General features: G+C 35.7%; 4 protein-coding genes across 10 annotated transcripts in view; 1 reads left to right on the top strand and 3 right to left on the bottom strand.

Annotated features, from left to right (window-relative positions):
* LOC109185641 (heterogeneous nuclear ribonucleoprotein 1-like) overlaps window positions 1–2,099 on the top strand; it is a 3,802-nt gene extending 1,703 nt beyond the window's left edge. The window contains exons 3-5 of one of the 4 annotated variants that reach the window (XR_002055007.1): window positions 1–835; window positions 1,000–1,231; window positions 1,483–2,099. The exon at window positions 1–835 is cut by the window's left edge and continues 306 nt beyond it. Coding sequence is in view for 3 of the 4 variants with exons in the window: in XM_019335601.1 (XP_019191146.1) it covers window positions 1–881; window positions 924–969 (927 nt within the window). In the remaining variant the exon portion in view is untranslated. The other 3 variants (XM_019335604.1, XM_019335603.1, XM_019335601.1) reach the window with 3 other exon arrangements.
* Window positions 2,100–14,401: 12,302 nt separating this feature from the next.
* Window positions 14,402–17,169, bottom strand: LOC109185534 (ras-related protein RABA5a-like). 3 transcript variants are annotated; one of them, XM_019335472.1, is made up of 4 exons: window positions 16,818–17,169; window positions 16,430–16,518; window positions 15,681–16,315; window positions 14,402–14,846 (listed from the first exon to the last, which is right to left on the bottom strand). In XM_019335472.1, the coding sequence occupies exons 3-4, from the start codon at window positions 16,009–16,011 to the stop codon at window positions 14,500–14,502; spliced, it is 678 nt and encodes a 225-aa protein (XP_019191017.1). In that variant the 5' UTR covers window positions 16,012–16,315; window positions 16,430–16,518; window positions 16,818–17,169; the 3' UTR covers window positions 14,402–14,499. The 3 variants fall into 3 exon arrangements, with proteins under 3 accessions (XP_019191017.1, XP_019191015.1, XP_019191016.1); XM_019335470.1 differs by lacking the exon at window positions 16,430–16,518; XM_019335471.1 differs by lacking the exon at window positions 16,430–16,518 and having other exon boundaries at window positions 16,822–17,169.
* Window positions 17,170–39,392: 22,223 nt separating this feature from the next.
* LOC109185539 (1-aminocyclopropane-1-carboxylate oxidase homolog 1-like) lies at window positions 39,393–46,540 on the bottom strand. Of its 2 annotated transcripts, XM_019335476.1 has the most exons (5): window positions 46,487–46,540; window positions 43,872–44,388; window positions 42,178–42,502; window positions 39,534–39,810; window positions 39,393–39,498 (listed from the first exon to the last, which is right to left on the bottom strand). In XM_019335476.1, exons 1-4 carry the CDS (start codon window positions 46,530–46,532, stop codon window positions 39,538–39,540), a joined length of 1,161 nt encoding a protein of 386 aa, XP_019191021.1. In that variant the 5' UTR covers window positions 46,533–46,540; the 3' UTR covers window positions 39,393–39,498; window positions 39,534–39,537. The 2 variants fall into 2 exon arrangements, with proteins under 2 accessions (XP_019191021.1, XP_019191020.1); XM_019335475.1 differs by having other exon boundaries at window positions 39,393–39,810.
* Window positions 46,541–51,741: 5,201 nt separating this feature from the next.
* LOC109185568 (uncharacterized mitochondrial protein AtMg00810-like) lies at window positions 51,742–52,668 on the bottom strand. Its single transcript, XM_019335509.1, has one exon. The coding sequence runs from the start codon at window positions 52,666–52,668 to the stop codon at window positions 51,742–51,744; it is 927 nt and encodes a 308-aa protein (XP_019191054.1).
* Between the last annotated feature and the right edge of the window lie 19,421 nt (window positions 52,669–72,089).

Raw genomic sequence — 72,089 nt, 5'->3', positions numbered from 1 at the left:
GTGAAGCGAGCTGTTCCTAAGGAGTTATCACCGGGGCCAAACCGGAGCCCATTAGGTGGATATAACTCCGGTTTGAACCGAGTAAACAGTTTCCCGAATGGATACACTCTAAGTTCACTAGGAGGTTATGGAGTAAGAATGGATAGATTTAGCCCGACTGTTGTTGGTCGTAGTGGATATTCATTGTTTAATCAGTCAAGACCGACTCTAAACTCCCCATTGAATTTAAACTTTTCGGAAACTGGAAATTTGAGTTCTAATATTGGATACGGGGGTGCCCTGAATTCCTTTAACGGTGGGCTACCAAATAGGTACAATGCCCCAATTGGTAATGCTCCAGGGGGGGTTGGAAGTGGTTCCATGTTAAAGTCAACATCTTGGAACCTATGGGACAGTGAGAATCTTAGTTATAGCACAAATCCCGCCAACTTTGTTGGCTCGGGAAGTGGGAACAGTGGATTGGCTGCTCCCTTTGGAGGTCTTGGAACGATTTGGGGTTCCTCCATTTCAAGTCAAACCGGAAGGAATGGTTGTTTTGACAGTGAAAACTTCACTTACAACAATGGAGGTAATAGCTTTGGTAGTGGGGGAGGATATGCACAAAATAGTGGCTCATATGCTGCAACGGAAAATGTTTATATCCGGGATTCGGGAAACTTGTATGGGACTGGAAACCGCTCGTTCTTTGAGGATCCAACACCGCGTTCTTCATCTCCAAAGCTTGAAGTTTCTGGTTCTTTTGGTTATGGGCTTGAAAGTATATCCTCAGATGTTATGCCTAATAACTCGCGTGGTTGTGTTGGTGGTTATACTGTTACAAATAGATCGAATAGAGGTAAACATATTGATTTTACACTTCCTTTCTGGTTTTTGGAAAGAATTTTGTCGTTTTTACGTCCCTAATGTTGTTGATTTTGAGGGTCTTATCTTTCAAGTTCAAAATTGCCTATTTTCCACAAAGTTACCTAGCATTTGTCCCTCTGTTGCTAACTCCATCAGATGCTAACAAAGCGGGGACCAAAAACAGGAAAAGTGAAGACTCGGGACTAAGAATAATGGACACTTTTGTCCCTATTCTTCTTCACTTTGCTCATTTTTTATCCCCATCCTTTTCCATTTTTGGTCCCCACTCCATCATCAGCATCTAGTGGAGGAGCTAGTGATGAAGGGATAAACGCTACGAAACTTTGTGAACAACGGGGACATTCACTACACACTTTTGAACTTGAGGGTAAGATAGTACCCGCATTCTTGAATTCTTGTTTCTATTTTACATTGATGTTTGTGCTACGTTACTCATAAACTGAAGGACGACAAATATCAAAATTTTGAGTAGTTTTAGCCCGATTCAGTTGTCTTGCAAAATATATGTAATAGCAACGTAATAAACCCGGCCACATTCTTGTTTACTGCCATTTAGGATGATATTGTAATCTTGATGAAAAGACAGTTCTTACTTAACTGCTTTTCATTATGTTGCAGGAATTGCTGCCTAGGAAAGAAGATACGTGTATGGAGGGGAAACCCCTCTTTTGGACATCAAATGCGTTAAGGGTCGTGTTTGTGCAGATAAATACTTCAGGCTAGAGGTTTGAACATCTGCAATGGATCGGATTTTCCATAAAGGTTTGAACTTTAGAGGTTTTTCTTTGACATAGGCTGAGATTTAAAATCGATTAGCGAATATACTTGAAAATGGGAACTTCTTTGCTCGATGAAACTATACTTGCCGCTTTGTTAGAGGTATACGGGAGAGGTACAGTTATGGCGCCATACAGGCGTGGTAGAATTCCCGACTTAAATTATTGTACGTACCATCTGTATGTATGTGATGTAGTTAGATAGAGAAGTGTAATTTTCCTTTTTTTTTTTTGGGATTCTTCTGCTTTTGTTCTTCTGCTGTAATTTTGCTGGCTGCAAGTTTGTTGTTGTATCCTTGTTCGTTCCCCTTTGGGGGCATTGTCAGAAACATTGTTGTAGTACAATAATGTTTTGCTCATCAACAATGAAACATTCATTGTTTGGGAGTGATTATAATGAGCAATGTCCCAATCTGACTCATGAAGTCTTTTAATTTGAATTCTGAATATTGCATAATATATATATTTCGAATTACAAGTTTAATAACGCAATTTAATAATATCGTACAATCTATAATCCAAATATTATGATATAGAATAATACTCACTTTTGTATGTATTATTAGTCTCTAACATACCTTTTTAAATTAGTCAAGGAAAGGATTAAGCATGTAATTAAAATGATAAGAAGCTACATGGAAGTGATTACGAAGGAACCATCCATATACCATGGACTAGGTTTATAGTGCATTGTGGATTTTTGTGTATGTGTGTGTATTTTATGTTGTGAGTTTTTGTGTTTTGTGTTATAAAATTATGTATCTTAAAACTATGAATTTTGTACCTGAAACAAATTAATAATTGTGTCTTATGTTATGAAATTTTGGGTCCTGTATTATGCGATTTGTGTGCCTATGAATACAAATTGTGTATCGAAATTAGATTTTAAAAATAAGTAAATATATAACAGGTCACACTTGTGTGAGAATGTCTCACGGATCTTTATCCGTGAGGCCGGTTGGGTCAGATTAATATGTAAATGTTATACTTATGCTAGTAAATATAATATTATATCATGAATCATGAATAAAATGCCCCTTATAAAGGAAAACATAATACTTTTGTAGACATATGTATACAGAAATCAGGAACCTGTCAGCCTGTTACAGTTCATCATTTTATTGGATTTCACCCTTGGACCTTGGGAGTTACGAATTACAATTGGGGCTTTCACCATTTTCAACACAGGCAACAACTCGAACAAAGCAACATGGTACCAGAAATAATTCCAGAAATCGGGAACTTAGAGCCTTAAGGGCTTCCACCATTTTCAAATTTCAAAGGCAACAACTCCAACAAGACAGTCAAATTAAATACACAAGTAACACAAAAATTTGGGTTTCTGATTTTACTTGGTTTCTCAAAAGATTACCTAGAGAACTAGGGTCTTCTACGAACTACGAAGAGCGAACAGTCGAACTCGAACACCAGAAGTTGGCTATCGAACACTAGAAGTTGGCCTGGTCCAGAACAAGACAACAAGTCAACAAGGTACAAGGATTCAAGAAATAGACAGTGAAATTAAATACACAAATAACACAAAAATTAGGGTTTCTGATTTTACCCAGAGATGAGAGAACTAGGGTCTTCTACGAACTACGAAGAGCGAACAGTCGAACTCGAACACCAGAAGTTGGCCATGGCTTCCACCACTCGAACAATCGAACACCAGAAGTTGACCTGGTCCAGAGCGCAACACAGCCACAGGGCACAGACTATCAGAATCGAGACCACAATCGAGAGACGAGAGGTCTCTGCGAAGTGAGAATGGAGAAACCACAAACCCTAACTCGAAGTCTCGAAGAAGAGACTAAAGACTGAGAGAAATCAGAAATGAGAGAAGTAGAAAACCCTAAGTCGCGACTGCGCAAATGCCAAATGAGATCTGATATGAGAATCTCAACACTAATGCGCATATATATATATATATATATACACACACACACACACACACACACACACACACGATGTCGTATTAGACCTTACATAGCATAACCCTAGTTCTAACTGGATGGTCGGGCGAGTCGGTCTGGCTTTTTTGCAACCCCACCCGATCCCACCTAAACCGCCAAAAAGCACAACACGGGCGGTTTTTCCTCATTTCGGATCGACCCGGTTCAGTTTACACTGTCACGGTCGACTGTTCAGTCGGGTTAAACAGTTTGGTCGGATTTTGCACACCCCTACCTCTAAGGGTGATTAAATGCCCCACCAAAGATTTTGGGACGTGAGACATGCCTAGGGTAAGAGCATCCGAGTTATGCAATTATGGATATGGTTCTCTGTGAACAAGCACTTTAAGAATTCTGAATATGGAGTTATGTAATTATGAATGTCTAGTTGTGAAATTATGAATATATGGATATGAAATTATGAATGTGTAGTTATTATTTCTGAATGTACTATTGTCAAATTATGAATATATAGTTATGTAATTCTGGACATATAGTTATGTAATTCTGGATATATAGTTATGAAATTATGAATATATCCTACTATTTGAATACGAAAGGAAACTGCCTAACGCCATTAACGACGATCCAAACGGGATTTTTTTTAAATGAAACGGCGTCATTTTGCAACCGTGTGCACCATGTATACCGTGTATACATGGTGCACACGGTTGCACAGGATAATGATTGCTAGTGTGGATGCTTTAATGGGCTTTGATTGCGCCACCACTTGCTCACACAAAACGACATGCTCTAGGTAGTAGTTGTCAATTTCCTTCATCATTTAAAAAAAAAAAAAAAAAAAAAAAGCATAGAAATAAGTCAAATAACACAAACCACATAGCTTAATGCGTGCACGCTCGCAGTCTGTGCCTGTCTGTATGTGCATCAGCTCTTGGTCTTAGACTTTACTCTCTTGCTTTTGGTGATTGGTAAATTATACTATGGACCATGGTCCATATTGCAAATATTCATTTTTAATATAAACGGTTCATTTTGTGTGTCAAAATAATGAAGTTTCAGTACACAAAAAATAAACACGTACGTTATAATCTAAAATGAGCCTTATGTTCGTGGCCTACCTTATAAGGTAGACCACAGTTCATGGTATAATAATTATTGGTGATTAGTCCTTAAATTCTATTATGCATACACTCAAATTCACTCCTTGATGTGACAAACAAAGATTGGCTATTTTCATCAATTGTACTAGATTCTTCACTAGCACAGTAGCACATTACACCATTACTTATAAACCTGAATGAAAATTAATTTGGAAGAGCAATACAAAAAGAGAGCCATCATATCATATGAAAGAAGGGTTAAAAGAACTGATGGTTTTGACTACTTAGTATATATGACTACAGTTTGGTTATGGTTTTGCACCGTTTGTTCACGGTTTAAAAAAAATGATAAATTAGAATTAGCGATTTTAGTTTGAACTGTCGAATTTTTTTTAATAGAAATTTTTTATTTTTAAAATAATCCAAAATCAACAATTAAATTTTGAAAGAATTTTTTATTATGATATTTTTTAAATATGATTATATCAAATATTTAAATTTTAAAGTTAAACTAAAAAAAATAAAAATAATTTTGGAGTTGCACTTAATTTTATAAAGATTAAGTTAGCTACATATCTTATTGAAATTTCAATAAGAATCAAAACCAGCATAATTCTTTTACAATTTTGTTATATTTTTTAAGAGTCATTGGTTTCTCCTTCGCCTTTCGGTAGACGGTCCTGAGAATCTCCCACTAAATCTAGGCTTTTCTATTTATTTAATTTTATTTTTTTGGTTCGGATATAATGTTGATGTTGGGCATATTGCAATCAGCGTTGTGCTATAGGGCTGATATTAAGGCATTGGGCTTTGTTTATAGTAGCCATCTATTGGGCTAAACTACAAATAATATATATATATATATATATATATATATATATATATATATATATATATATAGAGGATGCACTCAGGTGCGAATAAGTGCCCAGGAAGGAATATGCGAACGAATCAGCACGCGATACGTGTTCAGATCTATTAGCTTAAAAAAAACGCGGTGACATTTTCGTAAATAATTGAACATCGAAGTGCAAGTAAAATCACTTACAAGTGCACTTACTTTCACCTATAAATGCATGTAATTTTGCCTTGTTAGCATTCACTTCCCGCAAACATTCATGCACCTGGGTGTGCTTATAACTATAGGTGTAACTATTTATAACTATTGCAACTACTTATAACTATAGGTGCACCTACTTTCACCTATAAGTGCATGTAATTTTGTCTTGTTAACATTCATTGTTCTGAGTTCAGCGGGTAGTAATACCCCTGAAAGCCACTCGCAAACATTCATGCACCTAAGTGCAACTACTTATAACTATCTGTGCAACTACTTAGAACTATAGGTCCAACTACTTATAACTATATGTGCAACTACTTATAACTATAGGTGCATTTAGTATTGATGCTCAGTGTAAATTTTTACATGCCCCTCTAATACATTTTACATGCACTTGTAATACATTTTACTTGCACTTCGATATTCAATTATTTACGAAAATACCACCGCGCTTTTTAAAAAAATCAGTGTTTCTCATCCATTAGATCTGGACACGTGGACGAACAGAATCCATTCTTATTTCGCTCCTGGGTGAAGCATTCGCACCTGAGTGCGCTTATATATATATATATATATATATATATATATATATATATATATATATATATATATATATATATATATATATATATATATTGTCAGTTATTCGGTCACCGTAAATTTTAAACATCAATAACTGACAAAGAAATTAAATAGTCGAATAAACGTTTTTTTAGATACTCGATAACCGATACTGATCGAAAATCAAAATTTTCGGTCGGTTGCACTATTGCCTATCGGTTATCGATTTTTTGCCAATTTTGCTCACCCCTAACTATATCTGTTAACAAAATCAATTGATTATACACTTTGCACTTTTAAATTTTTACACCTCAAAACAAGGCAAATTATGCTGTGCATCCGTATGCACCATGCATGGTGCATACGGATGCAAAAACGACGTCGTTTTAATAAAATGTGCGTCTCCCCTTAAAAAAAAAAAAAATCAGGTTCGATTCCCAGCAACAACATATGAACTAAAATTCCATAATCGATGAACTATAATTCCATAATCGATGAACTATAATTCCATAATCTAATCTATGAACTAAAAATTTCAGAATGAATGAACTAAAATTCCATAATCTATAAACTAAAATTCCAGAATCGATGAACTACAATTCCATAATCGATGAACTATAATTCCATAATCAATGAACTATAATTCCATAATCTATGAACTAAAATTCCAGAATGAATGAACAATATAATGTTGTTGCAGGGAATCAAACCTGAATTTTTTTTTTAAAGGGGAGACGCGCATTTTTTAATAAAACGACGTCGTTTTGGCATCCGTATGCACCATGCATGGTGCATACGGATGCACAGCATAACTATCCTCAAAACAACGCTACATAAAAATAAAATATTTCGCAGCCCACAATCAGCTCTCAAGATGATTATACTCTAGTTTTTGAAATCTAGTTTTAAACTTAAAAATTACTTAGAATATTTTGTTGAAAGCCTATTCGATGAGGATACGATATATCTGAATGAATAATAATGAGTCTGTACAGGAGTATATATAGTAGTGAATAGTAAACCTATTACAAGACGAATACTAATAATAATAGGTAACAAACACTAATTACTAATAATAATAGGTAACGAACACTAATGATGATAGAGTCCTAATACTCCCCCTCAAGCACAAGGTGGACTAGCAACAACATTGAGCTTGCCACATAGAGTAGAGAAACGCGGACCAGGGAGAGCTTTAGTGAACACATCAGCGAGCTGATCCTTTGTGGAAATGAAGCTAACCTGCAACTCCTTCTTCGCCACTTTGTCACGAACAAAGTGGTAATCAATTTCTACATGCTTCGTACGAGCATGGAACACCGGGTTGGAACAGAGATAAGTCGCATCCAAATTATCACACCAGAGAGTGGGAGGAGCAGCCAATGACACTCCAAGCTCGTGCAACAGAGAAACCAACCAGGTGACCTCCGCAGACACATCAGCCAGAGCCTTGTATTCAGCCTCTGTAGACGAACGAGCAACCGTGCGTTGCTTCTGACAAGACCAGGAAATCAGATTGCCACCAAGAAAAACCGCAAAACCACTAGTAGACTTCCTGTCAGCTGGATCACCAGCCCAGTCCGAATCCGAAAAGGCATGAACCGCAACAGAGGAGGAAGGACGAATAAAAAGACCAAAGTGCAGAGTTCCTTTTACATACCGCAGAACACGCTTGAGCATAGCCCAATGCTCAGTGGTTGGAGAGTGCATATGCTGACAGACCCGATTCACGGCAAAAGAGAGATCCGGACGAGTAACAGTAAGATACTGTAGAGCCCCAGCAAGACTGCGATACTGCGTGGGATCCGCATAGGGAACCACAGAATCAGAAGAAGGTCGGGACACAGGAACCGGAGTAGCCAACGGTTTACAGTCCACCATACCTGCACGGCTCAATATATCTCGCATGTATCGCTGCTGAGAAAGAAACAAACCACCATCCTTGGAGACCGTCTCAATGCCAAGAAAAAAAGACGGAGCACCCATGTCACGAATCTTAAACTCCGAGGCTAAGTCAGTAAGAAGCCGAGTAACACACGAAGCATCAGACCCCATAACAAGGATATCATCAACATAGACAAGCAAATATAAACAAATAGAGGCACGAGTATAGATGAATAAAGAAACATCAGTCTTGGAGGGTGAAAAACCAACCGACACCAAGAAAGCATGCAACCTATTGAACCACGCTCGAGGAGCCTGCTTAAGACAATAGAGTGACCTCTGTAACAAACACACATCATCCGGCCGTGACTGGTCTTCATAACCGGGCGGCTGTCTCATGTAAACTGTCTCTGCAAGATTACCATTGAGGAAGGCGTTATGAACATCCAACTGCCGAATGACCCAACCGCGAGAAACGGCTAAAGAGAGAAGAAGCCGCACGGTGGTGGGTTTGACAACAGGACTGAAAGTCTCAAAAAAGTCTTGCCCAGCGACTTGATTGAAACCCTTTGCGACCAATCGAGCCTTGTGCTGCTCAATCGTGCCATTGGCCTTGCGCTTCGTTCTGAACACCCATTTGCACCCCACAACGTTCATGCCAGGTGTACGACTAACCAGACGCCAAGTGTGATTCTGGAGCAAGGCATTAAACTCAAGATCCATGGCCTCACGCCACTCCGGATACCGAACTGCCTGAGAATAACAAGTCGGTTCAGGAACAGTCATAAGAGCCACATACTGCGTCGGTCCTTGAGAACGGGTTGCCATGACATGAGACCGAGGCTGAACAGGCTTCACCGTACGGCGGCCTCGCTTGGGCGCAGTAGGAGCACCCGAGACCGCCCCTTCCGGAGCCGTAGCAGTCACGGTGCGAGAATCTGAACCAGCTGCGGCAGCCCCGGAATCCGCGTCCAACTCTGGATGAGGATCAGGTCCAGTGGGACAAACATCGGAGCCAACACCAACCCGAACGGCACCAACACCCCACGGCTCAACCGGGCGAGAGCTAGAGATCTGAGAAGGCATAGAAGAAGCAAACGGATATACGGTCTCATCAAACCGTACATGACGACAAATGAATACCTTGTTAGTAGCAGGATCTAAACAACGATAGCCACGAAACGAAGACGGATAACCAAGAAACACACACGGGGATGACCGATACCGCAACTTGTTACGATTGTACGGGCGCAACAGAGGATAACAGAGACAGCCAAACACACGTAAGAAGGAATAAGAAGGATTAGAATGATGCAAACGATAATGAGGACTGACATTGTCTAGAACTCGAGTAGGCATTTTATTGATGAGATAGACCGCAGTCTCAAAGGCATAATCCCAATATCGCTGTGGAACCGAAGCCTGAGTCAAGAGAGCCAGACCCGTTTCCACAACGTGACGATGCCGACGCTCAACTCTACCATTCTACTCATGGGTATAGGCACAATATTGCCTATGATTGATACCCAAAGAGACAAAAGTACGGTGCAACCGTTTATACTCTCCCCCTAAATCAGATTGTATAGAGACAATCTTACGATCATATGAACGCTCAACTAGTGACCGAAACTGCTCGAAGATAGCATACACATCAGTTTTTAATCGCATAGGATAAAACCATACATAGCGTGTGTAGTCATCAACAAACAAAACAAAATAACGAAAACCACTGACAGAAAGAAAAGGCGCTGGGCCCCAAATATCAGTATAAATAAGCTCTAAAACATGCGACGTAGTAGTATTGACACGAGGCAAGGGAAACCGAGATGATTTCCCAAGCATACAAGCACGACATGACACCGAACTATTACTAAAACTAGAATCAATGGAACACGAATTCAAAATCTGTCGCAAGACACGAGGATGAGGGTGACCCAACCGACCATGCCAAACGTCAGAGGAGACATGCGAAGCCACTAACGCAGCGGGACTCGAACGAGAAACAGGCCAAGAATAGAGACCCCCCGAAGCCTGCCCTCTATACAGAACTTTCCTGGTTGAACGATCTTTCACAAAGAAACAATCAGGGTGAAATTCAAAGAATACATTATTATCACGGGCAAACCGTTGCACGGATAATAAAGACGCAGAAAGCCCAGGAACAAAAAGAACATCAGACAACCGAAACAGTGTTTTAGAAGAGGCTACCGAAGACGAACCAGTACCAACAATAGGTAAACACTTACCGTCACCAACACGAAGATGATCCGGACCGTTATAAGAGACCGTCGAGGACATCAAAGACGGATCTGGGGTGGCATGGTTCGACGCACCAGTGTCGGGAAACCATTGCTGAGTGCTAACCGAAGCCGCATCATCCACAGGATACGCAACATGCGCTCTCGGTCCCGGAGCTCCATCGTACCGGCGAAAGCACGAAGCGGCCGAATGGCCCTCGCCGGAGCAGATCTGGCACTGGACAGCCCCGGCACCGCCACGACCACGGCCACGCCCTTTGCCGCGACCACGGCCGCGGTTGCCGCCTCCACGCTGCTGCCTGCCCGAACGGCCTCCACCTCGCTGAGTCGCCATGGCGACCGGAGCAGCAGCAACATCACCAGCATCATCGGCACATATAAAAGCCTGCGAAACAAGAAAATCGGATAGCTCGGGCAGAGACACCGGAGCACCCCTTGTGAGCGACGCCACCAAAGGACGATATTCGGACCGCAAGCCTCGGAATATATACATATTCTGATCCTCTAGCGTCACCGGACGGTCGGCAAGCGCTAAATCCTCGATAAGCACCTGCGCACGGCCAAGATAGTCCGGGATCGAAGCATCCCCCTGCCGTAATCCTTGCAACTCGCCCACCAACCGGAGGGCACGAGCCCGTGTAGTCGAACCAAGAACCTGTTCGATTGCCAACCACAAATGCCGAGAAGTGGACTTACCGATTGCGAGGTGCATCATCTCGTCGGACAAGGATGAGATTAATAAGGAGAGCACGACCTTATCTTGACGGAGCCATGCACTCCGAGCAGCGGAAGACGAAGCCGACGAAGGCACGGCAGGAACAGCTCCCTCGGCAGGCGGCACGGCAAGCGCGGTGATCGGCGGACATACCGAAGTACCATCGACAAAACCCAACAACCCTTGGCCATCCAAGAATGGAAGAAGCTGAGTACGCCAAAACAAAAAATTGCGGGATGTCAACTTGATGGAGACGAAGTGATGCGCCGAAGAGAAAGACACCCCCGACTGCAGCGGTGCAACAAGCGCGGCCTCGGAAACGGTCCGTTCAGAACTACCAACAGAGCCGTCATCAGATCCGAGGTGCGCCATTAGAGAGAGGAGAGAGAAACCTGCTGATACCAGATGAGGATACGATATATCTGAATGAATAATAATGAGTCTGTACAGGAGTATATATAGTAGTGAATAGTAAACCTATTACAAGACGAATACTAATAATAATAGGTAACGAACACTAATTACTAATAATAATAGGTAACGAACACTAATGATGATAGAGTCCTAATATATTCAACCCCAATCGTTATGCTCTGGACTCGTGTCCAGCCTCTTTTTTTTTTTTTTTTTTTATTTTATTTATTTTTTTATTTCAGATTCATTATAGGAGTATATGTTCATAATTTTATTACTATATGTTCATAATTGTAAGTTCATAATGTTCATAATTCAATAACTGTACATTCATAATTCTGTAACTGTATATTCATAATTCAATAACTGTAACTTTATAATTTTCGATGCTCTATGTTCACAATTTTAGAGCTCTATGTTCATAATTTTATCAGTATATGTGCATATTGTAAGTTCATAATGTCAGAGCTTTGTGTTCATAATTCTATAACTGTATATTCATAATTGCATAACTGTACATTCATAATTGCATAACTGTACATTCATAATTCCGTAACTGTACATTCATAATTCAATAATTGTAAAATCATAATTTTCGAAGCTCCATGTTCGCAATTTTAGAGCTCTATGTTCATAATTTTATCACTATATGTTCATAATTGTAAATTAATAATGTCAGAATTCTGTATTTATAATTTTATAACTTACATTCATAATGCTATAACTGTACGTTCATAATGGCACAAACGAATAACGCCGTTAACGGCGAGACAAAATCAATTTTTTTTTTAAAACTGGAATGACGCGTTTTTCTTAAAAATGAAATTATATGGTACCGTCATAAGCACCTAAAGCCTTTTTAGGTTCATTCTGGGATTTGATTTGCACCGCATTGCATGCGAGAGAGAGACTTATGCTATACAATTCATACCCCCTTAAAAAGGGATTTGTATATATACTAGTGCAAAACTGACTTCCCATTTCCAATGTGGGATAAATATTTCTTCCTAAGTCTTCCCATCTCCATTTTTACAATTCAAATGTGTCAACTTTGTGACTCAATCTCTCATTCAGTCATTATCTATTTTGAGCATACAATATATCGATTTCTTCGTCGTCTCATTTGGGAGAATCTGAATCTACTTTGACCTAACCCAAAATTGAAATTGACCTACATATATTTATACCACAAAACAACCACTTACATATATCATCTTACACTAAAATTTCTAGTAGAAGCTTGTCTTTGTCTAGGATGAAATAGCTCCCTGTAGGGGTGGGCAATTCGGTTTGATTTTCGCAAACCAAACTAGTTCGGTTTGGTAATATACCTAACAACCGAACGGTAATGGATTCTTGTATACTGAACGGTCCGATAATAAACCAAACCGAACCGAACCGAATACTATTTGATTTTAATAATAATAATAATAATAATAATAATAATAATAATAATAATAATAAGTTACTAAATTCCTAATCGCAAACGAACACTGGTTGTTTGCTTTGGCACTCTTGCCTCGCCTACAAATCTACAATCGAACAAGACTCACCTACTGCCCTCACCTAAGTTTATATTCTTGCATATGTATATCAGTCTTTCCCTTGAGTTAAATTTAGGCGTTTAGCATAATTAATGTATTCAATAAAATTGGAACTCAATTTTTGTTCTGTCTATGAAATGTAACTTTATTGTTGATCCAGGAAATTAATGTATGTAGGGGTGTGCAAACTTCGGATAATTTTCGGTTAACCGACCGTTAACCGTTTTCGAACCGAACTTTTTCGGTTCGGTTAATGGTTAAAGGAATTTTAAAACTTCGGTTAACGGTTAATTCGGTTCGAAAGGTCGGTTAACCAAAGTTTTTAATATATATAAAAATAATAATATAAATATAAATACTAATTTGAAGTTATGGATGTTTGGAGTTTATAATTAATGTTTTTTTATATTTTGTTATGAATTTATTATGATATGTATTTATTTTAATTGGATTTATTATTTTAGGTGTTATTTTTATAATTTTAAATTTTAGCTTTAAAAAGTTCAGTTAATCGGTTAACCGACCGATTAACCGAAAAAAAGTTCAGTTCGGTGAATTCGGTAGAGCAAACTTCGGTTCGGTTAACGGTTAAAGGAAAAAAAACTTCGGTTAATTCGGTTCGGTTAACCGATTGAACACCCCTAGATGTATGAAGTCAATCTGCAGGACCATTTTATGATAATATAAAATAAAATATTATTTGAAATATACAATTAATTTACAAATTTATATATTTTAATATTCAAGTAACCTAATATTTATAAATTTTTTACTAACTACGTAATTAATAAGAAATAGGAACTTAAGATGCACAACCACAAGTGCACAACAATGATACTCAGAATATCCAATTATCTCAAATATAACTACTACAAAATACTTAAAAACATCAAGTACTTTTCTTACACCACCGTATTTTAAAAATATAAAGTAATGAATGTTCATCACTCATCCAACTTATAAAAGTTAGAAATATACCTTACCACTTTTCATTTGGAGAATACATCATTTTCAAGTACAATATTGTAAAATTTCCCATTCAGTAACTATAGCTTGGTGAAGCAACACAGATGCAAGAAAGTTAAAGAAAAGAAGGGAAATGAAAAGAAGTAGGAAAGCCCTCCATTTGCAACCAAAAGAAGAAAAGCAATAAATGGCTCAAACCAAAATTGTATGTTACAGAAACAACAAACTCAGTCCCTTGCACTACCCAAAATGGCTCTTTTCCCCAACTCCACTTCATATATTACTTTCTGCATGTGTTTGAGTGACAACAAGAATCTTGTTTTCAAAAAAAAAAACAAGAATCTTGATTACAACACGGGAGATTCTTATACCTTGGAAGGTTTTACACACATATGGTGAGGTGACAATGGGGAGGGAGAGTATTCTTCCTAAACTTCACGATTAACAGCATCCAGCTTGCGCTTCTTCCCCTGCTGCTGCTGCTTCAGCACCTTCTTTATTTTCTTCGCCCTCCAAAACAACGGCCTTTCCACTTGATAACCGTTCAGTATTGCCATTTTTGAGCTCTTGAGATTGCATCACCTTCCGGCTCAAGATAGTGTAGATTTCCTTAACAATCGTTTCAAAAGCTGCAGTCACATTTGATGAATTGAGAGCTGAAGTTTCTATAAAAAATAGACTCTGAGCTTCGGCCAAGGCTTTGCCTTCAGCAGTTGTGACTTCCCGGGCATCTTGGAGATCGGATTTGTTGCCAACTAGTATTGTAACTATATTCATATCCGAGTGATCTGTTCAACAAGGAAAGAAATAAGGTTCAACCAGAACTCATTTCACATAATACAACTCAGCATAGTTCCCTATTAATCATCTTTCCCATCAACATTAAGCATCCTTTACCTACTTTAATTTATAGAATAAGAGGCGAAGTATACAAGTGTGCTGATAAATTATACTAACGACATTCAATAAAGCAAAATTCTTGAGCTGAAACATTGCAGATTTTTAGGTATTATCAATGCAAAATATTTGAATTAATTCCACCAGAGGTCCCTAGTCTTTGGTGACAATTCCAAATTTAGTCCCAGACTATCGTTTTTGCCATTTAACATCCCAGACTATTAATTTCTGGACACTTTTAGTCTTTTTCATGACTTTTCCTATTTTTAGTAAGGGCATTTTGTCTCTTCATAATTTCCTTTTGTTATTTTTCCGATTTCAACCGGATAAATTGGTTTACGACTTTACTAAAAACCGGTTGAAAAATATGGTTACTAAAAATCAGAGGTTACCTAAAGTTCTAAACCAATTAAATTAGTTGAAACTAGAAAAAATAACAAAAGAAAAATAGAAAAGACAAAAATGTCCTTACTAAAAATAGGAAAAGTCATGACAAGGACTAAAAGTGTCCAAAAATTGATAATCTAGGATGTTAAATGACAAAAACAATAGTCTGGGATTAAATTTGGAATTGCACAAGAGATCTCTGGTGGAATTAACTCCAAAATATTTCCTAAGGAATAGTGAAAATTGAAAAATAAGCACAAAAATAACATGGCATCACATAAATAGATTCTTAAACTTAATACTAGGTATAAAACAAAAATTAACATCATATCACTTACTCTGAAGCTCAGTAAGCCATCGCCCAATGCTCTCAAAAGTCAATCGTCTACTGATGTCATAGACGAGAAGAGCTCCAACTGCACCCCTGTAATATGCAGAAGTGACGGCCCTAAACCGTTCCTGACCTGCTGTATCCCATACCTGCGCCTTAACTTCCTTCCCACTTATTTCCATCTTCTGGGTCTGAAATTCTACTCCTATTGTTGATTTTGAGTTAGAATAAAATTCATCTCTAGCAAATCTAGCAAGCAAATTTGATTTCCCAACAGCTGAATCACCAACCATAACAATCTTGAAAAGGTAATCATCGGGTATTTCATCTTCAGCCATCTTCTATACTGTGTAGCAATGCAGCTATAGAACCATAACTATTTATGTCTCCCAAGGAAACACAATTCTTTCAAAAGCTAACTCGAACTGCAGGACAGGTAGTATTTGGATAAAAGCTTAAACTAAGCAATTCGACAGGAAAAAGGAGCCTCAAATCACCACTATGCAAATGATGTTGAAGCTTGCGCAGTTATTATACCAATAATGGCGACTTTAAGGACCCGATATAGAGCCCTTCCTTCTCCTATTTCCTCACCCTTACTCAGCTCCCACACCCTCACTAGATTCTCCTTTTAGCTCAAACCTGAAAGTAATATATATGATTCGGATAACTAGTAAGTCATTTAAGAAAGTGTGAAATAAATCATACAAACTTATGCATATACTTAGGGCTCTTATTTATTATAATAATCCTCACCAAAGCTTCCAAACAAAGTGTAAACTGTTCCTAGTACAGCAAAATCTTGTCTCTAACTTGTTGGCTCTTCACATAAAGGACAGGCAGTGCTATTGCACATAACAAAAAGGTTAAGATTACGGTTTTGGAGTCCAACCCATTTAAGAAAACATATTATTATTAAATCCAATTATTATAAGAATCTTCCAAAGCCAATCTTGAGTCTCATTTCTAAATAAATTAATAAAGATAAACAATAACATCCAATTACAAGCAAAGCATCGAATAATTAGGCATTCAAGAACAAAAGCTAGAGTCCCCCACCCAAAAAGAAAAAAAGAAGTAAACTTGGCGTTAAAAATTACATTAAAAAAAAAAAAAAGAAAAAAAGGGGGATTTTGCAGCATACCCACTTCTTGAATGATGGAAAGGGAACTTGCCCTTGATCAATCTCTGAAGGTGGCAAAGCACATTAAGGCCAGAAATGGCTGGAGAAGGGATTGATATGAATAACGGGTTAAGGAAGGCAAATGATTAAGCAATGCCGAGCTATGGAGAGAGGTTAGGGTTCGGTTACAAATCAAGATTCAATAGAGGAAGAATTGGGGAAGAAAGAGGGGAGGAGAGGAGAAGAAGCCAGATTTACTCCCTCTTGCAAAAGGAAACAAATGGCCGCATCAAATGGATCTAAAAATTGAGCATCATTAGCATCTGCACTGCTGATCCAAAGAAGCACTCAAACACATGGCCTCAGCCCTGAAATTATGTCATAATAACACTTGGATGTAGCAAGTTAATAAAATTGCAGCATTGTTTATTGAGTTAATTCCACCGTATATCTTTTGTTTTTAGTGTCAATTCTAAATTTAGTCCAAATTATCGTTTTTGACATTTTAACATTTCAAACTATTATTTTTTGTACACTTTTAATCATTTTTATGACTTTTTCTATTTTTAATAATGATATTTTTGTCCCTTCATATTTTTCTTTTATTATTTTTCCGATTTCAACCGGTTTAATTGGTTAGGACTTTACTAAAACTCGGTTGAAAATATGGTTACTAAAAATCAGAGGTTATCTAAAGTGCTAAACCAATTAAACCGGTTGAAATTGAAAAAATAACAAAAAAAATATAAAAAGACAGAAGTACCATTACTAAAAATAGGAAAAGTCATAAGGACTAAAAGTATCCAAAAAATAATAATCTGAAATGTTAAATGACAAAAACGATAGTCTAGGACTAAATTTGAAATTGCTACAAAAAACAAGGACCTCTGGTGAATTTAACTCTTGTTTTTTCATCTCAACTATAATAAAGCTATATGGTTTGGGAAGTAATTAATGTTACAATTATTATTTTAGTGAGTAATTATTGTTATAAGAGTAAATACCTAAAATGGTCACTCGACTATAGCTAAATTCACAAATTGGTCCTTGACTTTCAATTTTAACCAATTAAGTCCTTAACTTTGCAATTTTAACACGATTTGGTCTTCCGTCTATTTGACCGTTTGTTGACTGTGATTTTTGAGGATATATATGTAATTTCATGGTCCATTGTCGACTTTTTAAGGTTCTGGTTGTATTTTCAGACCGCACTGTTACATTTGGATCCACCGCTGAAAGCAATCTGCCAAATCCTATCGCCTTTCTTCATCCTCCCTTTGGATTCAATGTAGTTGAGTTCGTACCAGAGTGAAGAAGACAACGTGTTTCCGAACCGGTGCAGCGTCATCCTGGAGGCCTCCATGTGCTCCGATGAGAGCTACAGGTTCTTCTGGAGATGGTCGATGACGGCGCGGGCGCGGGCGTTAATGCATAAGTGTTCGAAGGACCAAATTGTGTTAAAATTGCAAAGTTAAGGACTTAATTGGTTAAAAATGAAAGTCAATGACCAATTTGTGAATTTAGCTATAGTTGAGGGACCATTTTGGGTATTTACTCTTGTTATAATTATTGTCTCTATCCTTATTAATATAAAATAGCCACAACATCCTTTACTAAAAAAAAAAAAAAAAAAAAAAAAAAAACAACATTTGAAAAATAAAATAGCTATTTTTTTCTCGCCCATAACAAAGGATTACATTTATTGAATTAATGGAGTTATTAAATGTTATGATATTATGATTAAGGATTCCGATTCCCGATTAATAGAAAATATGAAACGATGAAATATTAATTAAATCTCTGGCTTTACAATGAAAGTCTATTTGATATGCTTTTATTATTTATGGTGCTTCTTTGAATTACAATATTAATTAACTTTTCGATGAAAGCCTATTCGATATCTGAAACAGTGCAATTAATGTAAGCGTCTACATATAATTTTTCTCCCTCTCAAATGCTTCAAAGAAATGGCAGAAGCGAGAAGGGATGAATAAAGCAAATGCCGCGGGACGTGGGTCACTTATTGGACTTCAGAATTAAAAAAAAAAAAAATCATTTGAGTCATAAATAAAAATTTAAATATATATATATATATATATATATATATATATATATATATATATATATATATATATATATATATATATATATAAATGTATATATCCTATGGGTCTTTAATGTTTTTCTGCATTTCTAAACTTAAGACTTTTAAAAGAAAAAAAAAATACATTTGAATTATCTCCACAAAAAGTGGTCTTGGGCTTATAGAATGACATTTGGGTTTATGGAATGACATGTGCATAAAGAATATATTATATAATCATATAAAAAATATGTTCAATTAGAGTTTAAATTTACTCATACAAAATTTGAAATTTGCTTTCTAAATGTAATTATCTTAGTTATTATTCGTATTGTGAAAATTATAATATAGATGAAATACAATTAAGAATAAATCAATGTAATTATGTAAATTCTCTCTATAAGTTTATTTGAATATGTACATAATTAGAGATTATATTAATCATACAAAATTTTAATTTTAATTTTAATTGTAATTTTGTATTCTATAAAAATAATAAATACTTGACCAATGGAAACTCAAAATATTATTATATTAAATAATTTAAAATATTTTTATTTTTTATTTATATTTATAATAACATAATTTTTTCCGTGCATTGCGCGGGTGAATTACTAGTTATACTAATACTACATGTAATTTATTACCTTTTTAAAGTTTTAATTAATAAAAAAGTAAATTATAATTTTCATTCACTTTTTTTTTTTTTTAATGAAATCAAGATATATGAAAGAGAATTTTACCTTTAGAAGTGTACTTGTTATTATAGATAAACTAATGATCTATGAGTTTAGCATTATTTTTTTCTAAGGCTGTGTTTGGAAACCCTGAAAATGACTTTTAGAAGTCATTTTTTGAGTTTTTGGTGTTTGGCTACACTTGAAAAATCCAGTAAACGGAAAACATTTTCCGTTGACTGGGAAAAATGAGCTCAATTTGGCGGAAAATGACTTCCGCCAAATTTGGACGGAAGTCGTTTTCCGCCACTGCTCTTTCATTTTTTTTTTTTAAAGATTTTGGCGGAACTGGGTTCCGCCAGAAACCATAGCTATGGTTTCTGACGGAACCCAGTTCCGCCGAAACCTTAGCCTTGGTTTCCGCCGGAAGCCATAATTTTTTTTTTTTTTAAGAGTTAAAATTATATTTTTTATTCAGAATAAAATAATTAAAATATTTAATTATACCATTCTACTCATCTTCCAGAAAATGAACCAAACACACCAAAACAGTTTTCCAAATGCAACCAAACACTGGAAAAGGAAAATGTTTTTCGAAAAATGACTCATTTTCCCGAAACCATTTTCAAGAAGTCATTTTCCTGCTTTCCAAACAGACCCTAAGTATCTAAAAATTAATAAGTGTGAACGAAAGTTATACCATTTATTTTTGTTCATTTTTTCCATTACTTTTTTGTATACATTATGCAATAAGAGTAGTATTATACAATATTATGGACAAAATTACCCCTACAACTTCTGTTATCTTTTTTCCACTATTGTTGCCATGCATATGCATCCACTATATATTTTCTTACCTTCTTCAATGCTAATAATATATAAACCCAAAAACCTAATCCCTTCCTCACCGACGACGCGCAGTAAACAACCCCCCAAAAAACCCACCACAAACATCGCCCGCGAGGTCTGCAATCTGGTAATGAGAAATCCAGAAATCCAGGGACCTCGAACATCGCCGGCAAGGTCCTCATTCCGGCGACGCAACTGCACAAGCTGGAGAAGGTGCAACGTGAAGAACAGTCGAGAGAGAAAGGTCAACCGTGCAAACTTAACCCTAAAAGCCAGCAAGCATAACTAAAACAAAAAAAAATCCCCAAAAAATGGGGCCAACAATTACATTGCAAATCACTAAAATACCCCAGCAAATAATACAGATCACAATTATCTAAAATTAAAATTGAGATTTTATTTAAAAAAAAACATTAAATCGACACCATTGATCACAAAAAATAGAAGGCCAATATCTGTCCACACGGACTCATATAACAAGTTTGACTCATTTGATCACTAATATATATATATATATATATATATATATATATAAAATCAGGTGAGAACCATGTCCAAACAAAACTTTGTAATATTTATGAAAATGACCTACTCATTTTTCAATTGATTTTCCATCCATCAAATCTTACAGATCAATGGTTTGTATTTGTCCACAAGTTCTCATATGAGGAGTAGTTATCATATGATTAGGATTATATATATATATATATATATATATATAGAGAGAGAGAGAGAGAGAGAGAGAGAGATGATCACATGTGGCCATGTTGTTAGGTGTGGTCATATGGTCAATTATAGGCCATTAGATTAGATAGATCCAATGAATCATATTAATCAAGATTTTTCCAATATTTTCGCGCACATTCTCCTACTCAGCGAACTGCAAGGGTAAACTCGTCATAAAACACCGAAATAGGGAAAATCACATTGTTGTGTGCTTTATTACACTATTGGTGCATGTTGTCAACACTGTTGGTGTATTCTGGAACCCGGCCGCTATAAATGGCCACTGTAATTACCATAACACGGGAATACACCATTGGTGTGTTTCACTGTGGTGTGTTTTATTACACTATTGGTGTATGTTGTCAACACTATTGGTGTATTCTGAAATCCGCCCGCTATAAATGGCCACTGTAATTACCATAACACCCCCACTTACCAAAATGCGCGAAAATTCTCAGAATTACCATTGTCGTTAGATTAAACTAATTCAACGACACAGATACGACCACACCTAATGACATGACCACATATGAGCGCTCTTTTATATATATATATATATATATATATATATATATATATATATATATATATATATATATATATATATATATGGGTTCCCGTGCGGTTTTTAAGGTGCGTGGTTTTCTTTCGTACGTAGTTTTTGTGCTTAAGATGCATTAACCTAAGCTTTAAGTGCGTGGTTTTCCTTCTTAAGGTGCATTGCTTTCCTTCTTAAGGTGCATGATTTGTATGCTTAATGTGCATTAGTTGTTGAAACTTAAGGTGCGCCAATTTAAAACTTTAGGTGCGGTGTTTGTGTTCTTAATGTACTTTGTTTATGTGCTTAAGGCGCGTGACTTTTGTACTTAAGGTGCGCAATTTTAAAACTTTAGGTGCGTGGTTTGTCTTCTTAATGTGCTTTGTTTGTGTGCTTAAGGTGCTTTATTTGTGTGCTTAAGGTGCGTGATTGTTGATTATATTCATAGTTTTCAGGCTAATGCCCTAAAGAATTTGTTCTATTTGGATGAAACAATAAAAGTTCTCTGTTTCTCTAAAAGAGTAATGGAAGCAGTTGGGTTATTGTGTGCCGCACTGGGGTACAAGTGGAATCTGAAACTTATTCCCTCATCTTGCAGGAATATATTTTCAGGATAGCATATAAGAAAGGGAGAAGAATTCATTGGCAAATGATTGTTGTTGGTTTTTTAGCAAATTAATATCTGACAATTAAGCTGTTAATCCTATATGCAAAATCAGGTGATTTGGATACTTCACATATTATTTTTGATAGATTACAATACAAATGCCTAGTCTCGTGGAATGCAATGGTTGCAGGATATGTGTGCAGAAGGGGATGGAAGAAGTGGGCTTAAGTCTTTTTTACAACTTAAAACAAAGTGCCTTGAATCCAGACCAATACACTTTTATGGGGTGCTTAGCATGGGGCTTGCAAGGTTCATAGAAATATGGATACGGTGAAAATTGCTACAAGAAATTGTTTAGAGTTGGAACCAGAAAATGCTTGTAAAATATGTTGTTTTGTCTAATGCTAATGCTTCTTTTGGTATGTGGAACAATGTTGCAGAAATCAGGAGAGTACGTGATGAAGGAGTCGGGGAGGGGAGGGGGGGGGGGGGGGTTTAGCATTAATGGCTTGTTGATTACAGGAAGACGGTTGTGTCTTTCACTCATTATTAACTTAGCATTCACTAGGGTAATTAAAACTATTTCCTTTCTTTCATTGCATACTAATACGGAACTGCTATCAATATGCATTTCGTAATTAAGATGAGACTAATCCATCCAAATATGTATAATTGATAGACACATGCCACCTGGCGTTGGATGCTTGGGGCAGCCGGATTGCCAGCTTTACGTGTTGATGCTCTCCCTTCCCAAATCTCCCTGATGGTTAGCATGATTGCAGTAGGGGCTAAATGTAAGTATTTTTCCTAAATACAATATATTATAACATATTGTATTATTGGGTGGCTGTGGTGCAAGTAGGAGATTAAGTCAATTGGTGACTTAATCTGTTAGGTAATTGAGGATATTCAGTTTAGCTTAAACTGAATATCTGCCTACGTTGATGGCAGGTAGGCTTCTAAGCAAAACAGTCCTCCCATAGCTCCCGTGTTCAGAATACACGCACCATCAGGTATTCGGGAGAGAAGTGGTAGACAAAACACATTCTACAGGTTTACCAACCCAGAGGCAATTTCCACAACTATGGCTAGGGATGTTCAAAGGTCCTAAAGCTTCTGCTGTAACGAGTTAGGTTACTCGTTTACTTCAGTTTATGTTAGCTTTATTATTATCTAACATTTCGTATCAGAGCCCTCAAAATCTCTACCTAGTTATTTGTACTATTGAATACAAAACCTTTTTTTCTCCAAAAAAAAAAAACTAATATCATATACATTAATTTTAGTATATGTTGTTTTTCGAAATATTGTATTTTGATCTCAATTTATTGTTGTTGCTATTTTGTTGCCGTTTTTTATAATCCACCGCCATCGAATTTTGGACGGAGGAATACGGCTTGAAGGTAACAACTTGCAAGTCAGCCTGGTGACAGAAGAGTTCGTTGGAAATCAGTCATCGTTTTTCCAGTAGTTGCTGCTGCTTCTTCATCGGGCTGCAGTTGAGAAGGGGAAGAACCATTCATCCTCTCCGTCTTCCCTTCCGGCGAGCCTTCGATATAGCGCTGGTTTCTGAAAATGGAAATTGGACGACGACGTTGCCGCAGCAACAAGGAAAGACAGCGGAGGTGGGCTGGATTCCCGGTTCGCCGCTGCTGTTTCTTCAGGCAATGCTGCTGGACGACGCGGCTAGGGGTCGCGAGCGGCGGATGGTGAGGCTTCGGCTTTGGTTCTCCGCTGTAAGCCTTGCCGCTGGGAAGACACCGCCATGGACATAGCTCCCTCCGATCGATTTGCATTTTTTTCCCTCCGATCGCCGGATGCCATGAGCAACGACAACGAGCTTGACGGCGGGCGCGACTAAGGCCGTCGGCGGTGGTGACGGCGCGATGAAGACGCTATTGCACCTCATGCGATGAAGTCGGCGACAGTTGCTCCTCTTGCAATGAAGAGGACACGGATGACGAAACAGTTGCGATCTTCCTCTTCCTGGTACGCTTTTATTTAAGGAGCAATTGATTTTATTTATCATATATTAATATTTGTCTTATATTTAATAATTTATGTTTATATATATTAATTTTGGTAAATGGTGATTATTTGGTCTAATATTACCTTAATTAATATAGTCAATTATTTTGGCAAATGGTAAATATGAGTAATTGCTTGTTTTTGAAATAATAATGTCCTTTAGTTATTTTTTAATTTTGGCATTAAAAATTTCGAATTGAGAACAAATTAGTTGTGGCATTATTTGTGATTGAATTATTGTTGTTATTAGTACAATTACAGTAATTCTTGTCACAATTAAATTATTATTCATTTTTGAGCAAATATTAAGTTTTGATTTGCTATTTAAATTTTAATTTAATATTAAGAGTGATATTAATGCCCTTTAGTTTTTTTCTTAATTTTGGCATTAAATTCATAATTAAGGTGCATATTGAATTGTCTGAATTATTACAATTTATTTAGAATTTATGAGTTAATAATATATTAATATGCAAAATCCAAGCATGCTTTGTATATTCATAAATTATTTTATTATAAGTATACGTTTAGAAAAAGATATATTAAGATTGGATATAGCATATTATTAACTCATAGCCTTCATATTTAATATCATTCAATTTTGGATCCTTAGGCTAATTTTGGATAATATAGCCTATTAAGTTAGCTTGTTGGTTTCTCACTTAATTTTGAGCATACTTTTAAACCTATTTTGAACAAGCTATTTAGGACCTATCTGGGTCATTAAAGTATGGATTCCACCTTCTTTGATTGATATTTTAATAATAATTGTAGCACTTTTTTTATTTTGATTATAATATGTTTATTAAGTTTCAATTATTACTAACTACCGTATTTTGTTAACGGTATTTATCGTTGGTGATAATATAATGTTTGGATCTATTTCCATATTAGAACATTTATCATTCATGTTATAATTAACTTAGGGACATTAAGGTTTATGGGCCTAACTTAAGCAATTTTTTTTTTTTTTTTTTTTTTTTTTGCTTAGCGGCGGATGATCCAACCAGGTGGTTCCCCACTCCGCATTTTGTCCCAAATTAGCCAGATGGTCGGCATAATTGTTTCCCTCTCGTAAAGTATGTATGAAGGTGACATGATCCATGCTAGCGACCATGATTCTGCAGTCTTTAAACAAGGTTGAGGAGCAATCTTCCACAATTTTGTCATCACTCATGGCGGCCACGAGTGCTTTTGAATCAAGTTCCATGACGACCCTTCTAACCCCCCTGTCCTTTGCCAGCTGTAGACCCTCCCTTAGGCCCCACAGTTCTGTGGCAAAGCTGTTCGAAACTCCAATATTGGTAATAAACCCGAAAAGCCAACTTCCGTTATAATCCCGAGCAAGGCCCCCTACACTCGCAAGACTTGTGTTTCTCTTAGCAGCACCATCGGTGTTAATTTTAACCCACCCCGGTTCCGGGGGGTGCCAAGAGATCCATCTGAAATTCCCCACCTTGTTGCAGTACTTAGCGAACACTTCAACCGTGTCAGCGGCCAACCTCCTGGCTTTTTGGACAACCTCCATAGGAGCCGTGAAATTGTTGTCAAAGATAAGCGTGTTACGAGCCTTCCAAATTTCCCAGCAAGAATAGATGAAAGTGACGCCCCAAGGACCACCATTTATCCACTCTATCGAGTTGCAGTTCTTCTTCAGCTAAGCATGCAGGTTTATGATCGTGTTGTACCGGAAGGAAACCGGGTGGTACGTCTTCCTCCAACACTCCTCAGCGACGTTGCAGTCTACCAGAATATGCACCATAGTTTCTTCAGCCCCTCCGCAAGCTTTGCAACTGGAATCTACGGTCAAACCCTTCCTCCGGCTTTCCATGTTGGTGAGAAGTCTATCGTGCACCAAGAACCACAAGAAGAGCCGGCACCTCTTAGTTACCCGCATCTTCCACACCCAGCTAGAATCTGAAATGTCCTCTTCGGTACCTGCAATATAACCAAAAGCACTATGGACCGAGAAAGCACCCGTAGGTGAATTCGGCCAGTAAAGCGCGTCTTGGATCTGATCACAAGCTGCTATGGGAGTAGCCCGGATAAGGTTGACCGTGTCCTGAAGGAGTAGAGAGATTAATCTATCAACATCCCAAGATCTGTTAGGAAGGATAAAATCACTTACCTTAGCCCTCGCTAGGGAATCCGGGATGGTCACGTTGTCCAAAAGGGCGAGGAGTTTATCACCTGTCCACCAGTCGGACCAGAAGTTTAGGGAGGTCCCGCTTCTAATCCTCCAGGCTGCACCAGTTTCAACAATCGACCTGCCTCTCATGATACTCCTCCATCCCCAGGAAGAGTTTGTAACCGTAAGAGTAGCAAAGAAATTTCTATCTTTAATGTACTTTTCCTTCATAACCTTAACCCACAGCTTATCTTTGCAAGTGTTTATTTGCCAAGCCAATTTTGCTAAAAGGGCATCATTAAAGTCTGCACATTTTCTAAGCCCTAGCCCTCCTGACGATTTTGGTTTGCAGATGTCTTTCCACCCGATGAGATGAATTTTCCTTTTCTGGTCCGTGTCTCCCCATAAGAAGTCTCTGCATATCTTATCAATGTCATTGCAGGTTCTCGCCGGAAGTTTAAAGACTTGCATTGTGTACACCGGCATTGAGGATAAGGCCGCTTGGACTAAAGTCCTTCTCCCGACTAAACTTAGGGACTTTGCTTTCCAATTAGCTATTTTCCGCTTCATCTTTTCCAAGATATACCCGAAAGTTTGAGTAGACACACGTTTATGTAGAATCGGGATCCCCAGGTAAGTCCCTAAATTATCCGAGACAGGAATCCCCGTCAACCTTTTTAGATTCCTCTTGATTTCCAAGTTTGTGTTCGGGCTGCAAAAGATATTGGACTTGGAGACATTAATGTTAAGCCTAGATCTTCTTGAGAACCTACCCAAGCAGTCCATGATGATCCTCCCCTGGGTTTCCGATGCTTCGCTGAAAAGCATAAGATCGTCGGCAAAGAACAGGTGAGAAACGCCAGTGCCCCTTCTTGTTATTGAAACAGGTTTCCATTTCTTGTTCCGGACCTCCTCCTGGATATCCCAAGAAAGCCTCTCCATCACCAGAATAGAAAGGTAGGGAGCAAGAGGGTCACCTTGCCTGAGCCCCCTCCCAGGCTTGGAAGGGTTAAGCTTTGCACCATTCCAAAGAAGAGAGATAGAACTTTCTCTGACTAAAAACATGATCAAACGGATTAAATTTTGGGGGAACCCGAAAACCACCAGTGTGGATTCTAGGAACTCCCAGTTAATACTATCATAAGCTTTGTGCAGGTTAAGTTTGACCGCCATGAGCCCTTTGGTCCCCTTTTTTATGCGCATGTGGTGGACAATTTCTTGCGTCAGGATGATATTATCAGCGGTGGATTGTCCTGGCAGGAAACTATTTTGGAAAGGCCCAATCAAACCTTTCATGATGGGCCGCATCCGGTTAACAATCACTTTAGTGATGATTTTGAAACTGACATTTAAGAGCGTGATCGGCCTAAAATCACTCGCCGTTTCCGGATTATCCTTTTTAGGGATAAGAGTGATGAAGGCTTCCAGGAGATTGGTCGGGACCTTACCGTGTTTAATCGAGTCGTTAACGAGGGCAGTGATCGGCCCCTTAACATCTTCCCAAAAAGCCTGGTAGAAGGCTACTTGAATATCATCTGGGCCAGGGCTTCCAAATTTCTTCATCCCGAAAACTGCTTTTCTGACCTCATTCAAAGAAACGCCCCGCTTTAAGGTGTTAGATTGGGCGTTGTCAAGCTTGGGCCCACTGTATTCCCCTCCCCGGGAATCCACCGTCGTGAAACACCTGCCAAACAAATCTAAGAAAAAATTAGAAACGTGGTCAGTTATCTTTTTAAAATCAGAATTCCACTCACCATCTATTTTAAACATGCGAACCCTGTCCTTGTTACGTCTGAGGAGGGTGGAATTATGATAGAACGCGGTATTCCTATCTCCATCATGAATCCACATACGCCTAGACTTTTGGAACCAAAGACTCTCCTCCTGTTTCATCACCTCATTGAGCTCAGCTACAAGTTTCTTTTCCAAAACTTGGAGCCCTCTTGAAGTGTTGTAATAAGGCGACTCCTAAACACCCTTTATCCGGGCTTGGAGTTTAGCTTTCCGACTAAAGATGTTACCAAAAATCTCTTTGTTCCAAATCTTGCTCTGTTTCGTGATCTCGTTGATAGCCCCCACCACATCCAAAAGATTGTTTCCCTAGATTTTGCGCCAAATGTCCCTATAGTCATCCCGAGCAAGCCAAGCTCCCTCAAAGCGGAAGGGTCTGGTTTCCCTCCGTGGAGGGGCACCAGCTTCTCCCACGAATTTAAGGGGTGATGGTCCGAGTGAGTCCTAGCCAAGATAAACGCTTTCGCTTCGGGAAAGTAATTTTGTGCCTCCATGTTCCAAAGCACTCTGTCTAATTTCCTTCGCTGAACCGTCCTCCCCCCTTCTTATCTGTACCACGAATACCTGACTCCTTTAGATCCCATGTCCATGAGCCCACAAGCATTAAAAGCCTCCACAAAGTTCAGAGAGCGGATCGAATTAACCGAGCTACTGCCTCATTGTTCGCTATTGTTTGAAGTTTCCCATCATAATCCAAGGATCACTGAACCCAGTGCTATAACTCTTGCAGTCATCCCAGAGCCTATCCTTCGCCATCCGATTTGGCCTTACGTAAGCAAAAGAAACTCGCGTGTTCCGACTTGTCCCGCAAACGATCCCATGAATGGCTTGGGTTGTGTTTCTGATCACTGCAAAATTAAACAAACTAAACCTCCAAAGGAGAGTTAGCCCACCATCAAAGCCTAGGGGGTCGACCATAACACACTTGTCAAAACCTAGCGGTTCAACCATTCTTTTAAGCCTAGTGACGTTGTTGGTTTTCGTCTCAAGGAAACAAATAGCCCCAACCTGCGAGTCCCTCATCAAGCCCTTAGCATGGCTCACCGTGTGACGGTTTCCCACGCTCCTGCAGTTCCAAGAAAGGAAAATCATTTGGACGACCGGCGAGCCGAGGAAGAATTAACACCGCCTTCCCCAAGCGTGGACCAAGTCACCTCTATCTCTTTATCCAAAGAATTTGAGCCTGAGGCACCACCAAACACAAAAACTCTGTCTTCAAAAACATAAGAATCTGGTTCCGGTGCAATATCATTCCCCTTGGCAAGAGCCGAGGCCTTCGATTGCCGCCTCTTCCCTTTGGTATTTTTCTTCTGCATATCCTCTTTCGAAGCATTAATGGTCCGCGGTCCCCTCTCTACCGTAATTGGTGTTTCAACCAGCCCATCCAGATCCTGTAGAGCAACGAAATTATTAGTTAGAGGAATGGGAGGCGAAATGGAGGACGTACCTGGAGGATCACTGGTGCTTTGGCTTTTTCCCTTGTTGGCAATTAGTGCAGTGGGACCATTCACCACAGCTTGATCCTTGCGCGTGAGGTTCTGGTTATGTTGTTCACCATCAACCTTCTTCCCTTTATCATGATTCTTGGGGCCCTGTTTTTGTTTTTCCCTTTCTGTCCCTTTTCCACCATTAGCCTGTTTATTTCTACGTGAGACGATCATCCAAGAGCCATGCAGTTTAGGTGGCGTCCTGATACGTTCCTCATCCACATGCATGGTTTCTTAAGGTTCGTTGGTAACCTCCTCTCCCTTCTCAACATTCTTGTCAACAGCCTTTTGATGTCTCGGACACGTAGCAGATTTGTGCCCCACCTCCCCACAATCAAAGCAAATCAAATGTAACCCCTCATATTCAACTTTCTATATCCAATCGTGAACTTGAACTAAGGCGACCAGAGGTTTAGAGAGGTTGACTTTCACCGCCGCACGCGTAAATTTACCTCGCCCGACGTTCTCTGTCATACGATCCAGCTTCAACGGTGTGCCCACCTCCCTTAACACCATCTTAATAACATCTTCTCTGAAGCATTCCATCGGGAAATCCGGTAACCTGAGCCAAACAGCCATTTTTTTTATCTTTGCTGTAGCCGGGTTGAAGCAAGGTTTCCACCTCTGGGCTACAACGTATTGATCAAAAAGTTTCCACGGACCATCGGTCAGGACGTGCATGCAATTCGTTTGGAGTTGGAACCTTGTAACGTATCATCCGTGCCCTAGATCTATGATCTCAGATCTCCCCTGCAAGTTCCATAGCCTCAACATTCGTTGTTGAAAGAGCGAGAAACCAACAGGTTTCCCGAGGTACTTCACCAGGAGGGTGTTCTTCCAAGGCTTGATGAGATCGGCCCTCAGATCACGAGGGAGGCGGACGACTGGTACCCCCTCCATCAGCACTGGAGGGTAATCCTCACTGTCGGGTTCAATGGAGATCTCATCGTCGAACCAGTTGGCGTCTGCATCACGCCACGGGCGTTCCTCGCCGGTGGCCGTCTGATCAACTATTGCTTCTGCAAAAGTGCGTTTAGTTTGACGGAAGCGCTTCATGGTACGAGGGCCACCATTAACCATCCTCGTATCATCACCGTCGTTGGGTGGCAGAGCCACCTTTGCTTCTATCCCCGGCGAGCCAAAGGACGAGCGGGAAGCTTACCAAAAAAAGGCGCAACCCTAGACCGTTGAGAGAGAAAAAACTTAGAGAGAGAATTTTTCAACTCGGTTCATTTCTGTGATCCAGCGTACCATCGAACTCCAGCACTTAAGCAATTTAGTGCTATATATAATTATTGTCTTTGCCCGATTTTGAGTCATTAAGTGTTTAAGGATTACAATTACCATTTGAAGCCATTAAGAATTATAATTATTGTTTTTGGCCATTAAGAAATATAACTATTATTTAAGTTCATTATGTTAATGTATTAATAGTTTTCAAGGCCTTAACAATAATATTAAGTTTTTTTTTTTTTTTTTTTTTTTTGGCAAGCAATGTATACTAGTTGATATATTGCCTTTACATTGGTAATCTGGTTATACCTTAATTTTAATCTCCTTATGACTCATGGTTAATTATTATGTGGTAAATTGAGATTAGTATTTGGCATCCCTTAATTACAGTTTTGCATTTATTATAATTATTACTAATTTGCATTATTAATTACTGTTATTAAGTTTAGGGGCTAATCTCATTTATTACCTTTCATAATAATTATTAATTCATGGTAATCTACTATATTTGGTACATTGGTAAGATTACCCATGTCACTTCATTTTTCATTATTGTTAATAATGGTAATTAAGTGTTACCAATGAACTGTTACGTATCATTGGGCGATTCATTGATATTACTAGCATCGACGAGTCAACTAAACTCTACGTGTAGGTGGGATATTTTGGAGGCTTTCTTCGCTATCGAGGTTAGTGCTATCGATAGATGCAGTTTGCATCATTACGATACGCAAATCATTAATTACAATTTACAATTTATTATTATTGGTAACTACTGTTATAGCTGTTAACCTTTTTTGAACTAGTCACATTTTATCCTTAAGAATATGGAAACATTAAGATATGTATTACCATGTTTGTCATTATTAAAATGTTCATAGTGATTATAATGCTCCTTATTACTATTAATATTTTAATTAATTAATGATAACATTATTTTTATGTTATTAAGTCATGAATTGTTTCCAAATAGATTTATGTGGCAATTATTTTTTGGACTTAAGTTGTATTAAATTTTGAAGTTATATCCGAAATGGTTTAAAGGTTAACAGTTTTAACTATTGTTTTTTTCATATTTAGTCTCCAAATTAACATAATAATATTGTTAATGACTATTTATTGCTCTTTTGGTTTATTTGTAATTTTATGCAATTAATAATATTATTAATTGAGCTTTGGAGAGTGATTTTTGAATCAATTCAGAATTTTAGAAAAACATGTTTTCTAAGCATTATTGTACATCTATCCCATAATTTATTTAGTATTTGAATTATGATTTTAGATGTTAGTGTCCACATTTTGTTTAGTATGAATAAGTGAATACACATTTGGTGTTTTCATACTCTTTAAATTGTTTTATGCATTCAATCACATTAAGTACATAATATTAAGTTTAATTATGCAACTAGGATTTGTGAGATTTTTATTTACGAATAAAACATATACTATGGCTTGATATTTGTGAATTCAGCCTGTTTCTCACAAATTTGATTTTATGCAATTAAAACATTTTCACGTGGGCGTATATTTTAACCTTTCAAAGTATATATTTATTACATCATTATTCAAATTTTGGATTTCTTTTGGTTAGAAGTCATACTAGTTTTGAATATTAATCGTATACTTGAGGTTATTGCTCATATTAAAATTGTTTTCAGTTATACAATTTATTTGGAATATATGAATTTATTATTTAATTTTATGCATATCTGTTCTAAGCATAATATTTTATTTTAGATTATGCGATTTATTATGCCTTTAGGAAGCATAGTTTGAGAATGGATTTAGTTCCTTAAGTTTGAACTTTATGCATAAAATTAATTGCGGTAGTGCCTGAATTTAAGCACGTTTAGTCCGTTAATTTAGTTCATCCATTTAAAGCCTTATCCATAGGTGAATCTACAATTTTATAGATCTCCCAAATGGTTTTACTTCAAAACATGAAAACGCATGGCTTAGAGAATTTTCTTGGGGAGGAATACTAGTTCTATGGCCCTGGCTTAAAAGCCTTGTTGCTACTAGTCCCCTTGCGACGCTACTCTGTCTAAGGAGTTGGTATTTAACCGAGCTTCGTCTCGACCAACTTTCCTGGGAGTATACCTAATAATTGTCTATCATGTGTTGGTTTAATTCATTTGTTAGGCTTTAACTTTCCATTTTGCCAAGTGATTACAATTTCTAGATTAATTAAAGAGTAGCCACAACATCTTTAATTTACTAAAAATTGTCTAAAGTTCAAATCACATAAAGATGGCAATGATAAATGCCTAGTGATCCTATAATTTTAATTAGTTGGGGAGTAGCCACAACATCCTTAATCAGTTAAAATTATATATTAAGTTGTTAGGGTCACATAAAGTTTTAGACATGTCAATTGTGATTAATTGTATGTAATATGATGGAATTTAGCCCACAGGAAATTTCGTTATATTTGTATGATTAATTAGGATGAAATACTGAACTATGATCATAATTTAGCCCACAGGCAATTAGGTATCGGAATGTAGTTTAGTAGTTTTATCAGTGATGATAGGAATAAAGAATTTTATTTACTCATTATGAGTATTTTTCACCTTTATCATGAAGCTTATTTTTATGATGTAAACTTTAGGTCATATATCTTAATTTGCCCACAGGGATTAAGATAAGGAACATGATCTCTTAAGTTTTTTATTTTTTTCATAATGGTTGTAATGAATCTAATTGAATTAAAATTTCAGCCCACAAGCAAGTTTTATGTCACTTGATTCTCCAACCCATTTGATAATTGTATGATTGTAATGAATCTAATTGAATTAAAACTTTAGCCCACATGCAAGTTTTATGTCACTTGATTCTTCAACTCATTTGCTAATTGTTTCATCATAAAATTTCAGTTGGATCTAATTGAGTAGAACTTTAGCCCACATGCAAGTTTTATGTCACTAGATTCTTCTGACTATTTAGTAATTGAGATAAAATACTATCATAAGTGTTTAATTGAATTTAATAGATTTAAAACATTAGCCCACATGCAAGTTTTATGTCAATAAATTCATCAACCCATTAGATAATAATTTTATCCCAATTTCTTAGAATTTATAAATTTAGTTCAATTATAATTCTAAGTTTCATGGTTTGCATTGGCAAAACATGTATTTAGTCACTTTCCAAAATTTAGATACACCTTTTGTTAATTATTTTTCACGAAGCTTACTTGGTTATTTGGACTAACTATAGTAAGTTGCGTGGTATGATATACCTCTTTTGGATTCCAATAATAAAATATATCTTCTGAGCCAAATTCCAACTTGGTTTTGGAAGGCGTATTTTATTATTTTAGTATGTCCACCTATGGTGGAGAATCATGTCCTCAATTATACATTTAGTTGGACTATAATTGGAACCAAATATTGATTATTTAGTATGCCCAACTAATGGTGGGAAATTATATCTTCATTATTTAGTTGGTCAAATCTATTATGAGTGTTATATCATTAATTTGGCTAAAGAATATTTTAATCAGTGGGAGTGATCATTTAGAAAAAGATCGTTAAAATACTCCACTAAAATTGATGGATTTAATTGTTTTCGTACATTCCAAATTGGATTGTGCGTCTAGCAATAAGTCCAAAAGTTTCCACAAGTATTAATTTAATTTTTTTGTTCTTATAATTCATAAGTTCATTTCATTGAACGTTTGGTTGTACAATATATTCATGAAAATGTTGTAACAATATTAATGAATTTATTAGAACGAAAGAATTTAACTTGTGGTGCACTGCCAATTAATAAATTTTTTAGCGATTAATAGAGTTTTTAGTTTCTTCAAAATTGATCCTGGGCCATTTTTGGTTTGTAAGGCTCAAAACAATTTTGTAAGACATAATAAGTAAGACTCGTAATGTTCAATTAATTTCGAGGTGGACCTTGAGATTATTTGGGAAGTTGCTGTATGTTTAAGATTCCAAATTTATGGACTTAGACCTTTTTTGGTTTGTTGTCTAAGTTATTGGAATGTTTCTATGACTTGACTATCTTTTGACTATCTTAATGAGTGGGAGTGACAGACGTTTCAACTCCAAGCTCTTAGCCGTTAGAGGTAGTGTTTGGGTTAATTTATAAAAAAAAGTCATAGAATATAGTTAGCATTATGCTTGGAAGAATGACCATGGATCGAGTCTCACCAGCGGCAGTGTGGGAGCAACCTCTCAAAGTGAGGGGGGCTCCTTGTGCGCAGTGAGCACCGGTCTAGCCTCTATGGTTCATGTTCAGTTGAGTCACCATGATTTACATCCTCCCAAAATGCTCTGTCGGGCCGGGGTGTGGGGGGCCCTTAGGGTTGGGGTTCAGCCTTTTTGGAAGAACATTAAGATATCTCTACTTAAGGCATGCTTCTAAGGTTTTGGAGATCATACAGTGAATTTGGATGGTTTCTTCCTTCAGTTGTGCACATAATATATTTTGAGAAACATCCATTAAGGGACTAAGAATAAACGTAGGGTTTGTTCATTAAGAACCTAAGTTAGGGAATTTAAATGCATGTGATCATATGAGATATTACTCACTTGATTAGTAGAGGACGTATTACTATGATTCATGTGTTTTGTTCTTTAATGAAGGTTGTGTCAGTACTTGCACCAAGTGGGAGAATGTAAATATTTTCTCTAAATACAATATATTATAACATATTGTATTATTGGGTGGCTGTGGTGCAAGTAGGAGATTAAGTCAATTGGTGACTTAATTTGTTAGGTAATTGAGGATATTCAGTTTAACTTAAACTGAATATCTGCCTACGTTGATGGCAGGTAGGCTTCTAAGCAAAACAGTCCTCCCACAGCTCCCGTGTTCAGAATACACGCACCAACAGGTATTCGGAAGAGAAGTGGTAGACAAAACACTTTCTACAGGTTTACCAACCCAGAGGCAATTTCCACAACTATGGCTAGGGATGTTCAAAGGTCCTAAAGCTTCCGCTGTAACGAGTCAGATTGCTCGTTTACTTCAGTTTATGTTAGCTTTATTATTATCTAACACTGAACACTAGTCGGACGGTAGAGTAACACCTAACGCCTAGCGCTAAAACAATCTAGGCGGGCGCCTATGCGGCTAATTAAAAAAAAAAAAAACAATGCACAATGTGTGAGTTTATATGTCATATATATATATATATATATATATGGGGTTGCATTCAAATACAAACTTGAGCTCGTGCACACATTAACATACTTACATGCAGCGTAGGAGAAAAAATCACAAGCATCCATCAAAGCTCGTGCACACATTAACATACTTACATGCACACAACGCTTAGGAGGAAAAAATTACAACCATCCATCAAAGCTTGTGCGCACATTAACATACTTGCATGCACACTGCCAACAATATATGAGATTAGCTCGTGCACATGTTAACATACTTACATGCATACAGTTTGTATTTTAAGGGGGGTTTGTAGTTGAATATATATATATATATATATATATAGCCAAGAGATACATATCAATATTCAAGTATAACATGCAATATCATAATATCCAACCTTACTCCAATCCAACATTTACACCAAAAGTCCAACCTATACGCCAGTCCAATCTTATCCACCAAAGTGAAGCCTAAGCTTCTTGCCACCGATACAAATGGAGCCAAAGCCCCTATACAAATGGAGCCAAAACTCATATTCCACCAATCCAGTTTTACCAATCTCAATAATAGAATATATATTCAAAAAAGTATATATATATATATATAATATATATAATATATATATATATATATATATATATATATATATATATATATATATATATATATATATATATATATATATATATATATATATATATATATATATATACACACACACACAAATACACACACACATACACACTATTATTTTTAAAAAATTAATATAACTAAGATTTTAATATTTAATTTTAATATTGGGCATATATTTTAGTTATATTAAAATTAAATATTAAAATCTTAGTTATATTAATTTTTTAAAAAATAATTTTGTGTGTGTGTGTGTGTGTGTGTGTGTGTGTGTGTGTGTGTATATATATATATATATATATATATATATATATATATATATAATTGTATAATTTATATTAATATTATTGAGGTAAGAATTATAGAAATGTTAAATTTCTAAATATAACTATGGTAACATTTTAATTAAAACCTAAATGAATTCAAACTTACCATTGAAGGATATAAGAAAAATTATTGTGTATGCATGTACATAGTAATAATAATATGGAAAGATAACAGAAGTTATAACAACAGGGATATTTTTGTCCAAAAAATTATATAGTACAACTTTTATAGAACAAGGTACAAAAAAAATTAACGGAAAAAATGAACATAAACAAGGGGTATAACCTGGATTGAAGCTTATTATGTTTTTAGATTAGATATATATATATATATATATATATATATATATATATATATATATATATATACCACTATGCTTGTTGTTATGTTTGACTCTTGGAAACCCTATTGTTGAGTAGTTGGTTATTCCCATTTTTGGCTTATGAACTTGAGTTGAGATGTAATTCCGTTTGTTGGTCATTGAATCTAAGTTGACTTGAGTTGATTTCTCGTTATCTTTCTTGAATTGAAGCATATATATATATATATATATATATATATATATATATATATATATATATATATATATATATATATATATATACCACTATGCTTGTTGTTGTGTTTGACTCTTGGAAACCCTATTGTTGAGTAGTTGGTTATTCCCGTTTTTGGCTTATGAACTTGAGTTGAGATGTAATTCCGTTTGTTGGTCATTGAATCTAAGTTGACTTGAGTTGATTTCCCGTTATCTTTCTTGAATTGAAGTCATTTGAGTATTCTATTGATTGAGTCCTTACCTTGTGATTTGAGCAGTCTTGATTGAGTATTGTTAACATATGAGGTTATTTTTATCATTTATAATCAATCTGCATTGCTAAAAATGTTCACATGAAGATAATGAAATTTTTGCAATGGATATTAATTCTAAATGACAAACATAACTTCATAAAAAGAATTTATTAACTGAGTTTGATAATGATATAACGTTAGAGACTGAAAGTACAACATAATAGACAATTAAGGAACTAAATCTATTTAAATCAATAAGGAAAAATGACATTTTTTTCTCCCTGAGTTATATGCTTATAACACTTTTTCTCCTTAAATTATTCATGTATCTACATTTTCCCCCTCAGTTATATTATAAATGTCATTTTCCCCCCTTTTATGTTACATTGACATTTTTACCCTTATTTCATTTATTTTTTCTTCTCTAACGAATTATTGCTTATATGTACGAATGACCACGGCTCAGTTCGAACCTAACCGGATCAAAATAATGGGGACGATTTTGGTTACGATTCAGAACTAAAAAAATAAAATAAAATAAAATAAAATTTATTTATTTATTTTTGTAAATTTTATTTTTTATTTTTAAAATAATCTAAATTCGACAAGTATTTTATTTTATTATGTTTTTTCGGTTCTAAATCGTAACTGGAACCGTCCCTATTGTTTGAATTCGGTTGCTATAGTGTCCAGTTAAGTTTGAATGAACCGTGGCTATCCGTGCATATAAGCAATAATTTATTAGAGAAGAAAAATAAATAAAATACTTAGTTTTAAGAATAAAAATGTCCATCTAACATAAAACAGGATAAAATTGTCACTTTTAATATAACTAGTAATTCACCCGCGCGATGCACGGGAAAAAATTATGTTATTATAATTATAAATAAAAAATAGAAAAACTAAAACATTTTAAATTATTTAATATAATAATATTTTTGAGCTTCCATTGGTCAAGTATTTATTATTTTTATAGAATACAAAATTACAATTAAAATTAAAATTAAAATTAAAATTTTGTATGGTTAATATAATCTCTAATTATGTGCATATTCAAATAAACTTATAGAGAGAATTTACATAATTACATTGATTTATTCTTAATTGTATTTCATCTATATTATAATTTTCACAATACGAATAATGACTAAAATAATTACATTTAGAAAGCAAATTTCAAATTTTGTATGAGTAAATTTAAACTCTAATTGAATACATTTTTTATATGATTATATAATATATAGCTATTTTATTTTTCAAAAGTACATTTTTATATGATTATATAATATATAGCTATTTTATTTTTCAAATGTTGTGTTTTTTTTTTTTTTTTTATTATAATAAAGGATGTTGTGATATTAATTGTAACATTAATTACTTCTCAAACCATATAGCTTTATTATAGTTAACACTAATGGGGTAATGTAAGTTCATGAATAATTTAGAGGTAAAAGGTGCTATAAACTTAAAATTCATGGGAAAAAGTGCAAATTTCCCATCAATTAACATAATAGGTCTTGTTTGGTAATGATTATAAGTTGAGTTACGATTATGAAAAATGGACAGTACTTTATTTTGGATTGATACAGCCTACTTTATTTTTGCAATAAATTAATTAAAGTCCATGCAGGCCACTACTAAGTTTGAACAGATAATAAAAACCAACAACAAACACTTAATAATACAATTATAATCATTGTACTTCTGAATCTCCTTAATTAATTGCCTTCTTTCTGCAACCTAAACCTCAACAAGCCAGAGGTACCATCAAGCCCTTTCTTCTGGAAATGCATAAGGTATTCCTCTGTGGTTGTCTCTCTATACAATGGAGGATTCTCATCAGAAACCAACTCCTTTATCGGTCCATATACTTTCTTGGCATCCACGTCACCGGGGATTGTTCTAAAGAAACTTGCAACTGAAACTCTGGGGGCTATCTTTTGTGCTATTACTCTATGCACCACACTTTTGAACTTGTCATTTGTGATCAACTGCCACAAATTAAAAGCCAAAAACAACAACAGAAAAGTTCTTAAATGTATATTTGGTAGAGCTTATTCAGAAGTTTATAACTTATTTTATTATTCTTTTTTGTGGATGTTGACATGTTCTATTTAATATTCATTGCTTAAATCGGCTCGTTCGTCTTTTCTTTTTATTCTTTAGTATTTTTTTTAATAATTCTTAAATTTCATTTTTTGTTTTGTTTTTAAAAGTACCTGATAGTTTTGTTGGAACCGGATCCATCGTAAACCGGGAACAAAGATACAAAATAGGGGCAAGAAAGTAATAATTTTTTTTACTCGGGGGCGCTCAGCCCAAATATACGTACAATGACCGAGGTACCAACCCAGAAAGGGAGGCCCAAAATACAAAGACTAGGGCCTAGAAGAACAATCGTTATGCCATGGAACCGTGTTCACCATTCATGGTGAACACGGTTCCAACGGTGTTAGTACACCGTTATCTTTTTTTTTTTTTTTTTTTTTTTTCTTAATTAATTGCGTGACTTTTCTTCTTCATTTTCACATTTCGCGGTTTCACTTTAATTTGAGGTGAGCAATGATTTCGGACATTCATAAATTATGAATTCATGTCTGCACATTCACTTTGGAACCATGCCTACACATTCCCGTCCGAAATCACGGACATTCATAAATTATGAATCCATGCATGCACATTCACTTTGGAACCATGCCTACACATTCACTTTGGAACCATGAGATTATGAATTTTCTGTTATAAGATTATGAATTTTCTGTTATGAGATTATGAATTTTCTGTTATGAGATTATGAATCTACATTACATTCATAATCTCATTCTCATAACAGAAAATTCATAATCTCATAACAGAAAATTCATAATTTAATAAATATTTTACTTTTATGCGATTATGAATTTTCTGTTATGAGATTATGAATTTTCATTACATTCATAATCTCATAACAGAAAATTCATAATTTGATCAAACGGCGCAGTTAACTCCACATCCGCGATTTTTTTTTTTTTTTTTTTTTTTTTTTTTTTTTTTGTGTAAAAACGATGTCGTTTGGACTTGTGTTCACCATTCACGGTGAACACGTTTCCAGGGCATAATTTGCGCCCGAAGAAGGGCTATCCATTGCTTAATTCTTTTTTTTTTTTTTTTTTTTTTTTATTTTTTTTTTTTTTTTTTTTTTTTTTTTTTTTTTTTTATAATTCTTAGGGAAAATGGCACTTTTTACACTTGAGTTATATACTTATAGCACTTTTTTCCCCTCAATTATTTAGGTAAGCACATTAGCCCCCTCAATTATTCTAAAAGTGGTGCTTTTTCCCCCCTGATATATTAAATTGACATTTATACCCTTAAAGTAAATATTTTATTTATTTTACTACTCCAACAAATTATTGCGTATACGTAGGGATGACCACGGTTCGGTTTGAATTGAACCGGATACTAAAGCAATCAAATTAATAGTTTTCGGTTATAATTCAGATCTAGAACCCAATATTTAAATGTCAATTTATTAAAATTATGTATCAAAAAAATTGAATCTTGAACCGTGAACTGGCGATTCCGGATCCGATTCGCGATTTTGAACCGTCATTATTTTAAAATTTTGATTTTTATTTTAAAATAGTCTAAATTCAACAATAAATGTATTTTATTTTTTCAGTTCCGAACATGAACCGTCCGTTCCGGTTCACGATTTTAATAAACTCTAAATATCGAATTTCGATTTTAAATTGTAATTGGAATATTTCGGTTTGATTGCTATAGTGTTTGTTTGGTTTGAACCAAATTATGGTCATAATTTGTTGGAGAAAAAAATAAATTAAATATTTAGTTTAAGGGTAAATATGTCCATTTAACATTTCAGGGGGAAAAACAGTCACTTCAATAATTTAGGGGAAAAAAAATACTATAAATGTATAACTTAGGGGGAAAAAGTGTCATTTTCCCTAATTCTTAAATTTCATTTTTTTTTGTTTTTAATAGTACATTTAATGTAATTTCTAAATACATAAATGGTATATATTAATAATAAACTTAATATTATGAAAAATTAAATTATAAATAATTTCAGTCAAACCTCGTTAATTGAACTAAATATATAAAACCGGATGGACATTGTATAAAACATTTTATTTTTCATAACGTTTCTTTTTTATTTTTCACTTTTATTTATCTTTTTGTATAATTATATATATTATATTCAAAGAAGTCACAATTATAGTATAGTTTTATTTTAAAATTTTATGAAAAATTAAGGTTTTAATTAATTAGATCTACAAATATCATATAATTAACTTAGAGACTAAAAGCTTAATTTTTCTTATATAAAACAAAATTTAAGAAGTGTACATATATACCTGCAGAAGATCAGCAACATTGACTACCAGAGCCCCATGCAATGGAGGGACATCAACCCATTGGTTTTCATGAAGAACCTGGAGGCCACCAATTTGAGTATCTTGATTTAGTACTGTAAAAAAACCACTGTCAGAATGGTCTCTAAGTGCAAACGTGAGCTCTGGTTCAGGGCAAGCCGGGTAGTACTGGCCGAAGATGGAAAGCCCCACAGCACACCCCAGTTTCTCCAGATGGTTTTTGTGCAGGCCCAGTGACTCTGAGAACAATTCCAATAGACACAGCCCAAGTTTTTGCACAGAGTTGGAGTATTTTATCAGTATGTCCCTGAAGTAGTTGTCATCAATAACGACACATTTAGTCAGATCATAATTAGGGTTCTAAACATAAATGAATGGAGGTTACGTTGCTCGTGCATGTTCGTTTGTTAATATTTTTGGAGTGTTCGTGTTCGTTCGTTAAGCGTCCATTAGTGTTTGTGAACACATTCATGAACACTTAATAATCAGTGACTACAGCAAAAGCACAACTTTATTTTCTTAAGTTAATTACTAAAATAGTCCCTTGGTTATATTGAAATTGCCAATTTGGTCCTCGATTATTTTTTTTGATCAATTAAGTCCTTCAATTTTAAAAATCTTAACTAATTTGGTCCAACGTTAGTTTGGCCGCTAGACTTCCGTTAACTTGAGACCAAATTAGTAATTTTGCTATTGTCAATGGACCATTTCAGTAATTAACTTTAGGAGTGGCAATTCGGTTCGATTTTCCCGAACCAAACCATACCGAACCGTATCAAACAACCGAATGGTAATGGATTTCGAATTGTTTGGTAAAAAACTAAATCGAAACAAATTATTCGGTAAAAAACTGAATCGAATCGAATACCGTTTGAATTTTTAAATATAATAATAATAATTAATAATAATAATAATAATAATAATAATAATAATAATAATAATAATAATAATAATAATAATAATAATAATAATGAAGTAATTCTAAGTCCCTTGTTGCCTGTTCTGCCGTTCAGCTCATATTCTCACTGATATCTCTCGTAAATGTTTTATTATTATTATTATTATTATTATTATTATTATTATTATTATTATTATTATTATTATTATATTTTAAATAAAATCGTTTTCAAAAAAAAAAATCAAACGGTATTTCCTTTCGGTTTTTAACCGAATCGTTTGGTACGGTTAATTACTTCAATGTTCGGTGTCATTCAGTTCAGAAAAATCGAACCGAATTATCCAAACCTAAAGTTAATTATTACTGAAATGGTCCTTGACTATAGCAAAATTACCAATTTGGTCCCAAGCTAACGGAAGTCTAACAGTAAAACTAACGGAGGACCAAATTGTTAAGAATTTTTAAAATTATGGGACTTAATTAGTCAAAAAAATAGTCGAGGACCAAATTGGTAATTTCACTATAGTCAAGGGACCATTTTGGTAATTAACTCGTTTCTTATATATAGCCATATTTTTTAGAGGCAGATGCTGGATCGGACTCAGTTCTTCACTGGTATCCGCCCAACAATCTCCCAGCTACCAATTTCTACACATACTTGGCTCTTTACCGGCTCGGCCTCTGCTCAACCGAGCTATATATAGTTTTTTGTGTAGTGATAAGTCGAGCCCAGGAAAGGAAAGGAAAACAAAGGAATGGAAGCAAAAACTATGTATACCTGCATACTTGTGGCAATTCTTGAGGCGTAGGAGGATGAGGAGCCATGATAAAATAAAGGGTATCCCTCCAAGTTGCTGCCGGTGAAGTATGAAAATCAAAGTTGGTGTTGTATACTACTTTTCTGGTGAGATCGCGGGAGTAGAACTGTTTCTTCACCTCAGAGTCCAGCTCGTGAAACTGACGAACGCCGTCAATCATTTCATCAAGAACTTGAGTGGGAATCCCATGATTGATAATCTGAAAGAAACCCCAGGTTTGACATGCATCCCTGATTTCTTTGATGATTTCAGAACGGCGAGTTGTGTGGTCGGTATGGAGGCCTTCCATGTCTATGATGGGAACCTTGTACGTACTGGCCATGGCGGGCTTCAATTTCTCCTTCTCCTCTTTCTTGATTTCATCATGAATGAATATTCGTGGGATTTTCATTATTCCAGAATCTACATGCCCCTTTACCCCGGTTTTCATGTCATCAAAGGCTTTCAGCTCGCTTTTCCGATCATAATCGCCGGAATCAGCTTTGCCGCCAGTGCTTGCGGTGGCCATCTCTCTCTCTCTCTCTCTCTCTTTCTCTGGAGCTTTAATTTGCTTGATTGATTGGCTATTTCAAACACTAAACTTCAATTTCAAGCTAAGAGAAATTGGATTTTATTTGTATGTAAAATTAAATTGTATGCATGATACCAAGACTATGTGATCTAATGGTAGTCGGGTTAGACTTTCATTTGGAAGGTTATGAGTTTGAACTTCAGTGGAGGCGTTATTTGTTCTTTGTGTTTCAGTAGGTTGAGAAAGTACATGAACAAATACTATATTGTAATAGAGCCACTAACATTCAAAAAACAAATGTATGCATGTTCATCAATAATTGAGTCTATGATAAGGAATTAAATATTTTTATTCTTGAAATACTCTAACTTTTAAAAGTGGATCTTACCTAGCCTCTATATCCTTAAATTTGTAAAAAAAAAAAAAAAAAAAAAAAAAAATTAAAAAATCACTATTTTCTTTACATTTTTACAATACTCTTCCACTTTTAAAAGTGGACCCACTTTCATATCACAACAATAAATTAATATATTTTTCTAATAAATATATACATCTACTAATAAATCTAATGAGAGTCAATAAAGTTAGACATATAACAAAAGTTAAAAAAAATATTGGTCCAATGGTACCAAGTTGAACTCCCACTGCGCAGCACATGAGAAGTTGTGGGTTCGAGCTCAAAAAGGTTTCATTGGTTCATATTATAATGTTTGTTCAATTGTTTGTTAAATCATTGGTGTATATTATTTTGATTTTAGTTTCAGTCTAAACTTTAGCAATGGAATATTCCATTAACTATTTAATATTATTAACTTACTCATTAATTTATATAAGGAAGGTCTTAGGTTCGAATCTCATCACAATCAGAGTTTGCATAATTGTTGAACATATATTATTGTTAGTTATGATATTAGGGCAATCATTATTGTGTGGACCATATCGATCCACTAATCTAGATGAATGGCTCAAGTTAAGTTCTTAGGTTCACATGTTAAGATAGATTCTCATATGAATATATATATATATATATATATATATATATATATATATATATATAAGAGCGCTCAAATGCGGCAGTGGCTTTAGGTGCGGCGGTGCGGTTATATCAGCATTGTCCATTTTGCTTAATCTAACGGCAGCGGCTAATTTCTGAAGATTTAAAGATTTAAGCGCGTCCTGATAAGTGGGGGGTGTTATGGTAATTGTAGTGGTCATTTATATCGGCCGCTTCTCAGAATACACCAACAGTGTTAACAAAAGACACCAATAGTGTTAGGAAAAAGCACCACAATGAAATGCACAAATACACCAAAAAACACACAACACACTCAAAAAATACACCATATAACTCACCACCCCAATGGTGTATTTCTGAACACTGTGCGGTGCTTTTATTCATACCTAATGGTGTGTTCTGGTGATGCATATCTAATTTGTGACATGTTTTTGTGGTGTGCATTTTCTAACATGGATGGTGTATATTTGTATAACTATTAGTGCACCCGCACTGAGCACATGGGAAGGCGCGGGCGCACCTAAACTTGGCACCAACATGAATCCTCAAATACACCACAGTAAGGTTAATAATGCACCAATAACGAACATAAAACACACAACACTATGATTTGATCTATTCAGGTGCCCAATGACGACTTTAACCTTGCAGTTCGCGTAGTGTGAGAACGTGCGCGAAAATATCGAAAAAGCCTGGATGAATGTGATTCGTTGAATTTATTTAATCTAATGGCCTACATTTAACCGCACCGCCGCACCTAAGCGCACTGCCGCACTTGAACCTTCCTCTATATATATATATATATATATATATATATATATATATATATATATATATATGCACATGTTGATGTATTTGATTATATAAACATATATGCTTGTGTTGTCTACTTCAAATATATATGCACATGTGGATGCATTTGATTATATAAACATATATGCTTGTGTTGTCTACTTCAACAGTGCAACATTTCAACCATCATAATTCATACAAATTATTTGATCTTTTATGATGCATAACAACAAAATATTAAAGTACAGAAAGGACTGATGCTTCAGCCCCCTCAGCTTTGCCGCTAGTGCTTGTGGTAGCCATCTCTATCTCTCTCCACATAGAGGTAATAGAAGTAATCACATTACCGCTATATCAGCTTTGGGATAATATAATATTATAAGGTAATTTTATAATTTGGACCGAACAAGATAATATAATATTATCAAACTCGCATTACTTATGTAATATTATATTACGTGAACCAAACGTCGTAGTTTATGTTGCAATTTTTTCCTTATATAATTTTTCTGTAAAATTCTTTAGTCAATCATAAGGCTTATGATATTGATAATAACAATAGTTCTGTGAATAGTCTTACTATTGATCAATCCATGATAATATAAAGTACATGGTGAAGAGATGTATTTGTAAGGATACGAAGAGTCGTCCCTGTCATGTTAGGATTGGTAAATGGTAATATTCTTAATAATATAGGGAGAGAGAGAATGAATTCTAGTGCCTAGAATACAGAGTCTTAATATGTCACTTCAAGCTTAAAGTTCTCTTGAGAGAACATTGAGCTTGTCCCTTAGATCACTTATCCTTGATGTGGTTAGTCACTTGGTGAAGATGCATTCTAGTTGGTCTTTTTGTAGAGATAAAGTGATGGGCTATTTGTAAGGTATTTATCGGGGTTGTGGTTCGATAGACAATATCGAAGATGATGCGAGAAGAGGATGCAGTGTTACTGGCCGGCGGTGGTGCGCCGGCAGGGGATTAGTGGCGGCAACAATTTTTCTTTTGGTATGGTTTGTAGCCATGGATCATTTGGTCTATTGATACCAAATGAGAATAATAGTTTTGGGAATAATCTTATTATTGATTAATGTATCAATGTATGATGATCTAAAGTACATGATGGAAATACAAAGAGTCCCAATTAAATTAGGAATGGTAAATGGTAATATCTTAATTATAATAAAGCCATATGGTCTTGTGAAAAATAAATGTTGGTATTAACAATATTTAATTTTCACAAGATCATATGGCTTTAAGAAGCATGCATGCACACCACACGTGTAACCCCAAAGTCCATAAGTTTGAAATTAATATATAGCATAGCTAGGCGGCCTAATATTTAAGATTGTTGATGTGCATATATATCGAGGACTACGGAGACAATGATGCGTTATTCGTGGATTCATCGGATATTATCCAACAACGCTCTCCAACTTAATTGACGTGAAGTAGGCTTAGTAACATTAAGATTATATTCTCGAATTATTAGTTATCATCTTTTATTGATTACACACTTAATTCGATAGTATTTGGAAGAAAAAAATCAATGTTCGAACTAAGATTGTGATTGTTTGGTCTTCAAAGGTCAATTGTATGTTGCTACATCTAGAGTTAGAAATCTCAAAGGTCTAAAAATTTTGATCCGTGGTGACTCTAAAATTGTAATTCAATTACTATTGTAGTTTACTAAGTTCTTAAAAATTTGTAATATTAAATACTATGTACTAAATTTTTAATATAGTTTAAGATTTGTAGTAATCACCCACCTTAAATATTATTTTAATTGTAAATATATTTATGTTCATAATTTTATCATAGGAATTCACACATAATAATTATTAAATAACAAAAATTTTATATATGAATAAACCTCATATAAGGTATATTTTTATAACATATTTTTCGTGCATCGCACGGGACAAATACTAGTTTTTAGTAATATAAGAAAAGGGAGAATGAATTCAAATATGCCTAGAATACAAAGTCCAAATAATATTCAAACAATATGTATGTAATGCCCAGTTGCAAACTAAAGGACAAGAACATCAAATAACACATGGCAAAGCTAGTTACTTGGAATTGTTTCTTATACCAGCTGAAATGATTATTTATCTTCTTCTTCTTCTTCTTTTAAGATTCCATCCTAATTTTGAATGATTATATTTGTCTTTACTTTAAACTCTTGGGGGAAGAAGTAAACCATATAACAAAATGTGTTCCCTTAAAAAAATAACAAAAAAATTGAGAAAATGACACTTTTTCCCCGTATTATATACTTATAGTACTTTTTTCTTTAAATATATATATATATATATATATATATATATATATATATATATATATATAAAAGTAAAACCATCCTACATCATTTTCCCGCCCAAACTTCTTTACTCAAATACTTAAATATTTTAATTATTGGTCAAATAATTAATAAATCTTATTTGGTAACCAAATAATATTGCATATTTATGGTATTGCCTATGTGAATACTATGCAATACCATAATTATGAAATATCATAATTAAGACAAGATTATATATATAGAATCAGTATCCGTTTATTATTTTTTCAATTATATATTTAATTAATTTTAATTTTAATTATAAAAATATTTACAGAATATTAATTTCATATAAGGTCAATTTTTTGTGGCTATAAAATGATAAGATTTGCCTCTACTACTCGATCAGAGATTCAAGAATCAGATTCTCTCTCTAAGGTTTTTTCAAGAATGGTTGATTGTCGTCATCGTTCCCGGTCCCAGCACAAGAGAGTGTCCCATCCTGGTCGGCATTAACATTTCCTTTCGTATGTATTCTCTCTCGATTTTCTTTTCAAATTCTGAGTTTCCCACGCGTATGTGTATGTTTATCAACACGTCTTCCATGTGCAGGTATTCCAAAAACGAATAGAAATTGTGTCATAACGTTGGACAAAGCTTTATGTATCGAACTTGGGGGATGAAATTTTGAACAACAATATTTTTGTAAATTCTCTCTGGTGTATTTTTTTAATTCTTATTTCAAATTTATTCATACACATAGATAATCTGGGTGTGTGCATGCAGGAACTGTTTTCATATATTGGTTATTTGAATTCGTCCACACTCCACATAGAGAATTTGTTTTATTTTGTTTTTTTTTTTTTTTGGATTTTCCAATATTTAAATAAGAAAAGTGGTTTGTATTAAAAAATGTTGATATATTCTTCTCTTTTTTTTTTTTTTTTTTTTTTTTTTTTTTTTTTTTTGGAGAAGATACGGATCTAGAAAGATTGATCGGGAAGCAATAGAGTTCGTTGCTCATCAAGTGGATAAAGTTTGAGGAGGGACGGATTCTATGTATATGTAAAGAGATATAGAGGGAAGCATGATAAGATACAGTAAAACCAAAATGAAATTCAAAGCATCTTTTAGTTGTCAATATATCAGTTGAGCTTTGTTTCGATTCAATCTCTTCGTCTTTAAAGTGTGCATTTTCTGTAATAAGAGAGTAGTTTGTCGTCTCTCCCTTCAAGAGGTTTTTCTTGCCATTAAAACTTTTTTTTTTTTGGGGGACGAAAAAATTATGAAGTACTGTAGTTTAGTTTGAATAGAGTATTATTAAGGTTCAAATTGGCCACTGAACGTAACCTGAAAATGCAATTAGGCCACTGAACGAAAAAAAAAGAAGGTGCAATTAGGCCACTGAACACTCCAAAAATGTGCAATTTCACTTGATAGCAGGTTGCCTTCAATTTTAGCAGGTTATCTGCTTACGTGGCAGCTGAGTTGACATTTTTAATAAATTTTAAATAATTTTTAATAAATTTTAATAATAAATTTTTATTTAAAAAAATTTTTAAAAAATAAAAATGACTTTATTTTATTATTTATTTATTTTTTTCAATTTTTTTATAAAATTTATTATTAAAATTAATTATTAAAAATTATTTAAAAATGCCAACTCAGCTGCCACGTAAGCAGGTAACCTGCTAAAATTGATGGTAACCTGCTATCCGGTGAAATTGCATACGTTTGGAGAGTTCAGTGGCCTAATTGCACGTTTTTGGAGTGTTCAGTGACCTAATTGCACTTTTTTTTTTCGTTCAGTGGCCTAATTGTATTTTCAGGTTACGTTCAGTGGCCAATTTGAACCTTATTCCTTGATTTTATTCTTTAGCTGACTTCCCTTGATTCAAATCACTTTTCTAATGTGAAATGATGTTATTGACTTACCATGTTTGCTTCGATATGCTAAGTCATTTAAAATATAATAAAATTTATAATTGTAATACTTTCATAATAATAATACTGAATAAAAATTAACCATATGTTTAGATTTAATAATATATTATATTAAAAGATTAATATCTAATATAGTGATGGTTAATACAGATAAACCATATATAAGCATAATATAATATAGAAAAATATTCATTATTAACCATATATAACTTAGGAATAAATAAACTTATTGAAACTTAATTATTTATAACTTCAACTTTAATCTAAATATATGAATTTAAATATATAGTTTTAATATCCAAAATTAATAAGATTTTTCTTAATGTGAATCTATATATTTTTAATAATTTCAATTTAATAATATTATACCTTAATTATAAAAATTATACCTAACAACTTTAGTATTACATGACATACAATAATTTTCATAAATAATATTTAATAATTGACAATTTGTATTAGGCAATCAAAATTAATAGTTAATTATTATGTCAATTATAAAAAAATTTGTACTGTGAACAAATTATTTTTTATTATTTTGATTTAATAATATTATTATATCTTATTTATAAAAATTTATAAAAATTAAAAGTAATACTTTTAGTACTATAGATGTGACTAATAATTAACTTAATTATTAAGATAGTTAATATATATTTAACTTAAAAAAATCTTCAAATATATGAATTATAGTAGCATGGAATCAATTAGTGGGACAATTATATTAGGCAATCTAATTAATAATTGACTTTTTAAATTATATTCTATTTTTAATAATGAGTATTTTCCTAAAGTATATACATACACAAATTATGATGAGATAAGGATTGCAGTTTCAATTCCAACACAATAGAGATTACAGAACAGTATTCTAAATACACAACGTGAACTAATCCTATTAACTAAGCCATAAATAACTAATCTAATATAAAGACTAGTCAACATAACTAATACAAATAATAATGTAAATAATAACATCTCTAACACACCCCCTCAAGCTCAAGAGTGGTGAGCAACAATGTTGAGCTTGTCACGTAGAGCTGCAAAGCGGGGCCCTGGCAATGGCTTGGTAAATATGTCAGCTAGCTGATCCTTCGTCGAAACAAAATTAACAACCAAGTCACCCGAAGCCACTTTGTCTCGAACAAAGTGAAAATCAATCTCCACATGCTTGGTCCTAGCATGAAACACTGGGTTTGCACAAAGGTAGGTAGCACCCAGGTTATCGCACCAGAGTGTGGACGGCTCTCCCGAATGTAGCCCAAGTTCACGAAGAAGTGAAACAACCTAGGTTACCTCAGTTGACACGTCGGCGAGAGCTTTATACTCAGCTTCAGTCAAGGATCGGGCGACCGTGCGCTGCTTCCGAGATAGCCAGGAAATGAGGTTGTCACCCAGGAATACAGCATACCCACTAGTGCTTTTCCTGTCGATGGGACAACCGGCCCAATCCGAGTCCGAAAAACCATGTATAGTCGTCGAAGCAGAAGCGAAAAGACGCAAACCATACGAGATAGTTCCTTTGACATATCGTAGCACACGCTTCAATAGACCCCAATGATCACTGGTCGGCGAATGCATAAACTGACACAGTCTATTGACAGAAAAGGATAGATCCGGGCGCGTGATAGTCAGGTACTGAAGTGCCCCAACTAGACGCCGATACTGCGTCGGGTTGTCAAACGGTTCATCCGACGGAGTTACCGGCTGAGTGACTGCAACGGGAGTTGCCAAAGGCTTGCAATCCATCATTCCGGCACGGTTGAGAATGTCTTTCATATAGCGTTGCTGAGATAAGAGCAGTCCCGACTGCACTTCCAAAGTCTCGATCCCGAGAAAGAAACTTGGTGCTCCAAGATCACGGATTTTGAAAGTAGTGGACAAACGCTGTAGCAACTGAGAGATAAGAACAGAGTCGTTCCCCATCATTATTATGTCGTCGACATAAACTAGCAAGTACACGCGTGATGCGCCAGCTGAATAGTGGAACAGGGAGACGTCTGTTTTGGAGGATAAGAAACCTGCAGAGATTAAAAAGTCATGTAAGCGCTTAAACCAAGTCCGGGGAGCTTGTTTAAGTCTGTATAGTGACCGCTGAAGATGACACACATGATCTGGGTGTGTCGGGTCTTCATAACCCGGTGGCTGCTTCATGTAAACCGTCTCAACTAAATGCCCATTTAAGAAAGCATTGTGGACGTCTAGCTGTCGCATAGTCTAGTTGCGAGACACGGCAAGAGAAAATAATAGGCGAACGGTGGTCGGTTTGACCACAGGACTGAAAGTATAAAAAAAGTCATCTCCGGCTACTTGATTGAACCCCTTTGCCACAAGTCGAGCCTTGTACCGCTCAATCGAGCCATCAGCATTTCGTTTGGTGCGGAACACCCACTTGCAACCCACTATATTCATGTGTGGTTCTGCTGGTACGAGTATCCAAGTGTCGTTATGTATAAGAGCATTGAACTCTTGATCCATAGCATCCCGCCACTGCGGATGCCCTATCGCTTGTGAGTAACAAGTTGGATCAACAGATACGTTTAACGCCTGAAATGGCTCATCAGTGCCTCGGGTTTGATGTCTAAGCCGCATTACATGTGCACATTCTTGAACCTGTGTCCGGTGTTTTCGGATTCGAGCCCGAGGTGGCTCGGTTTGAGTCAGAATTGGCCCTTTTATGGCCAAGGGCGGTGATTCCCGAGCCAACGGCGTAGGACAATTCGGCTGAACACGTGGTACTGTGTCAACATTACCAGGAGGTGACTCGTGAGTCACAAGCGGCCCTACGGCCCATGGGACAGCTGTGGCGGCTGTCGGAGTTTGATTCGAGCCTGTTGAGTCTGAAAAAGGAAAAATTGACTCGTCAAAACGCACGTGGCGACAGATGTAGATTTTTCCACTTGTTAGGTTCATGCATCTATACCCCCTAAAGCTGAGTGGGTAACCTAAGAAGACACATGGGGCAGAGCGATACTCTATCTTGTGCCAATTGTAAGGCCGTAGATAGGGGTAACACTTGCACCCAAAGACCCGAAGGAAAGTGTATGGTGGGGGAGTTTTGTATAGACGAGTGTATGGACTTTCAAACTGTAAGACTGGTGTAGGCAAGTAATTAATTAGGCAGGTCGCTGTCTCAAAAGCAAAGTCCCAGTATTGTTGGGGAACTGAGCCTTCAGCCATTAACGCTAAACCAGTTTCAACAATGTGCCGGTTTTTGCGTTCGACCCTGCCGTTTTGCTCGTGTGTATATGCACATGATTGACGGTGAATTATGCCTAGTTGGGTGAATATGCTATGTAATTTGCGATATTCCCCACCTAGGTCCGATTGTATAGACTTGATAGAACGCCCGAATTGGCGCTCTACCATGACACGAAAAGACTCAAAACTTTTATAAATATCTGATTTTACCCGTAAGGGATAAAACCAGGAGAACCGTGAGTAGTCATCTACAAATAATAAGAAATATCTGAAGCCACTAGTAGATATTACAGGTGCCGGATCCCAGATATCGGTATATAACAAGTCTAATACATTTTCACTAGAATAATTAACCCTATCTAGTGGAAATCTACAAGCCTTGCCAAGATGACACGAAGCGCACGACCGCAACTCGTTTTTATTGGAAGCTATCGGACATGATTTTAGGACACGACTTTGAACATGAGTGTTTGGATGTCCCAAGCGACGATGCCAAATCGTGGGAGTTGCCCGTGCAGAAACAAACGCGAAATTAGACTGAGAGACCGGGAGCTTGTATAAGCCACCCGACACGAAACCTTTAAGCAGTACCGCCTTGGTGATTGTATCCTTCACAAGAAAGTAATTTTTGTGAAATTCAACAAACACAGCATTATCATTAGTAAGACGGGAAACAGATAATAAAGGTACAGACAACTTTGGAACATGTAACACATTTGACAAACGTAATGGTTTTGACGCAGATGGTATAGTAGCATGCCCAACACGCGAAATTATCAAACCTGTCCCGTTACCCACGTGAAGAACGTCACCACCGGTATATTCTTCGGATTGAGACATCATGGATGAGTCCGGGGTTGCATGCGTCGTGGCTCCGGTGTCGGGGAACCAGCCTGCTGCCGCCGTGGAGACTGCTGCCGACTCATCACCGGAGACCACCATGTTTGCCTGGGGCTGCGGCATCGGAGCATACCGCTTGTAGCAGTAGAGGGCGGTGTGCCCTTGTCCACGACAGATCTGGCAGCGCGGCGTGCCACCGTGACCTCCACGCCCTCCATTTCCGCGGCCACCCCGACCCCGATTGCGCCCGCCACTGCCGGAGCCGCCTCGGCCACTGTCACCACCGCGTCGGCCACCGCCACTGCCTCGTCCAGCGAACATGGCGGTCGGCGGAGTCATGAGCCCTGTGTCTGTCCCGGCCGGAAACTCGTCGGAGTAGATGAACTCCTGGGCGCGCAAATAATCCGCGATTTGAGGGATCGTCACGGGATTACCGGTCGCCGTTAAAGAAGACGCCATAGCTCGGTATTCGGGACGCAGACCCCGGAACACGAATAGATTCTGTTCGTCCAGGGAGATGGGACGACCGGCATGTGCTAAATCTTCCACGAGCAGCTGAGCACGCCCCAAATATTCGGCTGCCGTACTGTTCCCTTGCCGGAGGGAATGGAATTGGCCGAGTAAGCTGAGACACCTCGCCCGTGTCGAGCTCCCGAGTGCAGCGCCTATGGATTCCCAAACGGCGCGTGATGTAGTTTTCCCGACAGCCAGGTGCATGACTTCATCGGAGAGCGATGAAATCAGCAAGGAGAGCAGCGCCTGGTCTTGCTTCACCCAGGCACGGAATTCGGGATTCGGAACTGGCGCGGCAGTGGTGGCGGCGGACGTGGAGCCATCGGAGACTGGAGCAGCGGACACGGTCGGTGGAGGGCAAGGGGTCTCACCATCAATGTACCCAAGAAGTTCTTGGCCACGGAGGAAAGACAACAGTTGCGTTCGCCAAAACAAGAAGTTGCGATACGTCAACTTGATGGAGACAAAATGGTGCGCTCCTGACAGGGAATTTGCTGTGGGGTGAGGGAGGGTAGGATCGCCGGCGGATACTGTCCTCTCGGATGAGTTAGTAGACATGGTGTATCGCCGTCGACTTTGGGGGAGGAGGTGACGGTCGAAAAAGATCGGAGAGTAATTGGGAGGAGAGAGAAACCAACCCGGCTTGATACCAGATGAGATAAGGATTGCAGTTTCAATTCCAACATAATAGAGATTACAGAACAGTATTCTAAATACACAGCGTGAACTAATCCTATTAACTAGGAAAGCCATAAATAACTAATCTAATATAAAGACTATTCAACATAACTAATACAAATAATAATGTAAATAATAACATCTCTAACAATTATGCTTATCAAATATAGAGTTAGAAGTGTGTGTGTGTATAATTAATGAAATTATTTTATAGAAATTTCCACACACACACACACATGTGTATATATATATATATATATATATATATATATATATATATATATATATATATATATATATATATATATATATATAAAGGCAAAATCCTCATATTTAATTTTTCTAGTCTAAACTTTTGTAGTCAATTAATTAAATATTTTATTGGTCAAATAATTAATAAGGCTTATTTGGTAAGAAAATGTAAAATGGAAGTTAACTAAAATATATTAATTGGTAATATTATGTATGGTATTATTTTTTATAATATAATTGGTAATATTATTGTTCAAGTATAATAAAAATCTTAATTTTAATTCGTAATATAATAAAAATCATAATTGTGACCAGCCCTCTTAATTTATAATCTATACTATAATTAGAAACAAAATCCTATTTACCTGATTTCCAACACAAACAATAGTAAATAGTAAAAGTAAATTAAAAAAATAACTGAAATTAAAAAGGAACAGGAATATTTCACAATAATATTCTACATTATCAAATAAAAATGGAACAAAAGTTAGGTAAATGGGAAAAGGAAATGAATATTAATAATTGACTCAAAATTAAAAATTAAAAAAGAACGGAAATTAGGTTAATTGAAAAAAAATAAATATTAATAATTGGTTGAAAAAAATATCCATAATTGATTAAAATTAAAAAGGAAATGGTCAGATCATTACCTTTTAATTTTTCACTATAATATTACTCTGTAGAATAAATCAAATCACAATTATATCATAGATATTTCACAAATTTAAACAATGGAACAGAAATTAAAAATAGAACGAAAATATTAAACAATAAAATTTATAATAAAAGAATTGATCAAATAAAATATTTAAAAATATAATTGCTTGCATAAAATAAAAAATAAAAATCTAATATTAATAATATGTATAAAAATTATACTTGATATATTGCTAGGCATCACACAAAGTACTATTATTTGCAATAGCAATTTGAGACTACGAACAATAACAAGGTGCTACTGTTTGAAACCCCAAATTGTTGTTGCGAACAGTAGTTCGCTATTCGTAGTAACTTGTTGTTAAAAAAATGAAAAATATATATTACGAATATAAACATAAAAAAGAATAAAAATCAAAATATATAAGTATTTATATGAATATTATGAAACATATACTAAAATTTGATGATGAAAAATTTGCTTTGTTCATGTATTTCGGGAGAATTAGAGAAAGTTAGGGATAAAAAATTCATAGAAAAAATAAAAATCAATATAAACAAGCAATAATGAAGTAAAAATAATATTATTTCGAATTTTTAGATGAAGATTGTAAAGTTTAGGAGAGAGAAGAATTAGTAGAGTTTAGATATGAGGAAAATATAGGATAATGAAGAAAAAAAATAATTTTATTGAATTTAGATAGGTTTATAAACTTTAAGTAGGGAGAAAAAATAGAGTTTAAATAGGGACAGAACGTTCAAAGTTGTTAGAAAGAAAATTTTGAAATCTTGGGATTGATGGTTGGATTTTAACTATTTATATTTGAGAAAAAAAAATTCTACAAAAGTCTTAAAATTAAAAAGTCTACAAAAGTTCATAACTTTTTGGATATCACATGAGTTTTAAAGACTCTTTAAAAGTCTTAATTGAATACCATACGATTTTTAAAAACTCTTTAAAAGTCTTGATTGAATACCGCCTAACTTTTAAAGACTCTCTAAAAGTTTGAATTGAATACCTCTAAACTTTTAAAGTTCATAAAATCTTTAAAACTCTATGAAAGTCATGATTGAATACACCCCTTTAATATATTACAACAAATCAATTCCGTGCATCGCACGGGCGCAAATACTAGTTATTTAAATGATAATTTTCCCCCTGATATGTTAAATGGATATAGTTACCCTTAAAATAAATATTTCATTTATTTTTCTTCTCCAACAAATTATAACCACGATTTGAAAAAATAAAATACATTAATTGTTGAATTCAGAATATTTTAAAAATAAAAGAGTAAATACCCAACATGGTCCCTCGACTATAGCTAAATTCACAAATTGGTCCTCAACTTTCAATTTTAACCAATTAAGTCCTTAACTTTGCAATTTTAACACAATTTGGTCCTCCGTCTATTTGACAATTTGTTGACCGTGATTTTTGAGGATATATATGTAATTTCACGATTCTACATCATTCGCCGCAATTCTGCATCATCGTTGGCGTTTGCGCCGTCATCGACGATCTCCAGAAGAACCTGCAGCTCTCGTCGGAGCACATGGAGGCCTCCAGGATGACGTTGCACCATTTCGGAAACACGTCGTCTTCTTCGCTCTGGTACGAACTCAACGAGAGTGCGGTCTGAAAATGCAACCGGAACCTTAAAACACCGATGATGGACCATGAAATTACATATATATCCTCAAAAATCATAGTCAACAAACGGTCAAATAGACGGAGGATCAAATCGTGTTAAAATTACAAAGTTAAGGACTTAATTGGTTGAAATTAAAAGTCGAGGACCAATTTGTGAATTTAGCTATAGTCGAGGGACCATTTTGGGTATTTACTCTTTTTTTTTTTTTTGAGTTAATTACCAAAATGGTCCCTTGACTATAGCGAAATTACCACTTTGGTCCTTGATTATTATTTTTAACCAATTAAATCCCTCAACTTTAAAAATCTTAACCAATTTGGTCATCCGTTTGTTTGACCGTTAGTCAACCGTTAACTTGGGACCAAATTGGTAATTTTGATATAGTCAAGGGACCATTTTGGTAAGAGTTAATTCCAGCAATGGTCCTCCGACTATATTGATTTTCCAAAATTAGTCGTTGACTTTTAATTTGGACACTTTAGGTCCCTTGACTTTTAATTTCTTTCCAATTGAGGTCCTTTCGTCAGAATACGGTTAATTGAATTTTAAATGAAGGGGTAAACTCATCATTTCACCTGCCTATGTATTATTCTTAGTATTTCTCCATTGTATACGCGATATATATGAAGATAATCTTAGTCGAAACCCTAAAATGTTCCTCGTCGTTCCCCATTTGCTGACTACTCGTGTGTGCGTTCCTCTATTATTGAGATGTTTACAAGGTATAACAGCGAAATACGAAGAATAATACATAGGCAAGTGAAAGGACGAGTTTACCCCTTCATTTAAAGTCTAATGAACCGTATTCTAACGAAAGGACCTCAATTGGAAAGAAATTGAAAGTCAAGGGACCTAAAGTGTCCAAATTAAAAGTCAGGAATTAATTTTGGAAAATCACTATAGTCGGAGGACCATTGCTGGAATTAACTCATTTTGGTAATTAACTCTATGGGTGGGTAATTCGGTTTAGTTTTTTCTCAAACCGAACCGAACTAGTTTGGTTCGGTAATATACCGAACAACCGAACGGTATTGGATTCTTGTATACCGGACGGTTCGATAAAAATCTGATCCGAACTTATCCGAATTGTTCGGTAAAAAATTGAACTAAACCGAATACCGTTTGATTTTTTTTTTAAAAAAATATAATAATAATAATAATAATAATAATAATAATAATAATAATAATAATAATACATAAATAAATAAATAAATAAAATGTAAATCCAAGTCCCTTGTTGCTTGCTCTGCCGTTCAGCTCCTATTCTCACGGGTATCTCTCGTATATGTTTTATTTGATTTCTTTATGGTTTGTTATCAAAAGTTCTATATTATGTGTTATGGTGTTTACATAGTTTATATCCAAAGTCTAATATATAACAAAATAGCAATCCAATGTTCAAACGGTATTCGATTCGGTTCGATTTTTACCGAACAATTCAGTTTGCTTTGAGTTTTTACCGAACCGTTCAGTATACAAGAATCTATTACCGTTCGGTTGTTCGGTATATTACCGAATTTAACAAGTTTGGTACGGTTGACTACCCTTAAAGTTCATTATCAAAATGGTCCCTTAACTATAGCGAATTATAAAAAAATGTGTTCCCTTAAAAAAAATATATAACAATTTTTAAAAAAAATATATAATCATATTTGTCTTCTTCTTTTTTGGGTACACATAATAAAAATGAAATGAGATTAGATTTAAATTTATTACTTAACTGAAAAAATAATGTAATTTTAAATAAGCAGGTCCGTGTTCTAAATTCATGATAAGTTAATAGCTTTCTTGATCCTATTGGATGATAAAATATTCTATGATTTTTTTGTGATTTCACCAAATTTTAGATGAATGAATATACTTTCAAGAAATAAGTTTTGCACAATTGTACAACTTTCAATTCTCGATGTAATAACTGGGGCCACCCTCATTTTCACAATTTCACAACGTGAGATAAAGGAAATTTCTATGCATTGCATCGAAATATCTAACCGAATGCGGACAAACTTGTGTCTATGTACTTAAAAAGTCACACCATTTTGTAAGTTGGTCTTAGAGTAAGAAAATTTTTAGGAAGAACGTCAATAAACTTTAAAATTTTAAATAAAAATTCAAATTATAATCCTTTGACAATAAATTGAGTCAATGTACTTGGAGGCTAGCATGCTATTTGTTCAAAGAGTGAACTTATTAAATCAATAAGTCACTTTAGCTTAGCGAACTATTTATTTTATAATTTGATTGTTTGTGGGGTTAGCAGGGTTGAAGCTAGACATGACAAAAGCTTACGATGGGATAGAATGGCGGTCCTTGGAGGTTATGCTACGTAGGCTGGGGTTTGGGGATCGGAGGAGTGGGTCAAGTTGGTTATGTTGTGTGTCTCCACGATGAAGTATAATGTCCTAGTGAGTCAGTTGTCGGGCAGGGGATCCTTTGTCCCCGTAGTTGTTTATCATTTGTGCGGAAGTGATCTCTTTTTTTTTTTTTTTTTTTTTTTTTTTTTTTTTTTTTTTTTTTTTCCTGATAACAACTTGCTCTTTTTTAGGGCCTTAGGGGAAGAAGCGGGAGTACAATTATCAAACAGTGACTAATGAGTTATGAACTGGTGTCGAGTTATTAGGCGATCAGCTTTGATAAGTCCAGCATTGTGTACAACTTGAACACACAGGACCAAAGCAAGGATGAGGTTGAGGGGTGTATTGGGGTAGCGCGCGGGAGATTTTGGGAGGTACATTGGGTTACTGTCGGTTGTGGGAAGGAATAAGAGGGCGTTCTTCGCGTATGTCAAGCACAAGTTGTTGTAGAGGTTGGGGTCTTGATAGAAGAGCTAGCTTGTTGTCAAGGGAAAGCAGGTTTTGCTAAAATGTTTGGCTCCTCAGGCTTTGTGAACTAAGAGCATCAATATTAGTTGAGGTTTTTTGAGTTATTTGTGGACCCAGTATCCACCTCATCCTCTATTATCTCACTCAATTACAAAAAAACTTCTCCACATCAGTTTTAAGTTTTTTTTTTTTTTTTTTTTTAAATTTTTTGTGGACCCACCATTTAACCCACTATATTTTAATTATTTCATTATCTACTTTATTTATATTTTAATTTTAATAAGAAATACTGAAACATGCATACTGTATTTATATAAGATGTGTGTGAAGATATATATATATATATATATATATATATATATATATATATATATATATATATATATATATATATATATATAGGCGAGTTCAGGTGCGGCAGTGTCTTACGGTGCGGCGATTTCTTACGGTGCGGCAACACCAATAGTTCAACAAATATGCACCATCAATGTTAGGAAAATACACCACACAAAACAGAGTAAACAGAGCCCCGCATCACCAAACACACACCATTAGGTGTGAGTAAAAACACCATACACTGTTCGGAAATACACCATTGGGGGTGGTGAGTTATATGATGTATTTTTTTGAGTCTGTTGTGTATTTTGTGATGTTTTATTGCCTTTCATTGGGGTGTGTTTTTATTACACTGTTAGTGCATATTGTTAACACTGTTGGTGTATTCTGGAATTCCGCCGCACGGCCACACGGGAAGACCCCGCCGCATTTGAACTTTATTCTATATATATATATATATATATATATATATATATATATATATATATATATATATATATATATATATATATAAGAGTGCTCATATGTGGTCATGTCATTAGGTGTGGTTGTATCTGTGTCGTTGAATCAGTTTAATCTAATGGCAGTGATAATTCTGAGGATTTTCGCGCGTTTTGGTAAGTGGGGGTGTTATGGTAATTACAGTGGCCATTTATAGCGGGCGGGTTCCAGAATACACCAACAGTGTTGACAACATACACCAATAGTGTAATAAAACACACCACGGTGAAGCACACCAATGGTGTATTCCCGTGTTATGGTAATTACAATGGCCATTTATAGCGACCGGTGTCCAGAATACACCAACAGTGTTGACAACATGCACCAATAGTGTAATAAAATACACAACAAAATCTTGATTAATATTCCGGTGTTTTATGACGAGTTTACCCTTGCAGTTCGCTGGGTAGGAGAATGTGCGCGAAAATACTAGAAAAATCTTGATTAATATGATTCATTGGATCTATCTAATCTAATGGCCTATAATTGACCATATGACCACACCTAACAACATGGCCACATGTGATCACTCCTCTCTCTCTCTCTCTCTCTCTCTCTCTCTCTCTATATATATATATATATATATATATATATATATATATATTCACACACATATTGTATACACTTAATTCTATCGTATTGCATGTGTTGAACACTTCACAAACACTTCATCTTGAACATAACACTTTGCTACATTTATTTCGCTGTACACTCTAAGTTAGATTTTCATTAATCTGCCTGGAGATATTTCCATAAAGTGTTATAAATTATTAAATATATTAAAAATTCTATTCACCGTTCCACCTTTGGACATTGAGCAAATCCTTTTCGATAACTGCTTGGACATTCCTTGCCTTAGAAGAAACCTTACAATAGATGCATGGAGTAGATTCTTCTGTTTGATTTGGATATCCTCTCCTCCCTTTCCAAAATAAAATAATAATAACAATAAAATATTACTTATAAAGCTCGCATGGGTAGCTCAACTGGTCATAAAAGTGAAACTTGTGCGTGTTAGGAATATATTGTATAAGTTTTGATGAGCCAAATGTATTTTGTAGACCCCAATTTTATTTTATTTGAGTCAGTTTTGGTTCACAAAGTATAGTGCACCACTGCCATGAAGCCTACATGAAGTCTACGAAAAAGCAGTTTGAAAGAAGAATAAATGAAAGCGGGATCATAGCTTAACAGAGTTATGAAGCACAAAGTTACCAAAGGTTGAGATGAATGAGATGGTAGAAGACTTGTTGAAGTATGCCTAATGCAAGATGATCCATAGTTTGATTCTCATTAGAAGCAATTTTGGTGTAAAGATGAATTGCTATCGTGAAGTAGCAATATAAGGAGATGATGTCATCATGATAGTAATATCAGGTTATACTATCATGAAAGAACAATTTTTATCGTGATAGTTGAGAATTATCGGGTAATGACATCACGATGTGATAAAGCTAGTGGAGAACACGTGGAAGAGATAAGTCAAAAGAATTTAAGTCTTGGATTGTATCAATTGGATACCTAGTCAAGATGGAAGAAGCCTTGCCAAGCAAAGCAAATGGTCTATAGTTTGATTCCCATTTGAAGTGATTTTATGAATTCATGATATTGGTTCATAATATACAATGGAACGTAATACATGGTCCATAATGCAAGGTGGAACATGATAGCTAGCTCATGATATGAAATGGAACATGATATATATGGTCCATGATACAAGGTGGAACATGATATATAGTCCATGATACAAGGTGGAACATGATATACTATTGGGACATGACTTCATCAAAAAGAGCTATGACATCATGATAGAATTAGACAGAAATATTATTTTGAAGCTCTGTTTCTGCAGAAGAAGTCGAAGGAGAAGAAGAAGCTGATATACGAAGGAAATCTTTTTAAGCAAGAATCAGCAGATAAATTATTTGATCAACTTGGCACATCAGATCAATAATTCAACAAAAGTCATGCCAGAGAAAATTCAAAATTGGAGGCTACCCATTCCAAAGAAAAGCTTTGTCAGATTAAAGGAGAGCAACGGCGAGATTTCTCAAAATCTTCTGACAGACGGCGAAATGATTTCTGCAGACCAAGTTGGCAAAATTATTTGATCAACTACAATTCAAAATGGACGATCGAGATCGAAAGTTGATCAATGGGCAAATAGCTTTCATCTGCTATAAATTGCCCAAGCAGACTTGAAGACAAACACGAATCTAACAGAGATTCAGAAAACACTTGAACAACAAAGAAAATTATCCAATCAATCATCAAGTGGTATATTGAGCTATATAAGATAGAATTCAAGTATGAGAGAAGAAATCTTTGTATTTCATTGTAAATCTTCTACTGAGTGTAGAAAAGGGGTAGAGTAACTAGGGAGAGTGAAAAACCCAGTTGGAGTGTAGCTTTGTGCGTAGCACTCGGTTGTAACGGGCAGAGTAACAAGGGGAGCTTGTGAAAACCCGGTGAGAGCGTAGCTTTGTGCGTAGTTCTCGTGGTGTAGGAGTACAGCTTGGTGCGAAGTACTCGGGAAGGCGGAGTAACAAGAGGAGCTTGCGAAAAACCTTGGTGGAGTGTAGCTTTGTGCGAAGCACTCGGAGAAGTGTCGCTGGGCACTTATTCATTATTGTATTTGGGTGATCGAAGAATAGTGAATTTCCTCCTTGAAGTGAAAGGAGAAGAGTGGACTAGGAGGATTACACCACCTCTGAACCACTATAAATCTCTCTCTCTATTTACTTACTGCTCATATATATTTCGTGCATGCCTATATTATTTGTGAACTAACCCGTTACAGTTTATTGCGTATCTTTATCTGTCTAGGTTTGATAGTTCCCTCGTTTGCATGCAAGTGAAATTTTATATACATCATCCTACATCTATATCAAGTGTTTCTAACGTGATGCATGTATAGAATCTCTCCTTGAGCACTACACAATTTAAGTATAACACTTTGCCGCTACATTTCCGCTGTGCACACTCTAAGTTGTTATACTTGTTTATGCTTATTACTTAGAGTTGAAGTTACCAAAGTGTTGTTTGCTAAAGAAGTTGAAAAAGTTAGAGAAGTCTATTCAACCCCCCCCCCCCCCCCCCCCCCCTCTAGACTTCTCGCCACCCTTTCGGGACCAACAAGTGGTATCAGAGCGGTTGTCTATTTGAGTCATTTCTTGACTGCTAGACAGATCTCGAAAACTTCAAAATGAAGAGAGATATGGTTCTTGCTCAAAATTTGCTTTTCTCACTTGATAAATTTGATGATTGGAAAATACGTATGCAGGTGCACTTATCTGCTTTAAATGATGAAATGTGGGAAGTCATCACAAATGACCCTATCCAAATTATGGAAGCTAATACTGCTACCCCACGAGATCCAAATGCTCCACGGTATATTCCAAAACCAAAAATGGAGTGGACAAAGGAAGATAGAGGACGAAATAACTTGGACAATATTGCCAAGGACATTTTGTTCAAAACCGTCGATGACACCATATTCCCAAAAATTCGAAAGTGCACCACGGCAAAAGAAATATGGGATACGCTCATAAGCATCGGTGAAGGCGACGAACAAGAAAAAGATAACAAACTAACCATCGCCATGAAAAGGTTCGAAGATTTCAAAATGCTATCGAACGAAAGCATCACCGACATGGAAGCTCGATTGATCAAAATACTTGGAGAAATCACGGATCTGGGAAAGACCATTACCCAGAAGGAAATATCGCTCAAAGTGTTACGCGGACTACCTACAAATTGGGATATGAAGGTGACCGCAATGCGAGATCATAGAGATCTAAGGACATTATCTATGGATAAACTCTTTAGTGATCTAAAGGCGTATGAGTTTGAGATGAAGACACGAAATGAAGAAGAACGTGATGAACGAACATTCGCACTGATGGCCGAACAACCTTCCTCATCAAGGTCAGTCGTAAATAATGATTTTTTATCTGACGAACAATTTTCTCTATTTGTTAGAAAATTCAGGAAGTTCATGCGAAAGAACAAAGGATCACCTCAAGGAAATTCTTTTCGGGAGAATAGAAGATCAAGAAGAGAATCTACGGAAGAAAACACAAGTGTGTGTTACAATTGTAGAAAGCCTGGACATTTTATGGCTGAATGTCCACATCCCAAGGTGAACAAAAATTCGAATACTTCTAACTCTCCACAGGTTGAGTACAAGTCGAAAGAGAAGAAATTCAAAAAGGATAAACGGAAGGCACTAATAAGCGATCCGTTAGAAGCAAGTGAATCCGAAGAATCATCTAGTGACGAGAGTGATTCATCTCAAGAAGATACGACACTATTATGTCTAGTGGGCAAAACATCCGAACATGAGGAATGCTATATGGCGCGCGAAACCGACGAAGAGGTATCTTCTAGTTCATTTAGCTCGTTTAGTTCCGTTGACACCTCTTTCGAGACTCAAAAATATTTTCAAAGTCTTATGGAAGATTGTCAAAAAGTCATGGCCACTCATACTCAAATCAAAGAGCGCAATAATACGTTAATTCTTGAAAAGGAAGAAATGTCACAAAAATTGCAGAATGCTCTAAATGAAATGAGTAATTTGAAAGCCGAAAATGTTCGACTTCAAGAAGAGTGCAAAGCTAGAGAGGTTAGAGAACATAACCTTCGGGAAGTAATCGCATCATTTACACATTCATCCAAAATAATGGATAAAATGGTGAACATGCAAAAACCCGCTGGAGATAAAGCCGGACTAGGCTACGATCCATCATGTTCTAAAACCCCTCAAAAGTTGACTAATTCTACTACTACTTTAATTAATAAAGTTCCAGTGGTAAAATTTGTGAAAAGTCAACATAGCACAATGAGACAAGGAGTTGGAAACAAAATTAATGCCCAGAAAATTGTTGCAAGGCCGAATCAACACAATGATATCTTGGCAAGACAACAAAATTTTAAAAGGCAAAAATTTGTATCTCAAAGGAGAACCAACGAGTCTAGTGCAACAAAACCTCATAGGAATATGGGAAGAATTCCGAGAATTAGGGCTGGGAGATTATATCCCTCAGAAGAAGATTGGTCGCTTGAAATCAAACCATGGACCAAGTCCAGATTTGCTCTATTTCATAGAATCAAGCAACTATCAGCTTCCCAACCCGCACCAAATCATTATTCGAAAGTGCGTTATGATTATAAAGTTTTTAATGGTTACAAATCACCTACTCTTGGATCAGTGGGATCTAGGTGGATTTGGATGCCAAAAATTACTAACACAGAAGGACCCAAACAAATATGGGTACCTAAAACAAATTAATCTTTTTTGCAGGAAATTTGGTATTTCGATAGCGGTTGTTCTCGACACATGACCGACAATAAAGCTAGTCTAGTTGAGTTCAAAAGTATCGAAGGACCAAAAGTAGTTTTCGGTGGAAACGATCGATATGGAATGACAAAAGGAACCGGCGCAATTGTGAAAAATGGTCTACGAATTGATGACGTATCTTATGTCGAAGGATTAAAATTTAACTTGTTTAGTACAAGTCAATTTTGCGATAAAGGATATCTCGTAGAATTCTACAAGGGCAAATGTCAAGTCAAAGACGAATCCACGAAAGAAGTCGTACTAGCCGGATCAAGAAAGAAAAACATGTATGTTGTAGATTGGAGTACAACAAAAGATTCTGTATGCTCGATGGCAAATAATTCAAATGAAGCTAGTTGGGAATGGCACAGAAGGCTAAATCATTTGAATTTCAAAACCATCAACAAGCTTGCCAAAAAGAAGTTAGTCGAAGGACTACCCAATATTGTGTTCAAGAAAGATCAAATATGTGACGCATGCCAAAAAGGAAAACAAATCAAAGCATCATTCAAATCCAAAGCTCAAGAGTCAACATCAAGACCCTAAAGTCTACTGCACATGGATTTATTTGGTCCAGTAGACCTAGTAAGTATAAGTGGTAAGAAATACACTTTGGTTGTTGTTGATGATTTTTCTAGGTACACATGGACAATATTCATCAAGAAAAAGGATGAAGTCTTATCAAAGTTGCCAGAGCTATTAAAGCTGCTACAAGTCGAAAAAGATATGAAGATTGCAACAATTCGAACTGATCGGGGAACAGTGTTCGTAAACGGAGTAATTCAATCTTACTGCAATTCACAAGGAATTTTACATCAATTATCTGCCGCACGAACGCCGCAACAAAATGGTGTAGCTGAAAGAAGAAATCGAACACTGAAGGAAGCCGCACGAGTCATGATATCAGCCGCCGGACTACCAAAGAGATTTTGGGCAGAAGCAATCAATACGGCGTGCTATACTCAAAATCGAAGTCTAATCCACAAGTCTTATAACAAAACACCATATGAATTATGGAAAGGGAGAAAACCCAATCTCACCTACTTTCATACATTTGGTTGTAAATGTTTTGTACTTGTTAATGGAAAGTCCCAACCAAAGACTTTTGACGAACGTGCAAACGAAGGAACGTTCTTGGATATTCATCCACCAGCAAGGCATATAGAATATTCAACAAATCAACCATGGTGGTAGAAGAATCGATTCACGTTGTGTTTGATGAAAATCACGACAAAAATGGCAAAGAAGGTGAAGGTAATCGTGATTCAATTATTTCTAACGATATGTTGGAAGATAATGTGTTGCAGGAAGTAGAAGAATCAAGTGATATGGGTACTCACCAAATTGAGGCAATATCCAATGTGATACCCGAAATATCACGCACACCTACAACCGAAGTTGCACCCGAAATAGAAGGAACTCCAGTAGATGAACCCGAAGATGCACCCGTCAACAATTCACAACAAGTGGAATCACAACAAGTATTCTAACAAGAAGGAAACTCTGAGAATCCAACAAGTTTCCAACCAAATCGAAAATGGCTAAGAAGTCACACACATGACTTAGTCATTGGAAATCCAAGTGACGGAGTAAAGACGCGATCATCTACTAGGAACCAACAACAAGATGCAATGTTCTCATGCTTTCTATCACAACTGGAGCCAAAAGAAATTGACGAAGCATTAGCCGATCCAAGTTGGATAAATGCCATGCAAGAGGAATTAGATCAATTCAAGCGCAACGACGTATGGAAACTTGTTCCAAGACCAACGCACCAAAATGTAATTGGCACTAAATGGGTCTTTAGGAACAAAGCGAACGAAGATGGCGTCATTGTTAGGAATAAAGCAAGATTAGTCGCGAAGGGGTATTCACAAGAATAAGGCATTGATTTTGATGAGACATTCGCCCCTGTCGCACGACTCGAAGCAATCCGGATATTCCTAGCATACGCAGCGCACAAGAATTTCATCGTATATCAAATGGACGTAAAGAGCGCATTTCTTAATGGCTTACTTGAAGAAGAAGTTTACGTCGAACAACCACCCGGTTTTGAGGTAAAAGACGTTGTGATCAAGTCTACAAATTAAAGAAGGCATTGTATGGGTTAAAACAAGCTCCGCGAGCTTGGTACGACACCTTGTCAATGTTCTTAATTAGTTGTGGATTCACCAAAGGTCTAGTCGATAAAACCCTCTTTAGAATTCAAGAAAATAATCACATTTTATTAGTACAAATTTATGTTGATGATATTATCTTTGGAAGTACTGATAAATTTTTATGTGAGAAATTTTCTAAGCTTATGCAGAACAGGTTCGAGATGAGTATGATGGGAGAATTAAATTACTTTTTGGGACTGGAAGTCAAGCAACTTGAAGAAGGAATTTTCATAAATCAAGCCAAGTATACAAGTGATCTTATCAAGAAGTTTGGCATAGATGGAAAATCCTCAGTCAAAATTCCCATGAGTACATCTCAAAAATTGGATAAAGATGATGAAGGAAGAGACGTCGACCAAACGATGTATCGAGGGATGATTGGATCGTTACTATACTTAACCGCAAGCAGACCAGACATATCCTACTCGGTTGGCGTATGTGCAAGATTCCAATCAAAGCCCAAAGAAAGTCATCTGATTGCAACCAAGAAGATAATTCGATATCTCAAAGGAACAATCAATGTGGGATTATGGTATCCAAAAGAAGGAGATTTTACACTAACTGGTTATTCAGATGCAGATTTTGCAGGGTGTAAAATAGACCGAAAAAGTACCTCAGGGACATGCCAGTTCTTAGGGGGAAGATTGGTCTCTTGGTTCAGCAAGAAACAAAACTCCATAGCTACGAGCACTGCGAGGCCGAATATATTGCAGCTGGGAGTTGTTGTGCACAAATTTTGTGGATGAAGCAACAATTGTTGGATTATGGGATTAAATGCGAAAATGTTAGTATTTTATGTGATAATACTAGCGCAATTGCAATAACCCAAATCCTGTGCTCCACTCGCGAACCAAACACGTCGACATCCGACATCACTTCATACGAGACCACGTCGAGAAGAAAGATTTGAAGATCGATCATGTTCCCACAGAAAATCAAATTGCCGACATTCTCACAAAACCGTTGTGTGTGAATCTCGTTTTGCAACTCTAAGGCACGAAATGAGAATGATCGAAATGAGCTAAGTATTTCGAAACCTTTAAATTCGAAAAATTTGTGTACGTGATTGCATGAAACTTGTTACCTGTGTGTTCAACATGATTTAATTTAATTAATGTGTTACAATTTATTTGTGTACATGTTAGTAATTTTATCTTACGAACTTAGGTACGTAGAAATTGGTTATTTGTTTTTAATTGCTAAAAGAGATATTAAAGTTAGGGGGAATGCATCATGATAGTGGTGAGATTATATGACTTAGGGGGAATGATCTGATGATAAGCTATGCTAAAAAGTTAATAACAGTGCATGCAAATTGAGTTGTCAGTCTGAATGGTCATCAGCTTTAATTTTAATTTTCACCTGCTTAAGTCAAATTGATGTGATTCTTTTTAAAATTAAATGTATCTAGCATCAATTTTGATCTTATCTGTTTTAATTAATTTTATTGGTCGATCAATTTTATTTCTCAGATTTATCAGATATTAAAATTAAATTGTTAGCATGAATAGATTTATTGCACTAACAATTTTGTGTCGAAGAAATTTTTGCTCCATGAATATCTACAGGTGGAAGCGAATTAAAGCTTAATTTTTGGCGCTATGTACCCACAAATGGAGTATTAAAATCTGAGTTGGCAAATTTAAATCAGTGAAAGTTCGAAGTTGCCCTCAATTGTTCTACAATCTCTTTCTATCCACTAAAGGGCAAAATGGTAATTTTGCTAGGCATTTATTTTGCCTCCAAGAGACAAAGAAGAAAGAAGTTCATCTTCTTCTTCCTCCCTCTCTCACCGCCGGCGCATGAGAAGAAGAAGCAAAACTTGAAAATCTCTCAATTCAATCAAACCCATCCCAAATTTCCCACAAAATCCATTCTACACCCAAATACCCATTACCCACCCTCACCATTGTCCTTGAAACCTCTCACAACCAAAACCGATTTCCTTCTACCCATTTTTTTTCGGAACTGACCGAAACCCCTACCCGAAACCCATCTCAAAATTCCCTAATTTTTGTTCTATCAAGATGGAAGGAGCTCAAAACCCAAATTGGAGCAGAAGGATCGAGGAAACTCACTCGGGTAATTCGAGGGATGATCATGGACCTTGAGGACTACAACAAGTTCATCCAAAACCAAGACTTGGGGGTAAAAATCTTAACATCTCTTGAAAATAGTGGGTTATTGAAATTTTGCTCTTTCAAGTATGATGGTTTCTATTTGAATGAAGTAGTAGAATTTTATAGACACGCATTTGTCGAACATGGTGTTATAAATTCTACTGTTGGAGGTGTTGTGATAAAAATTGAGTTAGATGATGTGAGAACTCATTTTGGATTGGAGGAAAAATTGTTGAAAGTGGAAGATCACGGCTTTGATTTAAATGATTTTTGGAGTGAAATTAGACACGAAACCGCACAAGTCGAGACGTGTACTAATGACTTTAAGGTTATGTTAAGCACGAATATGGAATGCTACTTGATATAGTGCATAAAACTATTGAGTGCAAATATTCTAGTAGGAAATTTTTACAAAGAAGAATTTGCCTTTGATGCATGCCATTGTGAATGTTGTTGCCGTAGATTGGGGACGGTTTATATATGGCCGAATAGTTGATCAAATTGGCCTAGCAAAACCATTGGTGAATGGATGTTTCCTAATGATATTGGATACGGTTTTGTTG

The sequence above is a fragment of the Ipomoea nil genome, unplaced genomic scaffold (genome assembly GCF_001879475.1).
Source record: "Ipomoea nil cultivar Tokyo-kokei standard unplaced genomic scaffold, Asagao_1.1 scaffold1334, whole genome shotgun sequence".
Lineage (NCBI taxonomy): Eukaryota > Viridiplantae > Streptophyta > Magnoliopsida > Solanales > Convolvulaceae > Ipomoea > Ipomoea nil.
Note: the sequence above shows the minus strand (reverse complement) of the source record. Positions and strands in the feature narration are given on the sequence as shown.

Excerpts from the sequence above, each read along its gene's own strand:
- LOC109185534 (XM_019335472.1), bottom strand. The coding sequence starts at position 16,011 with ATGGCTGAAGATGAAATACCCGATGATTACCTTTTCAAGATTGTTATG. Across the intron at positions 14,847-15,680 it reads ATGGCTTACTGAGCTTCAGA|ATCACTCGGATATGAATATA; the intron begins GTAAGTGATATG and ends CTTGTTGAACAG.
- LOC109185539 (XM_019335475.1), bottom strand. The coding sequence starts at position 46,532 with ATGGCTACCACAAGCACTAGCGGCAAAGCTGAGGGGGCTGAAGCAT. Across the intron at positions 44,389-46,486 it reads AGCTGAGGGGGCTGAAGCAT|ATTCCGGCGATTATGATCGG; the intron begins CAGTCCTTTCTG and ends GCGGCAAAGCTG. Across the intron at positions 39,811-42,177 it reads ATGTTGCTGATCTTCTGCAG|TTGATCACAAATGACAAGTT; the intron begins GTATATATGTAC and ends AATTTGTGGCAG.
- LOC109185568 (XM_019335509.1), bottom strand. The coding sequence starts at position 52,668 with ATGCGACAGCTAGACGTCCACAATGCTTTCTTAAATGGGCATTTAGTT.